General features: G+C 45.3%; 2 protein-coding genes across 4 annotated transcripts; one reads left to right on the top strand and one right to left on the bottom strand.

Annotated features, from left to right (window-relative positions):
- Nucleotides 1-2680: 2680 nt before the first annotated feature.
- Nucleotides 2681-10921, top strand: LOC118080441 (melatonin receptor type 1A). Its single transcript, XM_035105700.3, has 2 exons — nucleotides 2681-3209; nucleotides 8112-10921. Exons 1-2 carry the CDS (start codon nucleotides 3020-3022, stop codon nucleotides 8888-8890), a joined length of 969 nt encoding a protein of 322 aa, XP_034961591.1. The 5' UTR covers nucleotides 2681-3019; the 3' UTR covers nucleotides 8891-10921.
- A 9778-nt stretch (nucleotides 10922-20699) lies between these two features.
- On the bottom strand, nucleotides 20700-67872 carry LOC118080440 (proton-coupled amino acid transporter 1-like). 3 transcript variants are annotated; one of them, XM_035105699.3, is made up of 11 exons: nucleotides 67682-67872; nucleotides 61230-61377; nucleotides 59051-59141; nucleotides 56188-56276; nucleotides 55306-55401; nucleotides 54293-54377; nucleotides 53234-53452; nucleotides 51930-52028; nucleotides 49419-49585; nucleotides 40747-40916; nucleotides 20700-25711 (listed from the first exon to the last, which is right to left on the bottom strand). In XM_035105699.3, the coding sequence occupies exons 2-11, from the start codon at nucleotides 61370-61372 to the stop codon at nucleotides 25449-25451; spliced, it is 1422 nt and encodes a 473-aa protein (XP_034961590.2). In that variant the 5' UTR covers nucleotides 61373-61377; nucleotides 67682-67872; the 3' UTR covers nucleotides 20700-25448. The 3 variants fall into 3 exon arrangements, with proteins under 3 accessions (XP_034961590.2, XP_060127612.2, XP_034961589.2); XM_060271629.2 differs by lacking the exon at nucleotides 67682-67872 and adding an exon at nucleotides 67477-67650; XM_035105698.3 differs by lacking the exon at nucleotides 67682-67872 and having other exon boundaries at nucleotides 61230-61583.
- Nucleotides 67873-68246: the final 374 nt, after the last annotated feature.

Raw genomic sequence — 68246 nt, 5'->3', positions numbered from 1 at the left:
CAAATCCATGCTCCCTAAAATTAGGAAATCGTAGCGTTGTAAAGTTGGGAGGGACCATGAGGGTCATCTAGTCCAACCCCCTTCAATGCAGGGATCTTTTGCCCAACGTGGGGCTTGAACCCACAAACCCTGAGATTAAAAGCCTCATGCTCTACCAACTGAGCTGTCCCCTTAAACTGCAATCCAATTGCAAAGAAGCCTAGTGTCCATGTGCCTTTCTCATAATCCTTTGCTGCAAATGGCTGCTGCTAATTCACAACCCCCTTCAGTGAATACTTACAGACTCCAGTGCCTACTCAGAAATCAGTCCTGCTGAGTAAATAAGCAGGTATAAGATTACAGCCCCAGCTTGTTCATTTTAAACATTCATTGTCTCAAGAAGCCCATGGTGACAAACAGCATGAATTAGCAGCCCTAATCGGAGTGGGACTGTGGGTGGACTATGGGTGTAAAGTGGTTTGTGTTAACCAAGGCAAGAGGTGAGAAAGTGTATTACAGTAGTAGTAGCATTCTCCTAGGATTTTTATTTTATTACAGCCTCTCCAATGGGGTGGGGAATCAAATACACTAGCTCCAGATCCGGTGGTTAGGACAGCCCACTTAGCAACATCTAAAACAATTTGACTGCAGCAATAAATGCAACAAAATAGCCGGGAAACACTAAAAGAGCAGAGAGAAATGTGGCAACCATTAATCATGGAAATCAAACCACTTTAAAAGGAGAGTAACCATTTTGTGACCCCCAAAAATCCTAAAAGGGAAGGTTTTAACTAACAGGTTATTATTTATTTATTTTTAAAACAACACTTTTATTTTATTTTATTTATTTTATTTTATTTATTTTAAAAACAAGCAATGAACAGGAGGAAAAAGAAATAAAATATTCATTCCAAACTTAATACTTATTGTATGTGACATCCCATTGTGATTCCCAAGTTACATTCTTTAACTACACACTAAGTTTTATCTCTTCTAAGTTGTTTAGAAGTGGCGCTGTGGGTTAAACCACAGAGCCTAGGGCTTGCCGATCAGAAGGTTGACGGTTCGAATCCCCACAACAGGGTGAGCTCCCGTTGTTTGGTCCCATCTCTTGCCAACCCAGCAGTTCGAAAGCACGTCAAAGTGCAAGTAGATAAATAGGTACCACTCCGGCGGGAAGGTAAACAACATTTCCGTGTGCTGCTCTGGTTTGTCAGAAGCAGCGTAGCCATGCTGGCCACATGACCCGGAAGCTGGATGCCGGCTCCCTCGGCCAATAAAGCGAGGTGAGCGCCACAACCCCAAAGTTGTCTGCGACTGGACCTAACGGTCAGGGGTCCCTTTACATTTAAGTTTTATCTCTTCTAAGTTGTTTTGGTTGCATTAATCTTGTAAGGTACTCTTAATTCATGCAGAAAGTCAATATCCAAGCCTGCCAATGGATTTACATTTTTACAATGTTCCCTCAGATAGACTCTGTATATGTCCCATTCTCTATCAAATTTTTGGTCAGTGACTTCTCGGAATTTTGCTGATAATCTGGCTAGTTCTACATATTCTCGCATTTTGTTCTGCCAGTCTAATTTTGATGGGATAGCATCTCCTTTCCTTACCTAACTTAGGTTAGGCCAACAGAAAGGGGGAGTTCCAGAGCTGGGGTGCAGCCACTGAAGACCCTGGAACCAACTAGGAGGCATCTGCAGGATGTTGGAAAACCTAGGAGAGCTTCTTCTGATGATCTCAAGGGGGGACAGCAAGTTCAGGAAAGAAAAGACTTGTGGGCTTCATGACATCCTCCCACTGGCATTCAACTATTTTTGATGGAATTCGTAAATAGGAAGGAAAAGGTGGTAATTCATTGCAAAGAAAATATCCCACTAAATAGAGAATGTGTCGAGCAGCCTTCGAACAACCAAAAGCAATAGGAATACATGGACTTGCTTTGAAGACCCCCAGCCAGACATTCTCTCTGCCTCGCGGGCTGGAAAGAGTTAATAGTCCGAACTAGCGTCCGCAGGCAGCAACAAGTGCGAGGACAGCGACTATAAAACCGCAGGCAGCGGGTTGCAGTCCATCATTGCCTCCGACGCATCCAGAGCCGAGAGGAGGGTAGGAAAGAGACCCCCGAATCGTAGCCCCCTCGGGCCAGACCCGGGGCTGTTCTGGAGGGAGGAGAGAGAAAGAATTGATGGGGAGGTTCTCAAAGTAAGAGGGCAAAGAGTTGGCAACTTCGTCTCGCCGGCGCCTTTCTCGCATCTCCAGAGAACTTTGTCCCTCCAGCCTGCGCCCCCTCCAGCCTTGCCAGGGCGACCGGCAGCGCGCAAGAAAGAGAGAGGAGCGGGTCGCGAGTATGAATGGGAGCAGATTCCTACGAGGCGAGTTGGTCGGCGGTGGCAAGGCGCGTGCATGAACAGACAAGCTTTGGGGGAGAAACAGAGCCGCGGGAACCTCGGAAGCTGCCTTCTGCAGTCAGAGCTTCCGTCCCATGCAGCTGAATCTTTGCGCCGAGAGGCGGCTCGACGCCTCTTCGTGGATAATCACGCCCCTACTTGGGCACGCTGGGGATTGAACCCGAGACCTTCCGCATCAGGCAGGGCAGAGCAGATGGTCGGTCCTTCCCGCGCGTGAGCGCGCCCTTAACTGAACTGGTTCAGTGTGGCCATAGCAGTTGTGGCGTGGCGAGGCTCCCTCCGAGTCCCCAGGATTTACCACGAGGCGAGGAGGAGGAGGAGTCCAGGCCATGCGTCTCTCCCCGCCGCGAGCAACTTCTCTGCAAAACTTCTGCAAGGCGGCGCGCAACGCTCTCCTCCGGCCTTAGCGTTTGCTGCGCGGGTTTCCAAAGAGGCCATGCAGCGTGGCTGGGCGCTGCCTTCGCGCCCGGCTTTGGCAGGAGCCTGGGAAGGGTTTCCCTCGATCCCCGTGCGATGAGCTTCCTCCTCTCAAGCTGGGGGTCGCCCTCGATTGCCCTGCACGATAACCACCCCCCGCCCGGAAATCGGAGGTGGTGGGCGCCCCGCACCCCAACCCCCGATAAGCGAGGATGGACGAGGAAGGGTGGCTGCCGCGGAAGAACCAGTCTTCCCAGCTGGAAAGGGAAGAGGCGGGTCTCTATCCCGTTTGGGTAGTGGCCCTCCTCGCTGTCGTCCTCATTGTCACCATCGCCGTGGACATTCTGGGCAACCTGCTGGTGATCCTGTCCGTGTACAAGAACAAGAAGCTGAGGAAAGCAGGTAATGGCATTGCTGGCCAAAGGACACCTGTCCCCAGAGACAGCATCCTGCACCGCTCTTGCTCAGCCTCAGATGCTACCATAACTGCCCTCCTTGTTCCAAGTTCCCGTTCTCCACCCCCATTCTGAGGAACTGCTGAGAGTCTTCGCTCCAGCAGAATCAGAATATCATGCTGTGTCTGCCCAGCAGGATCTCCTAGATAAATTTTCTTGTAGCACCAAATTAGATTCTGGAGAGGCACAATATATGATGAAATGCAGAAGAAGCCCAGTGCTGACATTTGTTTGTTTTATTTAGGCATGCAGATATTTGCTGTCTGAGCGGGACCCTCCTTGGTCAGAAGAAGTGCAGGATGCCACCTTGGGTTCATTCAAGGGCACCTGCTTTCTGAACAAACTCCCTTTCTAGGGTGCAGATGGCATGTTTATTGAACAATGTTTTCTGGGACATTAGATGACTTGTATCCAAACATGGACGTAACCCTAGATCCACAAAAATTATTGAAAAGCAATGAAAGAACTCGATTAACCGAGGTTCTGCCCTCCCCTCCCCTTGAGAAGCCTGCCCCCGTTAACGTCCTCTCTTGGGTGGGTATATTTCCCCCCAAAAGCTCAACAACTTGGGAGGGGGGGGGCAATCTCCCCAAAAAAGCTGAACCACTTTGGCTGCCTCCCCCCTAACAAAAATCCTGGCTTCGCCCAGGCATCCAAACAAGTGTGTTAGCCACATGTTCCAGCACATTTCCCCTGCAACTTTCCTTATTGCAAAACACACACAGCCCCAATCCAATCTTTTAGGAGAGTGTGTCCACCGGTGCAATAGCGTAAAATCAACTTTAATTGTGCAGCCTGAATTAGCTGGTGCGTGATTGAATCTCAACCAAAAATAGCTAGATGGTTTGAAAGTGCCCTGGATATTAAAGAATTCTGAATAGCAATTCTCTCTTTTGAAGACTAGAGAGATTTGCTTTGGAAAGATATTTTTAACACCCTCATACCGTTTTAAACCATCAGACTTTGGGCTGATTCAGAAAGGTGGCATTCTTTTAATCTGAGACACCTTTGAGGACACTTCATTTTCTGAAAGATGTCCTGCTTTCTAGACAACACAACTTGTAAATCAGGGGTTGGGACCCTGTGGCTCTCCAGTTGGCCATCCTGCCCAGGGCCGTCTTTAGCAGATGTGGCACTGGGGTGCAAATATCCGCTCAGCGCCCCCAAATTACCATGGATAGGGGGCCGAAGTGCGCACTGCCAGCCATGGGGGGTGCACAACTCTTCCCCCATGCCATTGCGGGAGAGCGATCCCCGCAGAGGCTTGGGAGGGAAGCTGCATGCCCGCCAGCCATATAATTGGCAGGGCACAGCTTCCATCCTAAGCCTCTCCAGGGATCGCTCTCCTTCCGCGGAGGCTTGGGAGGCAAGCAAACATATGGTTGACAGGGTGCAGCTGGCAGTTGTGCAGGGAAAGGGGAGGCTGCCGGCAAAGCCGCACAGCTCCCCCACTTGCTGGGGCACCCCTGAGAGGCCAGCGCCCTGGTGCGATGCACCACTAACCCATATGGGAAACACAGCTCTGATCCTGGCTGGGGGTATCCAACAATACTTGCCCATAGGCTTCCCTGTCCCTGATTCAAAATTATCTGAAGTTGCCTTCAAAGTGATCTCCAAAACACAGAGACTCAGAATCAGCTACATGAAGGTGGGGAAAGTGCAGGGTGTTTTAGTACAGCTTTTCATAATTTAATTTTATTCAATAATGTATATACTGCTTAAGTGCATGCATCTCTAAGCAGCATACAAGGGATACAATACAGTGGTACCTCGGTTTAAGTACACACAGGGCTGGCTCTTCGTAGACCACCGGTGGCGCAGTGCACCATGGCGCGGGGGTGGCAAGCTGGGCGCCGGCCTGGCAAGGAGAAACCAATTGCGCCCTGCGAGGGTGGGGCGGGCGGCGGAGCGATCTCCGCCCCTCAGCACCAGGGCGCGCGATCTGCTCAAGACGGCCCTGAGTACACAGTTGGTTCCGGAAGTCTGTACTTAACCTGAAGCGTACTTAACCTGAAGCGAACTTTCCCATTGAAAGTAATCCGTTCCAGATGGGTCCGCGGAGTACTTAAACTGAAGCGAACTTTCCCATTGAAAGCAATGGAAAGTGGATTAATCCGTTCCAGACAGGTCCGCGGAGTACTTAAACTGAACGTACTCAAACCGAAGCGTACTTAAACCGAGGTATGACTGTACAGAAAAGATTAAAACTATAAAACCAGACTTCAATGAACATGTCTGCTGGAATTTTTAAAAGACCTTAGTAGGTGCTATAAGTTCAACAGAAAGGGGCCCTGTCCGACCTCAATGGGAAGGGAGGTTGACAGAATTCCCATAATACTGAATTTGTGGGTGTGGGGCATGGTGGACTCAGTGATGCATGAAGCAAGCACTGAAGGAATTTAAGGAGATAAGCTACGAGAAGTGGCGGAGGAAGCCTTTCGGGCACCTGGGGCGTTGTGCGCTGCACAGCGCGGCACCCATAGGGGCTAGGGACAGAGCGCGCCACGCGGTGCCCATAGGGACGGGCAGAGGTGGAGCTAGCGGCAGCAGCAGGGAGCATCATGGGGGGGGTGCCACCTGCGGCAATTTCACCCCCCCCCCCTCAGAGATGACACCTGGCGTGGACCTCACCCACCTTGCTCCACCTCTGGCTACAAGCCATAGATGACTTGATAATTTCTGGGCAGCTTCACCTATGTAGCTGTTGTCTGATATACAGGAGTTTGACCAAACTGCGGGAGGCAGTGGAAGACAGGAGTGCCTGGCATGCTCTGGTTCATGGGGTCACGAAGAGTCGGACACGACTAAATGACTAAACAACAACAAATGCAGCATAACAGACCAGCCTGTGTCCCTTCCCCCCTCCTCAGATGTTGTGGACTACAACTCCCATCATCCCCGATCACTGACTATTCTGAATGGGGCTGTTGCAAATCCAAAACATCTAGAGGTCACCAGTTTGGAGAAGGCTGAACCGGATAAAATGGGACGGCCACTGGTTTCACCACCTGGCTCGGAATGGCTGTCCTTTTTGTGCTTACACAAAAACCCCGTTGAGCAATAATATCTCAAGCACACTTCTGCACAAGTAGTTTGAATTCATTGCATGTTATCTTCAAGTAGAAAACTCAGCTGAAGCTTTTAAGCCTGAGGATATGGCTGGCTCTGCCGTGTCCACTTGCATTCTCTGCTTAAGTATTGCTTGTGCCTGACCCAGGGTGTCTGGAACAAACAGCCTATTGAAATTTCTATTGAAATTTTGCTGTGAGCAGCTTCAGCAAACAGCAGCTGCACTGCTGTTTGGGGATAAACATGTAGGGCTCTCTTGCTGGTTTTGTCCATCTGTAGACACTGCAAACAGCTTGTGTGCTTGCAGTGTTTCTATTATAAAGTAGCAAAAATAATGACACACTTCTTATAAATGCTTTGTAGACAAGGGGTGGTGGGAAACACACAGAATTATAAGATCTGGGGTTACTGCTGAGATCCATATCTGGAATAATAAATACACCCTCTCTGTCCTTGGGTCAATTAAACAGCAGGGGCTTTCTAGCCATAAACAATAGTGAAACAGAACCAGGAGCTCACAACTATTAGCATGAGTGACCACACGTCTGTTTCACTTTCCGCTTACCGTATACCAGAGGCCCATGATCTCAGTACTGTATTAAAATTAAGTTGTGAAATGGCAGAAACTCAAGTATACATCATCTAAAACATTTTGATTAAGGGCTATTTCATTTAGCCTGTAATTAAAATAAAACGCAAACCTGTTTAGGGAAGTTTTTAATGTTTGATGTTTTATTCTGTTTTTAATATTCTGTTGGGAGCCACCCAGAGTGGCTGGGGAAACCCAGCCAGATGGGTGGGATATAAATAAAAAAATATTATTATAAATAAAATTCCAGAACATCAAGTGCACAAATGTATTCCTCTTGTTTTTGTGCTGAGTGACAAGGACACAGGTGAAAGCGGGCCATTTTTTACTGAGTGGGTGGGCTGTTTAGCCTCTGGTATAGCTCAGTCTGTAGAGCATGAGACTCTTAATCTCAGGGTCGTGGGTTCGAGCCCAACATTAGGCAAAATATTCCTGCATTGCAGGGGGTTGGACTAGATGACCCTTGTGGTATCTTCCAACTCTGCAATCCTAGGAGCCAGCTCTGTTCTGGCATGACTCCTGCTGTCATGAAATTTAGACCCTTTTTCTGCAGCGGAATGAAAACACAAACTACAGTCATACCTTGGATCTCAAACGCCTTGGCTCCCGAACAAATCGGCTCCCGAACGATCGAAACCCGGAAGTGAGTGTTCTGGTTTTCGAACGTTCTTTTGGAAGTGATACCTCCAACACGGCTTCCAATCGACTGCAGGAGCTTCCTGCAGCCAATCAGAAGCCGTGCTTTGGTTTTCAAACATTTTGGAAGTTGAATGGACTTATGGAACGGATTCCGTTCAGCTTCCAAAGTTCAACTCTATTTCAGATATAGACAAGAAGCTTAAGGGTACAAGTATGCAAGCACCGGTAGTTTTTAATTAAAAGGGGACATTGCTAATTATTTATTAACAATGATTCTAGATTCAGGTAGGTAGCCATGTCGGTCTGATGTAGTCAAAATAAATATAATAAAAAATTGTCCAGTAGCACCTTATAGACCAAGTAAGTTTGTTCTGGTATAAGCTTCCGTGTGCATGCACACGAAAGCTTATACCAGAACAAACTTAGTTGGTCTATGTGCTACTGGACTATTATTATTATTATTATTATTATTATTATTATTATTATTATTATTATTATTATTACAATGGTTACTTTTCAAAGGCCTTTAACTGTTCAACTTTTGAATTCTAGGGAATGCCTTTGTGGTCAGCCTGGCTTTTGCAGACTTGCTGGTGGCTCTGTACCCCTACCCACTGGCCCTGATCGCCATTTTCCACGACGAGTGGGTCATGGGCTACCTCCACTGTCAGGTCAGCGGGTTCCTGATGGGGATGAGTGTCATCGGCTCCATCTTCAACATCACCGGCATCGCCCTGAACCGCTACTGCTACATTTGCCACAGCCTGAAGTACGACAAGGTCTTCTCCCTCGGCAACACACTGGGCTACGTGGGGGTCGTTTGGGCCCTCACCTTGCTGGCCATCATGCCAAACCTCTTTGTGGACTCCCTCAGGTACGACCCCCGGGTGTACTCTTGCACTTTTGCCCAGTCCGTCAGCTCCCTTTACACCATTGCGGTGGTGGTGGTCCATTTCTTCCTGCCCATCGCCATCGTCAGCTTCTGCTACCTGAGGATCTGGGCCTTGGTGCTCCAGGTGCGTCGGCGAGTCAAGCCCGACGCCCGGCCCAAAATGAAGCCGCACGACTTCCGGAACTTCCTCACCATGTTTATGGTCTTTGTGCTTTTCGCCATCTGTTGGGCGCCGCTGAACTTGATTGGCTTTGTCGTGGCTCTGAAGCCAGCTCTGGAACCTTCCATCCCTAAATGGCTCTTCACGGGCAGCTACTTCATGGCGTACTTTAACAGCTGCTTAAACGCTGTGATTTATGGAGCCCTGAATCACAATTTCCGAAAGGAGTACAAGAAAATCATACTAACCCTTTGCCAGATGGTTTGCAGAACTGACTAAAAGAAATCCACCGAAGCTCAAATGGGTTGGAGAGGTTGGGTCTCGGATAGCAAAGCTTACCAGAATTCTTTTTATAACTTGAGAAATAATCTGCAAATGAGTTATTTGTTACTTGCCTGCAACAGGATGCTAGTTGGTGGCTTGCCATGGCTTGTTCAATGAGGTTTGAGAGTAGCACTTGAGAGCTGTGTTGGCATAGCAAACATCAGCTTCCTTAGATCCTTCTACCACCCACAACCTGCCCCATTTTTTCTTATCAGTAAAATCACTGTGGTGGCTGATAAGAGCTGAGCCAAATAATTCTTAGCAAATAATGGTTGTAACAATTTTGACCTGCTCTCCATACGGAACATCTCGCTGGTTTCTCTACTTGATTCTTAAAGTTTGAGATTGTTTTTGAGAAGCTATCCAATATCCCCAAAATGGGCTTGTTGAACGAAGCCCAGGGACCTTGACTAGGAAAGAATGATGACTGGTGCTTTCTTTCTCGGTAGATTTCTTTCTTCAGTAGATTCCGAGAATGCAATCTGCACCAAGCTGCAGGTTTTTGTACATAGATCATCAGCTGTGCTGAGTACACAAAAATGGTGTGGGGTTGAGAGCGAGAAATGCTGAAATTGAAACAATCGTGGTATGAACATTTTTTTTTATCACAGTTCAAAAATCTATGCTCAGCCATATGCACAGATTTTTCTCTTGTGGTTTCTTTGATCAAAGTGAAATGATTTGGAAAATATCTGCGTAATTCACTTTGGCTACTGTCTTTTTTTGGTGGAGGAATGCAAAACTGAGTGCAAGCTAGGAAAAAGGGACAGGAGAATGCTAGCTTCCAGGAAGCCCAATGCAAAACTTCAGGCTGGACTTTTGGAAAGTCCCATGTTTGTGAGCTAGAGGAGTCAGTGTGCCTGCTCCAAAATGCTGTTGTTGTTTTTTCCAAAATGGAAAATAGGCAATTTCAGGGATCTGATCCCTGAGGCTATTCCTTGGCTACCTGAAGAAGGGTCTCCCTTGGCTCTTCTTGTTTGGAGTGAAGGTGGGAATGAGGCCATGTTCTTCCAGGCAATGAGAAAATCGGCTTTCCATCCTTCCATTGCTCATACTTGTCCCAGAGCAGATTTGAACTCAGCAAGGCAGGGGATGGATTCAAGTAGGGGTAGGATAGTCAGGCCTTACCAGGTCAGTGCACAGTCCAGCAGGATAATCTTTCCAGTTTTCTACTGCCCACATTTTGCTCATTTGTGCCAAGCACAACCAAGCATATGGAAGAAGGCCAGGTCCCTGTCTTTCTATCTGCCCAGTACAAAGACATCTCCAGAAAGGGTAAGAGAACCAGAGAGGTCTATGTAGGGCCTTAGCTTGGTGGTAGAGCATTAGCTTTGAATGCTGAAGATCCCATTTTCAGTCTCCAGCATCTCTGTGTAAAGCTGAGGGTCTAAAATCCTAGAGAGCTGCTGCCAGTCAGTGCAGACCCTACTGAGCTAGAGAGGCCAATGGTCTGATTCAGCAGAAGACATATTTCTGCAAACTTTCAAAAGGAGTTGATGGTCAAATGTGAATACTATTGAGATGGATGTTCAAATGATAATGGAAAGCCCTTATATGAAAAACGGAGGTAGTCAGAAGGACACTCTGCACCCCAGCCCATCATTACAGCTCCTTTGGGTTAGATGAAATTCCACAGAAAACGATCACCAACCTTTCCAGGTTGATAGAAGAGCAGCAGGCCCCAAAGACCGAGCCAAGTATCTGTGTGGAATCTTCAGCAATCCTGGTGCAACAGGCTTTAAGAACATTGGCTGCTGAAACAACTCGCATGGATATGGATCAGAATGCAATAAATCATTTAAAAAAAAACCAGAGGGTGACCTATCCAACAAGCTGAAAGACTGATGGTGAGAAGAGATGGATTATGGAACTGTTTGCTGCCTTCTCTTGCCCACTGACATATAAAATGCAACCTGCTACTCTAAATGCATGTGTATTTTTTTTCTGTAGCCTGCACTGGGCATTTCTATAAACACAAGAAATTTTGCTCTGAATGCTTTGAGTAGCCACACCTCTGATGTCGCAGGTGCAAACTACGTAGTCCCAGCTCCCTGGTGTCTACACTTAGAGCACAAACATCGGCAAGGATGGAACCTTGGTGTGCATAGCTACAAGTAGTTCCCAGGGGGTGGGGCTAATTGACACATGTGACATGGAAACTGTGGATGCTCTGGTCAGCCCTGCTCTCATCCCTGTACACTGGGGAAATGGGAGAGTAAGACTTGGATTGGGCTAAGTCTTCTTGTGAATCTGCCTCCTCTTCTGGAAAAGCAAACAGCTGCATTTCCTCCCACCATCCAAGGGGCTTTGTCGTTTTTCAAAGAGTGTCAGTGTTCTGTGGGAATGGGGTTCGATTCAGTTCAGGGCTTACATAATTCACACTTTATGGAACAATACAGAAACCAAAACACTGCCATCTTTCAAAATTCGCATTCTCTGAATTTTGCAGGGCAGTTCTCCAGCCAAGCAATGTGCACAATACTGCATATACTAGGGTAAAGTGTGCACAGAAATGCACAGATTAGTGAATATAGCATACAAAAACATGTTTTATTGGGGGAAATTGCAAAAAAAGAGATTACATTAGGGAAAATTGCATGCAAATATTCATATTAGGAGAAATGCGGGTGGAGGATTCTTAAGGGGAAATATCACAAAGGGATGCAAAAATATGTATAATTTAAGACTGGAAAAATGAGAAACTGGAACTGTCCTTCTCCGTGTGAAGAGAGCACTGCCTTTGCTTCCAATACTAAGAGCTTGGAAGTTTCGCTGCCTTTGTCTGTTACATATATCCCCCATACGTTACTAAAGAATAACAGGGAAAGGTTGTCTTGGCCCCCATCTTTCCTGCCTTCTCTTTAACTTGGTTTCCTGGGACACTTTTTTTGTGTGTGACATTTTCACCCCATCTTTCTTTAAAGAATAAAAAAACACCCTCAATGTGGCCAGCAGTTAGAAACTATTAGCTGGTGTGCAGGGTCCCCGCAACAACTGAAACTTTAAAAAATGATGACACATGGGACAGGGTCTGGGGATGGGTCCTGGGTTAGGAATGAGAGCCCAGCCAATCACATTTCTAAAGAAACATGCAGGATCAGACTGTCTTAAACATTGAGAGGTGGGACATCTTGCAGGAGCATTGGAACAGGTATGGATTTAACATACCTGCAAACAAACGTGTCATATACATGACAGATTCCCTGTCAAAAGGGTATGTGTGTGGGTGGATGGATGGATAGATAGATAGATAGATAGATGATAGATAGATAGATAGATAGATAGATAGATAGATAGATAGATAGATAGATAGATAGATATAGATAGATTTAGCAGCTATGGAAGTCACAAACATGATTTCCATGATTAAAATTGGAAAATTTGGGTTCTCCCCATTAAAGCAAGAGTGGGAAACCTGTGGCTTTCCAGATGATGTACGACAGCTTCTACCATCCCTGGTTATTGACTACACCAGGGATGTAGTCAAAATTGGAGAGAATTTCTGTGCATTTAACCGTAACGCAAAAGATGGCACTTGGGGAGCTACAGGACCCATGCGTAGGGGGGAGGAAAACGTAAGCTCTCCACCTTCAAATGAAGCACAACATCTCATTACTATGTCAGCCAAGTTTTTTTCTCACTGTTTAAAAATACAAACCAAGCCTCTCTGTTCTCACAGCCATCTCAAACAGCAGAATAGAATTTGGGCAATACAAATATTTTCAGTACAAGGACATGAGGGGAGATTTGGCACCGGAACATGGCAGCTTTGATCAGTAGCGATGTAGAAAATTGCTCTCTAAATGTCTGATGAAGTCCAAAAGAATTGGGGGGGGGGGAGGGTGTGCTTATCAGGATTTGAAAACCATGACACTAATTAACATTTCCCAGAATCTACAAGTAATGTTCAACTTATGTTGAGTTTCAGGCCATGAAGAGTTCAAATCTCTATGAAAAGTCAGGGACTTAATTCATCCCATTAAAAATCTGAAGCAGCCAATCAATGGCTTTGGATTTCTAATGGAATGGTTTATGGATTGACTAAGGCTGTTTGTGCACTTATTTGTGAACAAACTCCATGGGTCTTATGCCTCCCTATTCTTAGGATTCTATGTTTGCTGGAGGGAAGGATTCCATTTGCAGTTTGGCTGCCGGGAAAACATAACCAAAATAGAAGAAATTACGGGAAGATGCTTCAAGTCCCCTTCAACAAATGATTGACAGATTGTGCATTTTCACACTGTGCACTGATTGCCTGGGGAGACCAACTTGGAGGGCTGTGTTATTCCTGGCACAGTTGTCAATTGTAAAGGTGCCAATGGCACATTTGAAACAAAGTGAAGTGCCCTCTGGTGGACAGAAAGCACACAGATTCTTGCTAAAGGCACAAGATTTTTCCAGAGGCCAATGTGGGAACATCATACTTCTGATGCTCCTTCCTTAGGACGCCAAGATCAGCTTCCCGCTTCCCAGGCACACAATAACTAGACAATGGAATCTGGCTCAGACTTCAGCTGAACTCATTTCAGCTGAACCCTATTAAAAAATTCCAACCAAAAATCAATTTGAGGTTCTCAGGCCCTAGAAGTGATTTAACAACAATAACAAAATCTACCACAAACTCCAGATTTTTCTGCTTCCCTGCTCCTATCACATTTGTATCCTAAGTCTGTTCCCCCCCCCTAAAATGAGTTTTGATTTCTGTCCTGAAGTCCTGCCTTGATAGCACCACTGGGAGGGAGGGAGGGGAGGGGAGGGTTTGCCAATTTTGCCAGTGCCCCTTTTCTCCTGCAGCCACCACTGCCAACTCTGTTCCAGAAGTTTGGCCAGAGAAGCACGTGAACTGCAGGGGAGGAAAGAGGAATTGGTAAGAACAAGCCTCCCCACGACCCCATTCCTCCAGCAGGAGAGTCCCCTCTTAACAGAGCAAAATTCCATGCCCCAGGAACTCTGGCTTCAAATTTCTATCCAATACTATGCTATAGTATACAGAAAAGGTGCGGAACCGCCACTCTGCCCTATTGGATGTGTAACGTCACTGCTGGGGCAAAAAGGAGGTTGCACCCTTGGAACCCTTTGAAAGGCACTTTGAAGCCCCAACTATCAGCTTCAAAGTGCAGCACAGGGGTCTCTGCAAGCGTCAAGGATCAGCTGGTTGTTAGGGCTTGCCAAAGCTTCAACAATCAAGTGGAATCGGCTGCAATACTTTATCATAATCCCCCCCTCTCTCTCACATACACACACATGCCAAACATGTTGCCAACAAATGTTCCTAAAGTAATGTTATGAGTTGTGGGTTCCAGATTCCCCTAAATACCTGGGACTGGTAGGTGTTAGAACTTAATCGATGCCTGGAGTGTTAAAGTTGGCTGCCAGACACCGGATTTGGCAAAGCGTTAAAATACAGGCCATACCAACTTCCTGTGCGCAGGAAATGACCTGGGAGATCAGCCATTAGCCAAAAACATAGGGAAGGTAATGGGCTATCAGGAAAGCCAGAGAGGGGACTCCGTGGTAGATGGAAATTGGCTCAGGCCCCTCCCTCAGCTCCGAGTTAGTTTGAAGACAAGATCGGAATTTTAGAGTTGATGGGATTTTGGCAGTGATGTTGCAGTCAGCAAACTGAGAAGAGGCTCAGAGCCACACGTTTGATTTCTGTTGGAATCCAAGGTTGCAGCTATGGGAGCAGCAAGACCCTTTTGGGGTATCAGTGCTGCAAGCCCCACCACCTTCTTCTTCTTCTTCTTTGGCAATCACTCGTAGCAAAGTAAGGTTGTCTTCCATGAACACGGCCTTAACAGTGAGTCCGTAAGTGACTGTGGAGGCCAATTCTGGATCCACATGTCCTTCCACAGTGGGGACATTGGTTTCCGGATGGGAGTTGGATTTGCCAAGCGTGCCTTCCTCTTAGCACGTTTCTCCCTTGCGTCCTGATTTTGAGTGTATTCAAAGGCCATGACCCTTTTGGTAAAGGTTGTTCCTCAATTGGAGAGCTCACAGGCCAGTGTTTCCCACTTGTCGTGTTTATGCTACTTTTTCTGGATTTGCCACGAGACAGTCTTTAAACCTCTTTTGTGTAAATAAACCATACAGTATATCACAAGGACACCATAGTCTTTGCTGTGCCTCATTTCCAAAAGGAAACATAGACCTCTGGTAAGTGCATAAAACTCTTGGATCCAAGAACTCTTGGTTCTTGGATCGCTCGGAGATTGGGGTGGTGTGCAACAATAGTCTTTTGAAATGATAGACTAAGATGTCACTATGCCTCGTACTTGGGGTGTCCCCACGAGAAGGACATGTGGTGGTCCGCTGCCGCCGCCCGCACCAAACTGCTCCCCAACATCTGAGGGCAAGACTAGGCATTCCTGTGTAAATAATCAACCCATGGAAAGTATGATGTGATTATTGCTAATTCCTCAGGGATGTTTCTGAAGTCATTTTGGGAACTGTAGACAAATAACCAAAAAATACATTTTGTCAGAAGAGTAAGCCACACATCTGACCTACAGAACTGGCAAAGTCCCATGTGTCAGACTCATTTCTTGTTTGCCATTGCAAAAGACCACTTGACACATTCATGGACACCACTCAGTTACCCAGCATTTTATGACTTGCAGCAGACAATGTGAACTGCCTCCACTGAGGTTTCCCATGTAGGGAGCTACAGTACAGTTTTTGATGCATAAAATTTACATACTGGTTTAGCTGAGGTTTGATACTTGGTATGGGTATTTTTACTTAGGTTCATAGTTTTATAGGATTGGGGTTGTGAGTCCTAACAGCCCCCCCCCAAAAAAACCCCACACCTCTACAATTCTAGATCATAAAAGGGCCAAACCAGAGATTGTTTTAGGATACTGTCACTGTTTTGCAGGCAGGATAAATGCACATCTCAGATATTTAGTTTTGTACAATGAAAGTGGGTTAAACAATTGTCCTAGCCCAAAAAATCCATTATAAAATAACCCATTTAGGAAAGTGGCTGTAAAATGTATTGAAAACTTTCAGATGAACAAATGATTAATCAGAAGATGTATTAACAACCCACAAACAAACTGGGATGAATACTCCTTGTCATCTAAACCCTCTACAAACCAGTTGGGATGTGTGCTTGGAAAGACTAGCCTAACCTTCACATATGCTTTATGCAAGCAAATCAGGATGCTCAGTAAACAGGCTGTCAGAAGGAGTCATTAACAGAATAGTCAAGTATGTTTCCTTTGCTAAAGAGATTACTCACCACCCACTGGACTCTTTTGCAAGGAGAACTTTTGGAACCAGGGCCTCACAGCAATGGCCCATGCAAATCAGTGTCTCCATAAAGGCAAGCAACTTGTAGCTGCAGCTGGAATCTGTGAGTTGCTTCAGACTAAGTCATACCCAGAGCACAACCACTGAAATCAATGGACACGAGTAACGTTAAATTCATTTATTTCAGTGGTTATATTCTGAGTATAGGTAAAGGTAAGCTAAAGGTAAAGGATCGCTGGATGGTTAAGTCCAGTCAAAAGCAACTCATCTCACTTTCAGGCTGAGGTAGCAGGCGTTGGTCCACAGACAGCTTTCCAGGTCATGTGACCAGCATGACTAAACTGCTTCTGGCGCAACGGGACACAGTGACAGAAACCAGAGCGCACGGAAACACCGTTTACCTTCTTGCCACAGCAGTATCTATTTATCTTCTTGCACTAGTTTGCTTTTGAACTGCTAGGTTGGCAGGAGCTGGGACAGATCAATGGGAGCTCACCCCGTTGCACGGATTTGAACTGCCGACCTTCCAATCGGCAAGTCCCCGAGGCTCAGTGGTTTAGACCACAGCGCCACCCGCGTCCCTACATTCTGAGTATAGTTTTATACATCCCACTATAAGGCAAGGTCAGCGCTGGGTATTTCTTTGGCACTCTGAAGGGGTCCCCAATCCCCAAAATATGATAGGGGGACAATGTTTTGTGGTGTGATTTGAGCACAAGTGGCAGTTCACAGCTTAAAACGACATATCTGTAAATAAAAGCAAATCTTACGAGAATGCTGTAGGCCTTGTGTGGTCCTTGTAAAACTGAAGTGGAGCTGCGTACATACAGGAATCCCCGAAATTTTTCACCTCTCAGATAATTGGTGCAAGCATAACGACGTTTTAGTTGTTGCCCATCATCTACTCAGTCCCCAGAAGAGAGGAAAAAAATCACTTGTTTGAATGTTTGACATGGCCAAGATGTACAGACACACAAACCATGTTTGCTCATTTCTCTTCCTGCCCATCCGAAGTATGGTTTCCATTTTTCACTTCAGAACTTAAATGTGCCAATCTCAAAATTGAGTTTCCAATTTTCAGTACTGAAACATTCTAATTTCACAGACTATTAGCCAGTGGCGCCATGTTCTGAATTCTAAATGAGAGATCATAGTGAAAAATGAGAGAGATCAATGGCAGCCTTAACTTTTGCAGTCCTACTCTCCAGAGTGTGTGAAGTGCATAAGAAAAAAACAATTAAGAGACACCGGATCATGGCAATTATGCGCGGGTGGCACTGTGGGTTAAACCACAGAGCCTAGGGCTTGCCGATCAGAAGGTCGGTGGTTCAAATCCCCGCGACGGGGTGAGCTCCCGTTGCTCGGTCCCAGCTCCTGCCAACCTAGCAGTTCGAAAGCACGTCAAAGTGCAAGTAGTAGATAAATAGGGACCGCTCAGGCGGGAAGGTAAACAGCATTTCTGTGTGCTGCTCTGGTTCGCCAGAAGCGCCTTTGTCATGCTGGCCACATGACCTGGAAGCTGTACACCAGCTCCCTCGGCCAATAACGCAAGATGAGCGGCGCAACCCCAGAGTCGGTGACGACTGGACCTAATGGTCAGGGGTCCCTTTACCTTTACCTATAACGTACATTATATTTCACAGAGCTAATTTTTGTGGTGTAGATAATAAAGCACTGCTTTTATAGGTGATGTCACATTTTAGAAGGTAAACTGAAATCAGGGAGCAAAGTTAGCCTCATGAGTTGCACTTTAAATGTATATTATTCTTCTGATGCAAATGCACCCTAATAATTTAAAAAATAAACAAGCTAGGATAAAACCAACTTTAAAAGCTTTAATTCTGCTGCCACCTGCTGCTGCACAGAAACAAATCATCAGTGTGTTGGGAGACTGTGAAGACTCCCTTTGCAAACAGGATCCACACACTGGGAAGAAGCACTTGCAAAGAATCAAGAGTGACATTGGGATCAGTAATCAGGGATGCATGAAAGCAAGCTGGAGAAGGAAGAGAAATATTGGATGTACTCTGGTGATCTCTGGACACCAATTCGAAAAGCACAGGTGATGAGCAGGAGGTGCTTCTTCAAGCTACCAATTGCAGTCTTGTTTTAAACTCAATCGAACAGAATCTTGCCTCGTTTCCTTGGGCAGAAGAAACACATATCGTCGTGCATTGGAACATCATGTTCATGAGTAGTTTAAAAGGCAGCAACTATGCTGCCTGGGTAAACAGAACCTCAAAGGACACACAGATGCTCAGGTGGTGGAGTGTTTCCAAAAACTTCAGATAGATGCTCAAGTGTCAACATTCCGAAGTCCTCCCAAGCTATCCCAGTCTGGGAATCTAGGACTTCAAGAGCCCAGGTGTTGGGATTTTGTTTTATATATTAAAGTTTCATTCAGTGGGAAGACTAGTTTGCAACCACTGATGTCATTTCCAATTTCATATTGATTGGCAAGCCAGACAGATGGTTGTTAATAGCCTGTTAACTATTAAGTCTGGGCTTAAAAAGTTTGTCCTGAAGAGGACACAGTAGTTGAGGGGAGAGATGGGAGGAGTTGGAGGAAAAAGCAAGGAAAGTTATGCTGGGAATATGACTGGGTGTTGTGAATAATAAAGATCTCCTTAGAAATCAGTCAAATCTATTTCTTATGGATGATGGGGAAGATATAAAAATGAGTTTTTATGATTATTTTTATTTCACCCTTAGTAAACCAACACCTCCAGTGCACCAGGAAGTCATTATTCAGACTCAAACAAATAGACACATTGGTTTCCCTGTCTCACTACGGGGGTTCGTTTACTCAACCATTCTAAGACTGCATTATCACCAATTCCTGCAATTGTGAAAAGGCACTGTGCTTATTTTGCATGAATTGAAGTCCCAATTGCATTGTCACTATAATAATTTATTATTTATACCCTGCCAATGTGGCTGGGTTTCCCCAGCCACTCTGGGTGGCTTCCAATCGAATATTAAAAACACAATACAGCATCAAACATTAAAAACTTCCCTAAATGGCATTAGTTGTCATTTAAACTCCCAAATTTTACATGTTTTCCTTTTTACACACGTTTATATACACACCACAAATGAGGATTACACTTAATGCATCTGATGAAGTAGAATCCAGTACACAGAAACTGATGCAAGTAGATAAATAGGGACCGCTCAGGCGGGAAGGTAAACTGATGCAAGAAGTACTAATCCAATGTTATACTGGATTAGAAGTCCAATTCCGACAAGATCAAATTAAGTGTATTTATCCCAAACACATGAGATGGTAGACACTCACTGGACTGCACTCCTCTTCAGAGTGCAGGTGGGAAGAGGGTTAAAATGATACAATGCTGTCCCATACAAAAAAAACCAAACAAACCCAACCCGAAAAGTAAGATAAGGTGAAATTCCCAGCTTAGTTTTCTTCTTGAGAAGTAGGTTACCATGTATCTACATTTTCCTTCCTTCAAAAGGGGCAATATTCCATCACATGAGCTCCCAACTTGCAGTCAAGTTCAAACCAGATGCAGTGGTACCTCTAGTTACGAACTTAATTCGTTCTGGAGGTCCGTTCTTAACCTGAAACTATTCTTAACTAGAGGCGTGCTTTCACTAATGGGGTCTCTTGCTGCCACTGTGCCACCGGCACACAATTTCTGTTCTCATCCTGGGGCAAAGTTCTCAACTCGAGGTAACTCTTCCAGGTTAGTGGAGTTTGTAACCTGAAGTGTTTGTAACTCGAGGTACCACTGTACAGCTCTTAACCACACTGTTTGTGGGAACAAGGCCTCAGAGCAGGGAGGAGGTTAGGGTTAGCCACAGCCAATATGGCCAATGGTCAAGGATGATGGGACTTGTAGTTCAACGACATCAGGGCCAAAGGATTGCACAGGTTGTCCGTTCCTGCAACAGTGGGTTACCTTGAGATGGCTTTAGGACAGCCCATAAAAATACTGTGTCTAAAGCACTTCTGTAAGTTGATCAGCAAAAGAAACCTACATTCTGAGAGAGGAAAACCAATACATTATTTCAGAATCTGAGAACTGTTTTCCTGAAAACAGTGCTCTCACAAAACAGTGCATCAAAGGTTGATGGTAAATGTATCAGTAAGGCATAATAAAGGAGGACTAGACAGTTTTGAGTTTATTTTTCTTCATCAGAACCATGTTTCTTATCAAGATCTCATATTCAGAAATCATCATACCATTATTATTATTATTATTATTATTATTATTATTATTATTATTATGTTACACACAAAATGTCCAGGGCTATTTACATAAAGAAAAACAATTAAAATCCAGGTAAAACAAATCGTAACATACAATACTCTGTGCGACATCTCACCAAGCTTCCGGTTAAAAAAGCAACCCAGTTCTTTGTGTGGCAACCCAGTCCTCACCCACAGAGGCTTAAATAACTAAAATTAGTAATCTGCTGAAGTTAGATATTAGGAGATGTATACAAACAATCCAAAAACATTCCAAACAAAGTCATTGTTGAAAACTTATAAAGTTAAAAACAGACTTTATTGAATAATATATCCAGTAAAGAACATGATTCAGGAACAGCACCATTATACACACATACACAACTGAGCATTTCCACTTGATATGCACAGTAGCAGCAAACAAAATATTTGCTTGCAACAGACAAATTTAGGCACAAATAAATACACAATGAATGACTCCATATACACAGACACAAACACACACACACCCCTTTGCCCATCTTCAAAGCTACCTGTTCTTTCACAACCATTTTGCGGATAATCCTATGTATTTCCTTCTGCTTGGTCATTTTTTAGAAACATCAACATATTCCCTAATTTAACGTGCCCTAAAAAATATATGAGACAACACAGGAATGTCCTTCAAAGGAGCACTGACATTCCCATATTCTCCTCTAGCTAATCACAGGCAAACCCAGAATAACCTCATGGGATTTCAAAGTAATCCCAGAGGCTGGATCTGCACAGGCAACAAGGCTTTCCCATAGTCTTCTATAAGGAGGCACATAAATGATGTGCTTCAATCTGGCAACCATGTTGTATGTGTGATTGTGCAGAGCGAAACGTTACCAGTTGTGAGCTTATGCAGGTCACAGCCAGCAAATCCCCTCCCGTAGAAATTTAAGGGAAGACCTGAGTTGCGTTTGGATCTTGTAAGCATCTTTCCCACAACTGTGATCACCATGGTAGTATTAAAGATAAGACAGAAAAATGACACATACATTTGGTTTGAGATTGGAATGCCCTTTCTATCCTTTTTCAAAGTCAACACAGAAATATCAATACAGATGACTCTCATGGAGAGAGTATGTGAAAGGTCAGATTATTGTCTCAACTAGACCAGGAGACTATCATGAAACTTAACCAGGTATCAACTGTCCAGAAACTGGGACGTGGAAATCCCTCTCTGGTTTTAATCACGAGGTGCTGGAAATGTTTTAACCGGGCAAAAATACTCAGTTCAGTAAAATCTCCTATTGTCTGCATTCTGTACAGAGCACAACTAGGCCTCGGTTCACTTGCATGGTACTTTGAACAGCAAGTAAAATGGGTACTTCATAAACCATAGATCTCCAAAGACCACCATATACCCGGTAACAGTAACAAGGCTGCACAGATAAGTGTATTTGCCAGCACCCAAACAATACATGTTATATTTAGCAGTAATCCAGATACTAATATGTGGTGTCCCTCCACAATCTCCAGCCAAAGATTCACGGCTGTTAAAGCAGTTTATTTATCTAGGAGTCAGGTAGAACCATTATTCACACTGAAAGGAGCACTTCAACTAATATTTAATTAAGACTAGAAATTATTAAGGTACCATTACAGTAACAGATTAAAACAGATTAAAAGGTTTCTAAATGCAGTGGTATTGAATGTTTAATTCAATGTTTATCCATGCTGGACATTATGGGAGCAATGAAAGTCAAGGAGGACACCCCATAATACAAAGAGAAAGGAAGAGGGTGGCATTCTGACCCGGAAAATTAAAAAATCATCATCTTCCAGCAGGTGATTTTTAATAAGACATGCAAAATAGTATAAATGGCACTCAGCTGAGAAGCTGGATGAGCTCCAGGGCTAAATGAAGGCAACTCAGGTTCTCGAATGATTGCTTCATCGCCCCTTTAAAGTTCCCTTGTTTGGCTTACCCCACGACAAACAGCTGCTAGTCTTCAGACACTAAAATTTAAGATACAACAGTAGGAAGTGAAAGTCCCTATGAGTTGTAAGCCTAATGATTCTAGTAAACTAATGCGCAACAATCAGAAATAGTCTTGAAGGAATGGCCTGCCTAAATGCCAGCTCATAAAAAAGGAGTCCCTACTGTGAAATTACTGCTTAAAGCCAATTTAATTTTATCTCCTGTAATTCTTACTTAAAGCTGTGTGAGTGTTCTGTAAAATATAATCTAAAAATATTGTGCCCTAATTTCTACCTACCAACACAGCGGGGTTCTGCACTGTAAGTGCCCCCACTGAGGTTCTGGATCCAGTGGGCAAAACGTAAGCAATTTCAATTAATGTCTCAGCATTAAGTAACAAGATAGTACAGTATAGAGAATTTGTCCAGTTTTTAATCCTATTTCTCTAAACCCCTGCCTTCCTTACCATGTAGGAAGAGAAATGCTTTCCCAGTGTAAACCTAAAGTCGACCTCAAAGGAAAGGATACATTTGTAGTAGTGTTATGAGAATTAAAAAGGGGCATAGAAAGCCATTCTACATTTCTCTGAGAGTGGTAGTAGGATTTACATTGGAGACTAGTAAATAAAGCGTCGTGATTACATATGAGAGAGAGAGAGTGAGAGTGTTAAAGGAACATTTTTAAAAAGGAAGTATGGATAAGTACTTCCTTAAACTTACACTTGAGCAAAGCTATCTCAGAAACTTTTTTATCAACAGTAAAGTACAATGTCTGAAGTGTTATCTCTGGCACTCATGAAATCTCCCACTTCTAACCCCCTGGCTTGAAATTTGGGGTTTTATAGTTCTGTAAAGCCAGCCCAGTTGCTTAGCTGCTCTATGTTTCTAGGTGCCATGAGCACCATGCCTTTCTTTGTTTAGCTGAGAAACCAACAGTACAATTCTGCACAAATTTACCCACAAGCAAATCCCATTAAACTCAATAAGGGTTACACCCAGAGAAATAAATACAGGATCCGTCGGAAGCCTTGATGAATCAAGACAGAAGTGCAAGACACTGCAATGTAAGCTGTACATATGTACAAGGACTTTAGCAACCAGAAACAGTTATATTACATACTCAATAAATTAATGCTGTAACAAACAATTAAAATATACTTCTGAGCATTTTTTTAAAAAAAGGAAGTTGGTTTGCGTCCACTATAAAGTTTAAAATGGGCTTTGTTAAAATAGTAAGTGTACAATACCATACAACATGCACTGAAAGTTAAGTTGAACTCAGTAAGTTACTTCTGAGTAGACATATTTAGGACTGCACTCCAAGTTATGGTTAGCTAATGTGCAAAATTTGAATTTTAGACAAAAGAACTTCACCAAATCAAGCTGGCACATTAAGTTTTGCTTTTTAAAAAAATCCCAGACCAGTTATTTTAAGAAAGCAATGTGATTGTAAAATCTGTATCAACAGGAGAGGAAATAATATAGTAGAAGACAAAAAATGCAAGGTTATTTTTAAAAGTAAGACTTTTCATGTACATATTCAACACCTTTATTTTTTTTGTGGGGGGCTTTGATTGGTTAATTTTTCAGGGCCTTTTAGCATAGGACATTTTACTCAGCAGGTGTAGTAAAAAACGTACACATGTGAAGACCGCACAGATGACAACTAACGAAAGTCATGTTCAACAGCAAGCTCCCAACTGTGTGCATAGGAGTCACAAGAGGGGCAGCCAAAATCATCCCACATCTCTCTCTCTAGATGGGTGTGCTTGTCTTGTCCTCTCATGTAAAATGGCTCTCATTTGTAGGCAAAGTTAGATTCCATTGAATTATGACCCAATACATGGGCACAGCATCAACAGTTGTGATTTCTGTACATTTTGTATGGTCACTGCTTCCTTTTCTTCAAAACCGAATGTTTAGCAACTGCTTGTTGCAACTTTCATTGCAAAACAGGAAAGGATGGCTTGTATCCTACAGTTGACTATGTCCTGCCATGGATTATAATCAGTATTACCTCCCTCTTTGAAATTATTACCGTATCCTATGCCCAATTCATACAAGGACCTTTCTCCCAGGATTCTTGAAACCACAGAGTCTCAAGTATACCCCCTGCCATGGAGTACTGCTGAGGAGCAACAGAAACTGCCATCTTTAGCATACAACCCAATTAGTGGTCCAAGTACTGTACGTTGTATTTTATTGCGCTTGAGTCTACCTACGACTCCATCGTTACTGCTGATATGAACCCAAAAGTGGAGAAGGGGACAGGGCAGAAAGCAAGAAGGGGACATTAGCAACAGGCTCTTCAATCTGTGCAGTCCACTTAAAAAAACAGCTAACAGACTTCTGTTGGTTTCTCTCCTATTCTGTGCTGGCTACCACTTCCAAGTTATATGTCATTTCCCCAAGAATGCAGACACACATTTAAAGCTCAATGCAATCTGTAAGACAGAAGCATTTTAGAACAGCAGCAAAGAGATTCAAGGATTTTTGTTTGTTTGTTTCAATCCCATCATACTTCTGTTATGGAATCCAAGGTGGCATTCAGGAGGTTTCCAGGAGGCCTCCCATCCAGGCACCGACCAGACCCGACCCTGCTTAGCATCAGCAAAATGGTGGCATCTTGTGCCTCCAGCCCATACACTCGGTCTTGGGTTCTCTTCCCAAGGCATGGTAACATGATGTTTAAAGCGCTTTGTCGCCCTTTTGACAGTATTGGAATTATTAATTCTCTAGATTCCAGAGGAGACTGTATAAACCAAGATCCCTGCAGACTATTCAGCATCATTCTACCAGAGAGACTCGCACTGGAGCAGACAACAGAATCCCACTCTTATCAAAGACTAATAACTGTGCCGTGAAGGTTCTTCAATCAACCGCCCCTGACTTTGCATAAAGAAGCATAGACGCGGATAAGAGTCCTGCCTTTTCCACTGTCCGCTTGCATTTAAATCAGCAAAATAAATACGGCCGGGAAGCAAAGAAGTGGCAACGAGTCACTGCAGTTGCTACAATGGAAACCAGGATCCAGCCAGGCTGACGAAATATTCTATAGCAAAGGAAAATAGAAAGGTGCGCACAGGTTTAGTGTGTCATTTATAAGGCACCGGTGGCATTGACGGCGGTGGGAGTTGGTACGATGAGTTCAAAGAGAGACTCATAGGTTCCCACCACAAACCCAGCAAAACCAATGAAACTGATCAGGATATCTTTGGCAATGGTCAAGGGGTGCATGCCATCAGAGTAGTAGGTGGCAATATGCAGAAGGGGCGGGATGATCAGGGCGAGGGCACTGCTGCTGATTGAGCCCACCAGAGAGATGACAATGCCCAGTCGAGGAATCAGGATTGCCAGCAGACCTGAGACACAAAAGAAACAAGAGGAAATAAAAACTTGGTTAGGGAATGCATCTAATTGTAAACCTTTGTTATTAGCAAAAGGAGATTCTACAATAGGTTGCTATCGACTTTAAATGTATAAGATAAAACAGAGCACTGTGGCTGATTTAAAAAACCCAAAAACAAATATGTGGATTTATCCAGCACTGTAGAGTATAGGAGCCAACTCCCAAGGTCTCTTTGCCCCACCCCTAAAATATTTGAGGGGCCTAGCCCTCCCCCCAAGGTTAATAGGCATTGCCATTCAAATGGTGTGCCACGTCATGCGATCAATTATGCGGGCAGGGCTTACCTGCCCCCCACTCCAATATTCTATTCAAGTTGGCACCCCTGCTGTAGAGGGAGGCTGTAGTGGAAGAGATCAAAACTCAGCAGCAGAATGTTTCGCATGCATAAGATCCTGGGTTTAATCCTCAACATCTCCTAATAAAAACTGTCTCAAGTAGCAAGCAATGCAAAATATTCCTTTCTGAGACCTTGAAGACCTGCTGCCACTCTGGGTCCCAACTCTAGTAGGGCACATGATGAAAGCTATAGTCCGGTAATGTTGGCTACCCCTGGAACAGACAGTATTGGGCTAGATGAGCAAATGGTCCACTTCAGTGACCAACAGCTTCAACATTTCCCAAGAACCAGCCTAGAGGTTCCTTCTAGCAGCAGAGATGGTACAGTGGTGGGGAAGAGGCTGGGCAATTTGGAAATTCAATCCCCAGATCCTTTGCTTGCTTTACAGTGAGCTGGGAGGAGGCGCGGAAGGAGCTCCCGTCCGTTCCTCCTCTCGCCTCGCTGTAAAGCAATCAGACCTTGAGGGAAGCCTCAAGAAGAAAGGAAGGAAGGAAGGAAGGGGTGAGAGAGAAAGAGAGACAAGGAAGGAAGGGGTGAAAGAGAGAGAGAGGAAGAGAGAGGGAAGGAAGGAGGGAGGGAGGGCGGGAGGGAGGGAAGAGAGAGAAGGAAGGAAGGAAGGAAGGAAGGAAGGAAGGAAGGAAGGAAGGAAGGAAGGAAGGAAGGAAGGAAGGAAGGAAGGTGTTATGTACTGAGCTGAATCCTAGAACAATAGGATTCAGAATCAGCGGGAGCTACCCAATCCAACTCCAGGTGGAAGTGAATCCGCAACCTGATTGGCCTGCTGGAGCAGCCAATCAGGCGGCTGGCAGAAGTGAATCTGCTACCTGATTGGCCTGTAGGAGCAGCCAATCAGGCTGCAGGCAGAAGTCAATCCACAATATAATTGGCCCACAGGTGTAGCCCTGAAGTAGCCAATCACGCAAGGCCCATTGTGTAAATAATGTATATAAGCAGATGGTTTTGGGAAAAGAGCCATTCGTCTTCTCTTCTTCTCCTTGATGAATATGAGCTGAATAAAGAGCATGAAATTCACTCTCGACTCCGAGTATATTTCACTGGCGACGAGGATGGGATCCTGATGAGCTGACCGCCACCACGCACTGCACCGCAGCACCGCCACCTGCTGCACCGCTGCATCGCACCGTGCATCCAGGCTTCAGCTCCAGGACCCAAGGAACCCAGAATGGCAACCGACAGCAGCTTCTTGCCATTCAAACCAGCATCAGGAGACTGGGAAGGGTACGCCGCCCGTTTCAACTTCCTCCTGCAAGCGAAAGAAGTCACCAACGATGCCATGAAGAGGGCGACATTCTTCAGCGTCTGTGGAGAGGAGACGTTTGAAATCGCCCGGGCTCTCCTTGCACCTAGAGATGTCGCTACCGTCTCTTACAAAACAATAATGGAACGGCTGAAGGAGCACTTCTCACCACAGCCCTCGGTGGTAGCTTGCCGAAATGCCTTCTACGCAAAGCGGCAAGCCCCGGGGGAAACCATAACTGGGTTTGTGACCTCCCTCCGCCAAGCCGCCCGGTTATGCAACTTCTCAGAATTGGAGAACATGCTTCGTGACCGCCTCGTCGGTGGCCTGAGGGACGAGATGTTGCAACGACGCCTCTACGCCAAAAAAGACCTCACGTTCCAGATTGCTCTGGAGGAAGCCCTGGCAACCGAAGCCGCCGAGAGGTCAACGCAAGAGGCACGACCGGCCCCGCCATCCCAACCGAGGGTCTACCACGAAGACCTCACCGACGAATCCGAATCTGACAGGGAGGAAGTACACCGAGTACAGCGGCGCACTCAAGCAGCAGACACACCACAGCAGCCTCGACGAGAAGGAGGGAACTGTGCAAGCTGCGGGGAGAACCACGAGAGGAGGACCTGTCGTTTCCGCAACGCAGAGTGCAGGCAGTGCAGAAAATTGGGACACATCGCCCGGGTGTGTCGGGCTCGACTCACCCGTCGACAAGCATCAGATGACCGACCCAGGAGCCCCAGGTCACACGGCACCATGCACCAAGGCAACTCGACGGAGATCACGGACTACCAGGTATTCCAGTTGCCCCATCCCAGCACAGAGAAAATTTATATAGAGGTACAGATAGAGGGAGCCCCATGCCGCATGGAGCTGGACACGGGTTCAACTCTATCCATAATCTCGGCCCGAACATTAAGGGAACTGTGCCCTAATGGGGGTCCCAAACTAAGGCCGGCCCCATTCACCCTCCGGGACTTCCAGAAACGTAAGGTCCCTACTATGGGGGTGGGGACCTTCAGGGTGCAATATCGAGGGCGAAAGCAACAATTGGACTTGCTGGTAGTTAAGGGCCCCTACGTTAGCTTACTGGGACTGGCATGGTTTGGACCTCTGGGGCTAGCCGTTACCGGAGTGAACCGCACTAGCTTACAAGTGGACGTGGACACCATATGCAAAGAGTTTCCAGGGGTTTTCGATGGGGCATTGGGACGATATACAGGACGCCCCATTGCCCTACAGCTAGACCCCGCTGTACGACCCATCAGGCACAAGGCCCGCCGGGTCCCGTTCGCCCTGAAACCCCGCATAGACGAGGAATTGGACCGGCTCGTGGAGCAAGGAGTGCTGGAGCCGGTGCCCAACGCCCCCTGGGAAACTCCAATTGTCACACCCGTCAAGCCTAACGGTTCGGTCCGCATCTGTGCAGACTACAAATGCACCATAAACAAGGCTCTCACGGCCCATGCATACCCAGTGCCAGTGGTCAGCCATGTCCTCGCCACCCTGGCTGGGTCAAAAATCTTTGGCAAACTGGACTTGGCCCAAGCATATCAACAGTTGCCTGTGGACGAAGCCACAGCAGAGGCTCAGACGATTGTGACGCACAGAGGGGCATTCAGAGTTAAGCGGCTGCAATTTGGCGTTAGCGTGGCACCAGGCATATTCCAGAATCTAATGGACTCTCTCCTTAAAGGGATTCCTGGCGTCACCCCCTTCTTCGATGATGTACTGATCGCCGGGCCCACACCAGAGGAATTTGAGGACCGCCTCCGCTCCGTCCTGCACCGTTTCCAGTCGGCGGGCCTCAAGGTGAAGCGGGAAAAGTGTTTACTGGGAGTGCCGCAGGTGGACTTTCTGGGATTTAAGGTGGACGCAGAAGGGGTCCATCCAACCGGTGACAAGGTACGGGCCATTTGTGAGGCCCCAGCGCCCAAGAGCAAGCCCGAACTTCAGTCATTCTTGGGACTATTGAACTTTTACCATGCCTTCCTTCCCCATAAGGCAGCGGTAGCGGAGCCCCTACACAGACTCCTAGATAAAAGGGCCCCTTGGGTGTGGGGCCAGCGACAAAGGGCCGCATTCCAGGCAGTCAAGGACTTGCTCGTCTCGAACTCGGTCTTGGCACACTTCGACGAGAGGCTGCCAGTGGTGCTGGCATGCGACGCCTCTCCCTATGGCATCGGCGCTGTCCTGGGACACCAACTCCCGGATGGAAGAGAGGTGCCGGTGGCATACTTCTCCCAGACGCTTGCTGCAGCCGAACGAAACTACTCACAGATTGACAAGGAGGGTCTGGCAATCGTGAAGGGCGTAAAAAAATTCCATGATTTCTTGTACGGGCGGCCCTTTACCATAGTGACTGACCACAAGCCGTTGCTTGGCCTGTTTGCCCCCGAGAAGCAGACCCCCCAAGTGTTGTCTCCACGTGTCCTCAGGTGGTCAATTTTCCTTGCCGGCTACCAGTATGCACTAATCCACCGCCCTGGGAAGGCGATGGGCCACGCAGACGCACTCAGCAGGCTACCACTACCAGAAACAGGCCCCGACCCAGCGCCTGCGCAAGAGGTTATGACCCTGGAGCTGCTTCCCGACCGACCCATTCAGGCACAAGAAGTTGCGCACCATTCCACAAAAGATAGGGTCATCTCCCGGGTCCTGGACTGGGTGTGGCGAGGATGGCCCAGCAGCAGCCCCGGGCCAGAATTCGCTGGCTACACAAACCGCAAGCATGAACTGTCGGCCCACAAGGGGTGCCTGTTATGGGGAAGCAGGGTTGTTGTTCCCCAGCCCCTCCGCAAAAGGGTCCTCACAGCCCTACACGAGACACACCCAGGGGTAGTGAGGATGAAGGCCCTTGCCAGGAGTTATGTGTGGTGGCCGGGGATTGACAGAGAGATAGAGGCCTGGGTCCAACACTGCCAGACCTGCCAAGAATCCCGCCCGGATCCCCCAAGGGCCCCAGTCCAGCCCTGGGAGTCCGCCCGACATCCATGGTCACGCTTGCACGTGGACTTCGCTGGCCCCTTCCAGGGAAAAACATTCTTCATAGTGGTGGATTCCTACACCAAATGGCTGGAGGTCGCACTGGTACCGTCCACTTCTACGGCGGCAGCCATCCGGGTACTACGTAAGCTGTTTGCAACCCACGGGCTCCCTGACACCCTCGTCTCGGACAATGGAACCGCATTCACGTCAGAGGAGTTCCAGACCTTCACAGCGCAGAACGCCATCCGCCACATCCGCTCAGCACCATTCCACCCTGCCACCAATGGCCAAGCGGAGCGCATGGTGCGGACCACCAAGGACAGCCTCCGCCGCATAACACAAGGGGACTGGGAATACCGCCTTGCCGCATTTCTTCTAGCACAGCACAGCACCCCAAGTACAACGACGGGCCGGAGCCCAGCTGAACTACTCATGGGCCGGCGCCTTGCAACTAGACTGGACCGACTTCACCCCGACAGAGCTCAGGATGAGGTAGTGGTGGGGAAAGGCAGGAACCCCCGGACATTTGTGGCCCAGGACCCAGTGTATGCAAAGAATTTTGGGGCAGGCCCAGCATGGGTACCCGCCACAGTCACCAAGGTGACCGGTCCCGTGTCGTACGAGGTACTAACGGAAGGGGGGCAATGTTGGCGCCGCCACTGCGACCAGCTACGGCGACGATTCCCAGGAGGAACCCGGGAGGAGAGCGGGACAGAGGGGTCCCAAGGGGACAGCAGGGCAGTGAGCCCTGTAGAGCGAGAGGGGTGGGCAGGGGAAGCAGAAGCAGTAGGCACAGAGGGGCGCCCCGAGGCTGGAAGGACACCGGAACCAGAGTCACAACCTAGTGGTTCAGTGGCGCCAGACCAGACAGCCCCGGCACAGCCAGCAGCCTCGGAACACGAGCCAGAACCAGAACCCCTGACCAAGGAACACCCCAGGCCACAACGCACACGGAGGCGGCCAGCAGACCTTGGGGACTACGAATGCAACTTCCCGGGCAGGACTGGAACTTAGAGGGGAGGGGTGTTATGTACTGAGCTGAATCCTAGAACAATAGGATTCAGAATCAGCGGGAGCTACCCAATCCAACTCCAGGTGGAAGTGAATCCGCAACCTGATTGGCCTGCTGGAGCAGCCAATCAGGCGGCTGGCAGAAGTGAATCTGCTACCTGATTGGCCTGTAGGAGCAGCCAATCAGGCTGCAGGCAGAAGTCAATCCACAATATAATTGGCCCACAGGTGTAGCCCTGAAGTAGCCAATCACGCAAGGCCCATTGTGTAAATAATGTATATAAGCAGATGGTTTTGGGAAAAGAGCCATTCGTCTTCTCTTCTTCTCCTTGATGAATATGAGCTGAATAAAGAGCATGAAATTCACTCTCGACTCCGAGTATATTTCAGAAGGGGAGGGGAGGGGAGGGGAGGGGGGAGGAAGTACCTACCAAGCCTGCTCTTGCGAGAAGCAGTGGTGGGATCAGCGCCCCGAAAGGAGCCCTTTCGGAGCGCTGATCCCACCACCGGCTCTCGCAGGGGCAACCGTGGCTACCCCCCCCCCACTATTGCGAGTGGTGGCGGCAGGATGATTGCCCCGAAAGGAGCCCTTTTGGGGTGCTGATCCCTTTTGGGCTACCCTCCCGTTCTTGCGAGAAGCGGCGGCAGGATGAGCTCCGCAGCTGCTTGCCCCTCTGCCGCTGGGAGCCGGGAGGAGGGGTCTCCGGCTTGCTGTAAAGCCAGCGGACTGAGAGCTGTTTAAACGCTCCGCACACAGCGGGTAAGCAGCTCTCGGTCCGCTGGCTTTACAGCGAGCTGGGAGAAGGGACCCGGTTCTCGCTTTGCTCCATAAGGGGCACAGAGATTTTCCCTTGCTTTTTAAGAGGGGAAAAGTGTCTTATGGAGCAAAAAATACAGTTAAAAAGTCTATTAAATAATACAGGGGTGGGGAAAGCTGTGGCACTCCAGCTGTTGTTGGGATACAACTCTCATTTGCCCCAGCCAGCATGACCAAGTATCACAAACAAGGAGCATATGATGCAGATAATTTTTTCTGTTGGGCTTGCAGTATATTAGCAGGAGGCCTGTGTGGAGTATGCTGACCCACAGCAAAAATGTTAACCACAAAAGGAGAGGGGCAGCTATGGGGTAATGGTCTCAAAACAAGCACAGGCATGAAGCCATGGTTGAAAGTTGGCCAAAACAACACACAGTGCGCAGTGTTAACTGTCCAGATGTTGCATCCAGAAATTAAGCCCTGAAACTGATGCTCTGAAGTCACAGTGCATCATAGAATTAAGACAGAGGTAAGCCTTTGGGTAACATTAGCACACATTTTAAGGCACTCGTATTTCCCTCTTCCAGCTCCTTCCTTTTCTACTATTTTTTTTTTGTCAGAGGCCAAAGAAGCCGCAAACTCTACCAAAGACACATGCGTAAAGTATGCAGCAATGCACATGTTGTTGTTGTTGTTGTTTTGTTTTTAAAGATGCATTTCCCCTTTTCATGCCATTGCCCCCAAATCCCCTTTCTAGACACTCAATATACTCAATGCTGAGTTGATGTTGAGCCGTGACAGTGATTTTTTGATGACAGTTCCCCATATGTGAATGCCTCTCCCTCCCGTGAGGTGTCTCTGTCCCCCTCTTTATTTTCTTTCAGGAGGAATTTTACAACATTCCTGTTTACCCATGATTTGAATACTGAAAGTTTCTGTGCGTGGCAATCTTGAAAATATTTCTGTGAATATATGTGATTGTCTTTGCTATGCTTTTGATAAAATTGTTTTAACACATGAGCTTGCCACCTGGCCTTCTTTAGGAGGAAGTGGGAGGGATATAAATGTAATTCATAAAGTAATAAAGTAATATGAGCCCAGCCAGATGGGCAGATGATGATAATGATGATGATGATGATGATGATGATGATGATGATGATGATGATGATGATGATTGGAGTTCTAACCTGAGGATGATTCTGCTGCCTGATGCTTCTGTGGTGTTTTAAGGCATAGACAACTCCTGCTAAAATGAAGCAGTAAAAGAAGAGAATTCTCCATAATAAAGCTGGCTTTTGTTGGCAAAGAAAGTAGGGCACTTCAAAGAGAAGAATCACCATGACCAGAGAGAAGGAGGAATTGGTTTATTTCCTGAAAAAAATCCAGTGTGTTTTCAAAGTAGGATGTTGCTTTTCCAGTTTCTACAGGCTTCATATTATCAGTGAGAAGAATGCTCTCAAATAAGCCTGGGGGACTGGGACAAATCAAATTGTGAGAGGGAGGCAAGCAATAATGCAGTATTTTAAAATGAAAGACTTAGCTGCTTTATAGGTGACACGGTGGTGGGGTATTGGGGTGGGGTGAGAACTTATTTGAATACTTTTTTTAGATGAGGGATGGGAAGCCTGTGGCCCTCTTTAGATGTTATTGAGCTCCAATTCCCATAATATCTAACCATTAGTCATACTGGTAAAGGTTGATGAGAAGTGGTGCCCAGCAACCTCTGCTGTGCCACGGATTCCCTGTGATTGACAAGGTGGAAGCTTCCAAGGGATGCAGCAGTTCACTGTGATGGAGTTCGATTTTAAAGCAGCAAGCAAACAAGTCACAGACGCTCCTCCAGCCTTAGGGAAGCTTACAACAGCAAATCAAAAATGCATACATTCTCTGTTTAGTGTATGCAAGGACCCCTATCAGCTAATGCATCTAAAGTTTCAAGCTCCCATGTGTCAACTTGACTTGAAAGCCATCAATGATTGACCATTCACTATGACAATTAGATGGGCATTCCATGTCCAGACCCAGAGAACCTCTGACTGTAGTCTGCTGGAGACAAAATAGGGCTGCAGTACTTGTGAGTTTTTCAGAAGCCTAGGTTTAGCCACTAGTGGAGGAGATCATGGGTGCAAGTTACATAATTTTGAACACTGAATTTAATAGCCTGGGGCGGTGCATCAGTTCACCTGCTTCAACATGTGGCAAGCCAACTCTGCTCTGTTTGGGGACACTCTTCCTCATTCAGCTGAGTGGAGTTTTGGTCTTTACTCCAAAGTCCTGCCCTTCCAGAACCACAGCCGGACATCATTGACCAAAGCCCAGTGTTCTAATGGATGCCTTACACCAGGCATGTCAAACCTGCGGCCCTCCAGATGTTTTGGCCTACAACTCCCATGATCCCTAGCTAGCAGGACCAGTGGTTGGGGAAGATGGGAATTGTAGTCCAAAACATCTGGAGGGCCGCAGGTTTGACATGCCTGCCTTACACTCTTGGTGCCAGAACACAGACACAACAGAAGGTGCCTTCCCCCCACAATTATTCAATGGTAGCTATTTGACGGGGACAGGGGTTGAGGGCAAGCAACTTCCGTTGAACTCCACTGCCTTGGGACCAGAACACAGTATTGTCTGGAGGTTTAAAGGCTGTCTCAAGGCAAATCGTTAAAAATGTAGTATAAACACTGACAACTGGGAAACACTGGCCTGCAAGCGCTCCAGTTGGAGAACAGCCTTTACCAAAGGCGTCATGGGCTTTGAAGAAACTCGATCTCAGGACGCAAGGGAGAAAGATGCTAAGAGGAAGGCACGCTTGGCAAATCCACACCGTGATCAACTCCCGCCTGGAAACCAATGTCCCCACTGTGGAAGGAGGTGTGGATCCAGAACTGGCCTCCACAGTCACTTACGGACGCATTGTTAAAACCGTGTTTATGGAAGACAATCTTAATCGGCTACGAGTGATCGCCAAAGAAGAAGAAGAAGATTGTCTGGCCATTTCTCAACATTATCCACACATGTATCTACCAAAGAGACGTCCAAGTAAAAAACAAAAACAACGTGGGAATTCATTTTGAAGATAATCTTATTTTCATTTTATATGAAAGCAGTGCATTGTGTGTGACATCGAAGAGACAAGCTGACCTGGAAACACCTGGGAAGGAGCTTGTGTGAAACTTTGACAATTGCCTTCCCCACCCACAGCACACCTCTCAGATTTTGCCTTACAAAGCAAAAGCTTGTTTTGACTTAAGAAAGCAGGTTTTGAGGAGGACTGAAATGTGGGCTCTCCATTTTTCATGACTAAGGGCCTAACTTTTTAAATAAGCGTGCACAGGAAGGCCAGGGTGCACAAACAGCTACTGAAGGTGCCCTCGAAAGGGGAAAGACTATGGCTGTGGGTTAAGAGGAGGAACACGCTGATAGCAAGGGGAAATAAGCGGAAGCGGATTCATGTTCTCCCTTTCATCTCTACCTTCCCTCCATCCTCTCAAGACACAGCCCCCACCGGGGAGTGCTCAGCAGGACCAGCGGATTAGCTGCCTGTCAAAACACAGCGTCATGAGCCCCTTTATGACTCAACCAATTGTTTCATTTCACAGCAAACAGGATTTTAACGCCCACTTAAAAAAAATAAAAACAGATAGGCAGCAAAACTAAATTACCCAGCTGCAGCTCTTTAGCCCCCAGGAGACAGCGGTTATGCTTTCCATAGATAGCAATTCAAAGGGCTTTTAAACTAGACCTCTCTTTCCCTTTGCTTAGCACTTCAAAACCCAAAATTACATCCTCTCTTCAGACACCCAAGCAGTGACGCAGACATGCTTTGAGGCCAGGAGATCATTTCAAGTAATATTCATGCAACCCACTTAATTGCTTTTATCCTTGCTGAGAGCCCAATAAGCTTTTACTTCCTTGCCTCTGACGGCACAAAACCAATCAGGGATATCTTCTAGAATGGAAAGCGCCCTTGCCCTGAGCATCTTTCCAGCACAGGTCTACTCCCCACCACCACCACCACATCCGGGGGAATCATTTGCAACCACATGCCATCGGCTACCTAAATCCATCTCCTTAAATCTTTGCCCTTCCCTTTTGTTTGGCTCTGGATTCACCAAAGCCCATCTTTCTCAGTTACATGAACCTGCACCCACCATCCTGTTGGCTTTCCGACCAAGGCTGACAAAAATGTAAGAAGAGACTTGCTGGATCAGGCCAGTAGTCTAGTATCCTGCTCGCTCAGTGTCCAACCAGATGCATACGAGAAGCTAAAAAGCGGGACGTGAGCCCAAAAGCACTCCATCCACTTGTGGTATTCAGGGGCACAGCAGTGTTCCACTGTAATAGGAGTGACTGACAGTGCAATCCTACACGCTTCCTTGAGTTTAATTCAGTGGGAATTTACTCTCAGGTAAGTGAGGTCTGTAGGCAAAGAGATTACTTTCTAAATCAGAGGGTTCTATTTCAGAATTGTGTCTCCAGTCCACCTGGCAAAACCAAGTGTGAACAAAAAAATAAGCCATGCAAAGCAGAGCTACATTTAGGAGATTTTTTCTCTCTCTCTTTTGTTGTTGTTAGAAATAGAAGGTCCATGGTAGGAGAAGATGAAAGCATAAGGCACCATGGACCTAGAAACTAGGGTCTCTGGACTAGAATGCTGAGCCATTATCTGTACCACTCTTGTCATCACTCTGCAGCCAACAAAACTCAGGACAAAACTTGAATTGCAGCCTACCCACTGCTCAAGTCTGGTCTTACATTCCTAGCAGGTGCTGATTATCTCTCAAGTTATTATTATTCTTCATTTCATTTCTGTATCGCTTTAGGCAATGGGTATCTTACCAGATCTGTTCCATCAATGCCAAAATTATTTTCAACCTCCCTCTAGTTTGGGCCAGAAACTGCTCTTGTTTTTAAAAGCTCTCCACGGTGATGAGGACTAGAAGCATTTTTCTTATAGTGAATGGTTTACTTTTCATGAAGTCAAACCTTGCATATGATGCGAAGTCTACACCAGCAGAACGTATGTGTAGAGTTTTCTTCACATGCAGCAAGCGACAACTGTACAAGAACTCCCGTTTAACACATACATGTTTCTAGCATGCCAAACTGTTAAAAACCCATCTCCCCGGTTGGGTCATCTTATAAAATACAACTGCCTGCATTCTAAGATTACACTTCATTCAAAGAGGAGATAAAAAAGAAAGCAAGGCAAGCAGCTTTAACACCCCTTTTTGCTAACCACATCTTTTCTGTGACTCAGTTTCAAAGGAGGAACACTAAGTCATTTGAGAATAAACATGGAAAGGAAGGAATTAATATAACTGAAAAATAAACTTGGAGATGGGATAAATGGGATAAATAGATGGGATAAATCTTTATGAAGACAGTGCATTGTAAGGGGCAAAAACTTGAACTCCTGAACTTGCAGTATGAATGCAAAAAGTGCTGAGAGGACTGGAGCATCACTGCTACAGCCATCTGTGCCACAGAAGGAGAGCAATCTGATAAACAAACTGACGGCAGGATCTGCCGAATCGGCTTCAGGATATCAGTGCTGTTCTTATACTTCCCGTTCAACACAACACCAAATCAAGAAGTGTGGAGACCTGGCTTAGGTGACAGTCCTAACTCATCCTCCTCAAAAGGAATTTTGTTTTGGTGAAATTTCTTTTCAGTGGGTTAGATAGTCTCATTGTAATATATAATACAATACTTCTGCCTGCAAACCAGTTACTTTCTTAGATCAAAAATGAAATCTCTTTGAGCACTCTATGCAATCTGTGATGTAATGGCAGCTTCAGTTACAGCACAAATGCTCAAACTCTTGCACATCTGTGATCTCCAATGGTGCTGTGAAGCACCCTTGGACTGATGCATCCGTTTCTGTTGCAGAATTTGGCTTCTGATTCTAATTGTGCCCATTAGGGGGAAAAAACCAGCATTCATTGGATTAGTCTAGACCAGGGACATCCAACTCCCAAGAGACTGCGATCACAGAATAAAAAAATTGGCAGTTCTGCGATCTACTCACAGAATAAAAAAATTGGCAGGTCAAAGTTGTTGTACTTTTTGGGGGGAGCCAAGTCTAAATTGTCTATCTTTTTAGGGGTGCAGCTCAAAGTTGTTGAGCATTTTTTAGGGGGGGGCGCAAATACTTCTGCCACTTTTGGGGGGCACCTGCGACATAAATAGATGAACAGTAAGTCATCCCGCCAGCAGAAACTCCATCTTCCGTTCTTGAAATCATGCGCGGATAAAGGAAAGAGGGAAGGGGAGGGGCCGAATGCTCCCCCCCCCCCCCGCGGACGAAATAGAGACCGCGATCAACTTCTAACAACCAAGGGTCAACCTGTTGCTCGCGGTCGACCTGTCGGACATCTCTGGCCTAGACTATGGACCAGGGGTTCCCAAACTAAGGCCCGGGGGCCGGATGCAGGCCAATTGCCCTTTCAATACGTCCCGCGGACGGTCCGAGAATCAGCATGTTTTTACATGAGTAGAATGTGTCCTTTTATTTAAAATGCATCTCTGGGTTGTTTGTAGGGCCTGCCTGGTGTTTTTACATGAGTAGAATGTGTCCTTTTATCTAAAAGGCATCTCTGGGTTATTTGTGGGGCATAGGAATTCAGTCATTATTTTTTTTCAAAATATAGCCCGGCCCCCCACAAGGTCTGAGGGACAGTGGACCGGCCCCCTGCTTAAAAAGTTTGGTGACCCCTGCTATAGACCACCTTGGCTGTGAGTCCTGGAAGAGCTGCTCCCAGCCATGCAGGTCTTTTCCCACATGGCCTGGAATGGAGGGGCCCGGACTGACTCCAGCTACAAAAGCTGAGGTTGCTGAAGAGGTCAGAGACGTCTCTTAGTGCAGACCCAGGTCATGGAGCCTAAGCTTCCACAGCCACTGCCCACCATTGGCGGCAGCAGCACCAGATACGTTCTATGCTTAGGATAATATTTTATTCTCTTGCTAAATATTCTTTTTTAAACGTGCATTTCATACTTGAATGAGTTTGTTTTCTTTCGAAACATTAATTTTCAATACTTTATTTATTTATTGCATTTGTATACCACTCTTCATCTACTTAGCTGTAGACAAGGTTCGGGCAGCATCCTTTCTAGATTCCTCCTTTCTCCCTGCTGCAGTTAGGCAAGCTCTTTGCATCTGTGTGCACATGCATGAACGAGTGCACGTTGGCGAGGAGAAAATGAATATATTCTATGGCAGCAATGAACTTTGCCTGAAGCCTTTACGACAAGCCTCTTCTGGATTGTATCCAGCAGCAATTACATTGACGGTATGTGGTGTCAAGTGATACTGGCTGGGAGATAAAATTATATTGGATCTTAAATAGCATATGCAAGGCTTCCACCATTCTGACACTTGGGACCAGTGATGATCAACATTTGCCAGACTTAGTTTTATCTACCAACACTTCTTCTCAAGCTGGGGAACAGAGAAGTCAAAACAAAACTTGTCTGCCTATTTGTTACTTGCTCTTTTACAGTATTTTAATTTACATACCATTATGAACATCCAGATTTTAATACACCATTCTGACATCAATGGAACATTCCTCCCCCCCCCATTTTTTTGGGGGGGGGGATTTAAAAACACCCAGATTATGGGGCTTTCCAAATATGTATGGTATGTAAAATTTGCTGATGTAGCTCTGCATCTTCAGCAGTTATTCTGTGTTGCTGAATACATCCAGCATAGTCTATGTCAGGCATAGGCAAACTCGGCCCTCCAGATGTTTTGGGACGACAACTCCCATCATCCCTAGCTAAGACCACCAGTGGTCAGGGATGATGGGAGTTGTAGTCCCAAAACATCTGGAGGGCCGAGTTTACCTATGCCTGGTCTATGTAGTGTCAGATACCACAGATACTGTGTTTTAAGGAAGTTCTCTTTTATATCTATGAAAACCAATCTTGGTGGGATTTTGGCCTATCTCCATCTCCATTCTTTGATGTTCCAATTCCTGCCATATAAGCCCTTTTTATTTTCCCACAAAGGTGCCTGATTTGTCCTCTGGTTCTAAAATTATGCTATACACAATTTTTGTCAATGGCTTTTAGAATAAATTCATCCTTCCCACATTGATCTTCCCAAACCTCCAGAGTCAATTTTCATGGGGTCACAGAAGGACCCCATGGAGATTCAAAACCGCCTTGCCCCTTTGCCAACTGACAGGAACTCTAGATGGGCGTCAACTCAAAATAAGTTATAGAAATGATTTTTGTCACGGAAACCCATGCTAGCAACTTTCCCTTCACATTTACTGTCATACCTCATGTTGCGTCCGCTGCAGGTTACGTTTTTCCAGGTTACGAACGTGGCAGACCCGGAAGTGTTTAGTTCCGGGTTTCGCCGCGCTTACATGCGCAAAAGCACATGCAAATGGCACCCCAGAATGGATCGGGTCCACAACCTGAGGTACCACTGTACAAGGGCTTTTTAAAAAACTACCAAATAACTTCTTGTCAGCAGCAATCATTATTACTCGCTTCAGACACCTCAGCAAAGCGATCTCACTAAGTAGAAGCAGAACAAGCAGTCATAATTTAGCAATTCCCCTGTTCAGGACACTTATTGCGTGCCAAAATGGAATGGAAAATATCCGACCACTCTGATCTCTTACTCACATGTTACGCAGACCAAGGATGCCCTCAGCAGCAGATTGCACCATAATGCCCAGCGCTCAGGGACCTGAGCGATGGCCGTAGGAATGATTATTTCTGCAGGGACGTAGAACTGTAGTGCGTAAGTGAAGAAGATCCCAATGGAGTACAGCAGCTTGACAGACTGATACAACCTGCATAAATAATACAAGAACCGAGAGTTATATCCACTCATCCTCCCAGGTGAAGCATTTACGTCAAAACCAAAAAATGAACACAACCCAGCGACAAAGCAGATTTGGAATGTTTCTGCTCCCCAATCCCGGGAGTACCAAGGGACTCTGGCATGCAATTTCCATTTGCAGGGGAGAGAGAGAATATGAACACTGTTCCAATCCCGGGCTTTGCAGAAACCAAGCTTAACACGGAAAGGCACTTGCCCTGATCTAATGACTTCACTGCTGTATGATGAGGCATGGACCTCCTTGGGCAAGTAATGTCTTTTTCAGAGTCAAGAGGACAGATGCTGAAAAGCTATCTGTCCTTAAGTGATCTCAGAATCACTAAAGTTCTTCTTTCATAAATAATCACAAGTTCACGGGTTGTAAAAGTCAAGGGATTGTATCTAATCAAGTCATAGTCGGAGAAGACCTACAGCAAAATCAATGGGCTTAGGTTAAATGTGGGTCTACTTAAGAGTATAACTTAGTTGGAGACAACCTAAGGAGCCTTCTTTGAAATGGACACTGGAAAGTCTCCCCATTATGTACAGATGTTTGTCCGAAGGGTTAATTTCTTTCATAGACTCTTCCGTTTGGATTTTACTTTCATTAACGGAGCCTGTGAAGTGTCAGAAATCAATCTCCTAAAGTTCACCTCCGAGCAAAACAAGTGGATACAGCAAAGATAACAGCAGGTCATTCCACCACGACATGTGATTGCGCTGATGAAATCCATCAACACCAAAAAATTAGATGGCCTTGCTCAAAGACAAGAAATAGATATGAAGGATGAAGGGGTGTTTTGTTCTTCAGAACAAAAATAGAAACGAACAGAATCCTTGGAAGGAACTGAAGTTCTGCATGTAATTATGCATTTTCATTACTGGCTGGCTCAACAGCTGAAAACAAACGAGCAGGAAAAAATTTTCGGATACTCTGCAACGGCAGTGTGTGTGAATGGAGGATGAATTAAAACTTGCCAATATTGTACGGTCCCTGTGTAATTCAACAGTGCACTGAAATTTGGAATACTGTGCACAGCTCAGGATAACAGCGCTGTCTAGGGTAGTAAAGACAGCGGAGAGGATAATTGGGTGCACTCTTCCCACTCTGGATCAAATCTATGCCTCCAGGTGCTATAAGAAAGCTGCAGATATTGTGCAGGATAGTGTGCACCCCGGAAATGATCTCTTTCAGCTTCTGCTTTCTGGAAGCAGGTACAGTATAGGATCATTAAGACCAGGACTAGCCGCCTGAGAAACAGTTTCTATCCAAGAGCGATTTCGGTTTTGAATGCAGCGAAAGGCAGTCTGTGAGGGAGGGGCATCAGAGTTCTAGGGGGTAAATCAGGAGGGGTATTAGAGTTTTGTAGGGGGTAATTATGCTGATGGTTGTGTAAGTTTGATGTAGATGTTCAATTTCATTGTTCTGCATGGGACAATGACAATAAAGATTACCGTACCGTATCTTAGTTATGTATAGTGATCGCAGGGAAAGTGGACAGATAGGGGTTTTTCCTTACTACAGCACCCAGAGCCATTCAATGAAACTGAAGGATAAAAGGTTCAAGAAAGGCAAAAGGAAGCACTTTTTCCATGCACTATAGAGCTCACAAGATGGGGCAACAACCACCAACTTAGATGGCTTTTTAAAAGTCAGCAGAAAAACCCATAGAAGATGAAACTTAGGATTAGAAGCACTGCGGAACAACAGCAGGAGAGGACAATTGCTCATGTTGCTTATTTATTTTATCTTATTTTATTTACTGTACGTACAGTAAAGTTGCAACTTAGGTGCATCAAGCACCTGGCATTTATTTATTTATTTATTTATTTATTTATTTATTTATTTATTTATTTATTAATTTATTTATTTTTAAGGGAGCTGAAAGGGGGCAAACCCACCTGCCAATGCACCCAATGGGTTTTGACGATACGCAGTTTTGGCTTTACGCACGATCCCCGGAACCTAACCCCTGTGTAAGTTGAGGGCTTACTGTATATAAAGCTGCCCACAAATGTATATAAAAGCTGCCCACTGTTCTCTAGGTGGCTTGCGGAATGTTTTTTTAACCACAGCATCATGAAACAAAGCTTTGCTGCGGTATATTAAAAAAAACCCATTCTGGCAGTAGACTATAAACAGTGGTTCAGAATGCCCAAGAAGCATGTGGTTAGCCACTGTGTGAAACAGGATGCAGCCCTAGCAGGCCTTTGGTCTGCCCCAGCAGGGTTCTTTTTCTCTTTTAATGAAACAGGAAGTATTGATGGAAGGCACTGGGTGAGGCCAGTGAATGCTACATCCTATTTGGCTAATCTGCTTACAACAGGGATGGGGAACCTCAGGCCTGGGGGTGGGGTGGGGGGGGGCAAATGTTGCCTTCCAGGTCACACTCTCTTTGGCCCTAGCGACTCCCTTCAGATCACACACCTACTCGATTCACAACTTTCACCAAGCCTACTCTGCCCCCTCTTGGAGGGTTTTTGCCTGGACTTGAACTCCAAGAAGAGTTTCTTGCTAGCCTGGAGGATAGAGAGACATGTGTCTGTGTGTGAAGAAACTAGCCTAATGTACAAAGGTAAACTTCACATTCAACGCTCTGCACATTTCTGCCTTGCCCGCCGCAGGATGAGGCCCTTGGAAGGGGAGGATGTGATCTCCAGGCTGAAAAAAGGTTCTCCTTCCGCAATTTAAAAGAGGAGCAGGTGGAAAGAGGAGTGGCCAAGATGGTTATAAGATTAGCTGGACTGCAATAATCACAATTTCTGTTTTTCAAAAAAATAAAAAAATGAAGTTCTGCCCGAGAGCAGCTGTAACATTCTGGAAGTCTGCTTTCACATTGTCCAAAGAGGGAGCCAACTTTCAGCCACAATCACAAGCCAACATCGGGTTTTGAACCTATAATTTGGAGCCATATAGCAAGGGTTATACATACTGTAAACAATCCCTCCAAAAACACAACGATTACGTCAAGGAAGCCAAATTTACATGCCTGCAATTACGCAGATTAAAACCCAATTTGCATATACTTATTTTTTTCCTCTATAGAGCATCCAAATGTGTTCATGTTGTTTTGGCAAAGTGAATGAAGAAAGACGGGCGTGAAGATTTGGTGGGGGAAGGGAAGAGAAAATTTGACAGAGCACTAAGAAATCGATCAGGCCACTAAACCTGTAGCTCCACAGCAGCACCCTTCACTCCAATGTTTGAGCTGTGCCAGATACACCCAACTACTTCTATGATCAGTAACCCAAAACCTTTGCATTGCATCTTTCTGAGGAATTTCTATGTGCAGTTGAAAAGACGTTCGTCCCATCCTGCAGCAGCAAGCATGATTTTACCCTGACTTTATTTTTTATTTTTAAAGGAAAAGCTGAAGCATACCTTCAAAGTGCTTTTTTTATCAGTTTCAGTCATGAATATTTCACAGTTTTTGATCATTCCCTTTCTCCCACAGCCAAGCGCTCGCCAGCTTTAGCGCGGGTGTAAGTCCCATGCAATACAGACGTCATCGCCGCTTGCACTTTCACCAGCTTGGCTCACAGGCAAGCTATTTCAGGAGCTACCCATAGAGCATGTTTACGTGGAAGACAAGAGTGTTACGTAAAAATGGCAACAATCAAAAGTCAGCAAAAGAACAAACAAGCGAAAAGAGGGGAAGTGAGCCATCGGTGTGAAAGGAGCTGGATCTCAGTGTCCGGGCTAAACGAAACACTCCTTCAGGTATATAGGGCCAAAGCTGCTTAGGACTTTAAAGGTCAGCACCAACACTTTGAATTGAGCTCAGAAACATTGAACTACAGGAGCTGGACATTGAACTACAGGAGCGAAGAAAGAAATAAGATCAAAGTTAAACTAGGACTTGGTGAAAGGAACAAGGAATGTACAGAAGCTGAAGATATAAATTAACTAATGATAAAATAATAAGGAAAGAGTGGATCAAAGATTTCATACACAAGTGATAGGCATATAAGGAACTGAATTACTAAGCCAAGTCAAACAAATGAACTTTGAACTGAAATAATAAAACAATAAATTGGATTACAAAGTGATTATTTAATGAATAATTGAATCACTAACTAACTCTAAAGTGATAGCATAATGAATTGGATTACAGATTGATTAATCACTTGATTATTGAATTACAAAGTTAAGACAAACAAAGTTAAAATTAATTACGAATTGACTAACAACAGCTGAAACGTCAGATTATAATAAGTAAATATATCAGCTGCTTTACTGAAAATCATACGCACAATTTACTGGAACTAAGATGAATAATTCAGAAGGCAAATAATGAGTTGTATGTATTATCAAGGAACTAAGCAAGAAAGCGAATGAACTGGAATTCTCATTTGATTAGCATCCTAGAGAAAACAGAAATAAAGCTAATACAAATAGAAACTATTAAAGTGAATGGAAAGCCAAGGTAACAAAGGTAAGTGAATATCTAGAAAGCATGGGCCCCAGACAAGTGAAAGAAAAAGAGGACGGAGTCTCATATATTATCGCAATTTGGGGGGGGGGGAATCCAACAGATGTTTAACAAGGATATAAAATCCATGGAGGGAAGACTTCAGGAAGGGCTAAGTAAAAAAGAAGTAAAATTGACCCATGGATTATATAACAAGACAAACCTCTGAAACTCAACTTCCGCATAGATCTGGGGTGCATTTGTGCATGTAGAGCTCTCTCTGTCCTTTGGGCCTTGCAGCTTGCAATGCATGACAAAGCTCTAGGCCAGTGCTTCCCAATTAGGGGTCCGGGGACTCCTGGGGCTCCGCGGAACGCATCCAGGGGGTCCGAAGCCCCATTCCTTGCCTCCCCAACAACTAAACTTTTGTCATTTTTGCATGGTAATATCCTAGATTTCATGGTCTGTTTCAGCGCTGTGAGACTTTTCGATATATTGGCCAAAATCGCTTTCGAAATCGCACTGCGACAATGATTTTTGACTCGGCAATATGCAGCAACCCATCGCTCCTTGCGTGAGGGAAAGCAGGGCAGCCGATTTCAAGGCACCGTGGATATCGCAGGATGATCTTGGCTGATAACGCAGCTGCCTTCCCTCACACTGAGAGAAAACGGGACAGCTGATTGCAAGGTTCCGCCTCAAGGTGACAGAGAACGCGGCAGCAGATCGCCCTCACTTCAAGGCACCGTGGTGCTACCTTCCCCTGGCATTGAGGCGGAGCAGCTTTTCTCAGGCAGCTTCACGCACCCTCCCCAATCCCCTCTCACTCAAACCATGCAGTGGAGGTGACTTCCTCTCCTCCCCCCACCCATCCAAACTCCATGGCTGCTCCTTCCCTCATCCCCACGCCTGACCTGCACGCATTCCCACCCGATTTCCGTGACTGTTCCCTCATCCCTATGTCTGATCTCCAATTTCAGACATATATATATCAGAAAATAATAATAACAATAGTAATAATAGTAATATTTATACCCCGCCCATCTGGCTGGGTTTCCCCAGCCACTCTGGGCGGCTACCAACCGAATACAGCAATAAACATTTAAAACTTCCCTAAACAGGGCTGTTTAGCTGCTGATATATCGCAATGCTGAAAAACAGGTATTGCTCAGTCCTAGTCTGTTTTTTAGTATACCTAAAATCCTTTGCTTATTACATTTTCTTCAAAAAATTGTTTCGCAAAGGTAACTACCATAGAGTTATCAAAATTTTCAAAAGCAGGAAGTCCGTGGCTTGGCTTTTGAAAAAATAGGGGTTCCTCAGTAATTAGCTCAGTACCAGATTTACGTATAAGATAAACAAGCTATAGTTTAGGGCCCCACTCTCTTGGGGGCCCCAAAAAACAAAAAAAACAACAACTGGATGTACATTTCCAAAATATAAGATAAAAAACAAATAAAATAAAACCTACATACAGCAACAGTGTTTTGTGTTGTGTAGGCTCCTATGATGTAAGTAATGGGCCTTGCCTGCTAGCCTGCTCCCTAAAATATCACATATTTTGTTATGTGCAAATGGCTTTAGATACCTATTAGGTCCATAAATTACCATATAAAGGTAAAGGTAAAGGGATTCTTGACCATTAGGTCCAGTCGTGACCAACTCTGGGGTTGCGGTGCTCATCTCGCATTATTGGCCGAGGGATGGCGTACAGCTTCCAGGTCATGTGGCCAGCATGACTAAGCCGCTTCTGGCAAACCAGAGCAGCACACGGAAATGCTGTTTACTTTCCCGCTGTAGCGGTACCTATTTATATTATATAGCATATATTAATATATACTATATATAATATATAATTTATATAGCATATATTAAACACAAAAAGCAGCGACAATTTGTTGTTGACAAAGGACAGCTGGACATATAAAGGGCCTCGTTACCTTCAGTAGCTTAGGGCCTCATCAAACCTAAATCCGGCCCTGAATTAGCTAATGGGGAACCACTGCTCTAGGCTATTTTCTCCAGAAAGAGGAACAATAGGAGCTGCATATAAGGTCTGACTGATGGGAAAGATGTGGACCCAGAGAACTAGGCCTTCTGGTGATCTGAACAAATGCAATGAACAGTAGGAAAGAGGAGAAAGTGTTCCTGCCTTGCAAGGAACAGAAATAATATGCTGCTTGCCACAGGACAGGAACAGAATTTTGCACAATCCTAGGTGGCTTCAAAGTCCATGTTCAGCACAATCCCCGCCCCTTGCCCTGACTGAACAGTCTGTTCCCTGCCTTGCAAAAAAGGTCTCTAAGCTCCGGCAACGTAATGGAACACTTCCCTAAGGTGTGTTCCGCAGCACAGCAAAGCTTCCCAGTCCTAATTAGAAGTGCTGATGTTGCACATCCCATGCCTGGAAGTCATATGGCGTATCCACTCTGCCTACAGAGTTGTCCCCTGCCCATCTGCATGGCAGCCTGGTAGCAGTGGATACGCGGCGCAAAATGAGCTCAGAGCAAGCACCGAAATCCACAGACACAAGCAGTGCTGCCGGCAAAGAAAAAAGCCTGCATCATATCATACCTCTCCACCCCCAACGCCCAGCAAGGATTTCTTCCAGCACTTCTGGATTTAGATCAGGGGGCGGGGAGACCTGTAGCCCTGTGAGTGTTGCCAGACTCCAACTCCCAACAGCCCCAGTCCGTGTGACCAATGGTCAGGGAGCAGTAGTCCAGCAACATTTTGTGTGCCGCAGGTACGCCTAAAATACATATTTGAGCACCCTAAGGCACCTTTGTGACATGAAACAGCCCAAACCAATGAACGTCTAGTGATGGGGGGAGGGGGAATCGACCTTAACTCAGTACTATTTTCTGCATCTCTCCAGCCAGCATCACAGCCACGTTGAATTACTGTAGAAATTGGAGTTCTTGGTGAAGTCCATAAATAAACAGTAAATTGCAAGAACTCGGGCCAGGAGGAAGATGAATTTCAAGTAAGTCTTCAAATGGTTTTATTTATGTAATGATGAATTCAAATAGGAATCAATTCCAGTATGATAGTGAGGCAAATAAAAATGAATTCCAGTGAAAAAATCCCAGGACAAGGCCCTCTTTGGACAATTCTTCATCAGCAATGTTTTAATGGTCAGAGTGTACCAAGTATGTTTGCCTTCAAAAATTGTTTCACAGAGGTAACTACCAGAGTTATCAAAACATACATCCTTCAGGTTCAAAGTAGCCTGTAAAGGAATGTGGAGAATAATCCCCCCAAGCTTCTATCATGAATTGAGCCGTGCAGCAAAGAAACAAGGATTTAAGTTAAGTTAGTGCTTGCAGACTGGGTCATAGCCACTGTTTTATAACCAGTAGTGAACTTTCAGAAGAGGCCGTGTCCAATATGTGGCAACACGTGCAGTCAAATTACTTGAATAGTAAACAGATTTTCAGGGACGTGAATAAGGAAGGAGGAAGTTTTGTAGGTACCGGATCCCAAGAAACTCAAACGAGAAGTAGACAGGTCACTTGCAAAAGCAAGATGCCATATTGCAATTGCAGGTGTTGGCTGCTCTGTTTAATGCTTCCATGGCAGCAACCCATTAAATATGTTTCCCCAGAGCGATACTAGCCTCCTTCTGATACAAAGTGTATGGCTACACCCAGTGCAACTTTGACTTTATCATCAGTTTTGGACAGGAAGTATCTGTTTGGTTATAGCATCACAACTGGTCTCTGGATCATCTCAGACAAAACACAAAGATGAGTGGAAGAAAAATGGACCGTTGGGAGTGATTATGAGCACAGGGCAGAAAGGATGACTTTTGAGGAGCCTGAACCCATGAAGGCTTGACCACACACACACACACACACACACACACACACACACACAAACACACAGTGCGCTCCACTTGAACATCTTCTGGCCACAGAGTGAGCGCCCTAGGTCTCTTACAAATTGTTTCCTACACCTTAGCATCTATCCGCGTATTTCCATTCTAAACCAACCGAGAGTAACCTGCAATTCGACATCTTATTTGCACCGGGAGAGACACTTCCCTTGCCTCAACTCACCAACAGTTAGGCAGATTGAGAGTGATGCTGGCCTGGATGTTTTCTCCAAAGCGCAAATATCCCAGGGTTCCAAGGCTGAGGTAGAGGGTGGTGACAATTGCCATTCCCACATAGAGGAGGATGGGGAAATGGTGAGGGGTCTTCATCTTGTTTTCCAGAGGGAGCACCTTGGTGGGGAAAGAGAGAAATCTTTTAAGTCGCCTTACTCTTCACTTGAACGAGACTTAGGTCTGTGAATTCTGCCACAGAACCTCAAAAAACATAACACAATGCACCAGGGCAGGCCAATTTCATCAATCCAGTCTTCCTCAGGATTCAGCCAGATGCCGAAAATGTATTTTCAGTATCAACACGCTGTTAATCCCCAGCATCTGGTAACTAAATACACCATCTCTTGAACATTGAAGATGTCTAGAACCTGATAGCTTATAGCCACCAATAAATCTACTGAACAGTTAGCTGTCTAATCCAGTCACCAGGGAAAGATCTCTGGAGTACCACTGAGCCCCCAGGCAACTCCCAATATATAGGTTTTTTTGTAATTTAAGTTTCTTTTGTTGGCATACGAGATGCATCTTATGTTCCATAATTATGTTGCACCTTTTTTTTTTTTTTAAAAAAAAGGCTTCTATTTGTGGAAGAAAGGACTGCAAAAACCAAAAGTTTTAATTTCTTCTCACTGCTCATTTAAGGAACACGCATTGCTGCCATTATTGTACAGGATGTTCTGTAACAATAAAGAAATCTTAATCGACTTTGGGCTTTGGGCTTTGATGTTTACACAGTGACCCGATAACGATAAAGGACATGAAGCACAGGTGCCAAGTAACATTCCATCCGAAGCTTCAAATTCCTCCCCCTTATTTACAAATATTCAGTGGGTCAAGTTCTGAAGTTCTGGACAGCTAAAGCCTTCCTGGTGTACCAATAATGAAAAGCTCAAAGTCCATTGGGATATTTGAACAGTTTAAGAATACTGAGCCTCAGTCCATCTCTAAAAGCTGTCTGAAACTCATTTCCTGCCATTTTAGCCCTTGACAAAAAAAAAAAGTAAGAGATGCTTGTTGTGTTACAGGATTCAAAAAGACATACACACACACACAAGAAGCAATCTGCAAGGACTCAAATACAACTGCTGCTTCCAGAGAATACAAGCATACACAGGTCAGAGTAAAAAATAACTCTTCAACATTGTGTATACTGCACAATTGCTGAAATCATAGACCGATGAGCCAGTCTGCACTTTACAAAGAAAAACATAAACAAGCAGAGATGCTCTATATAGAAGGGCTTTAGAGATTTCTAAACCAAACACAAGCAACCATGGATGAGCCCTACAAGTCACAAATTCAGAATGTTACATGACTTAAATTGCATTTGTGCCATCAATGCATGTCTATAATTTATTTATATTTTAAATATCCTGCTTTCTTAAATATGAAAAATGAAAGCTGCTAACCAATCAACAAAGATCAAAACAGAAAAGATGCAGGTCAGTTTTCCAACAGAAACTGTAGTTATTGAATTTAGATATTTGACAGCCTGTACACAGACCAACCCAAACGTTGCAGTCTTTTTCACCCAAATCTACAAACGTGCAAGTCAACCAGAACAGGAGATTCTATAAATGTGCAAATCAACTACCTTCATGTTTCCAGTTAAGAACATTCCTTGCTGTTCTGATTAGATGCACTCAGCATAACCTCTTTGCCTCTCAACCTCCCTACAGCGATCATACGAATCCATTTCATACCTTTCCTCTCAACGAAACAAATATCTACTTCCTTCAGAATCTCATAATACACCTTGCACTTTAAGCTTTTTACCACCTTGTCTGCTCTGAACCCTGGCCAATTTGTTGACATACTTCTCAACGAGAGAACTGAAAACTGAACTCAGTTGCTCCAGCTGTGACCTAACCAGTGTTGACTGGAAGTATACTGTTGTGAACGCAATGCTTCTTCAGCTAATGCATCTCAGAATGGCACCAGGAGCTCAGAAACAAGATCGCCACTGAACTAAATTGAAGCTAAAACCACTGCTCCATAAAAAGAGACAATTACCTGAGTAATAAAGGAAAGGACGGGAGAGATCAAACATTTCCCATTTTATCCCACTTTCCTCCAACAAGCCAGCTTTGAAGACCATGAAAATAAAGCTACACAGGCAAGTCCACTCACCCACATCTCGGTTATGTGTCACAACTGCAAATACAGATTTTAAGCTAGGGGGGAGGGGAACAATCTAAAAGTGTTTGATCCCAGTACGCCAGACCATTTTTTACAGGTTTATCAATAGCCTGCAAAGAGAAACATGGATTCTTTCCAAAACCTGAGGTTGAGGCAACAATAAAATATCTATGACTAGAACGCATAGATTGCCATCCCATATGTTCAGCAACTGGTGCCTAAGTGCTACAGGATTCACAGCACACCAGGGAGCTACTGCATCCAAACCCCTAATTAAATGTTTATGCAAAGCAAGCCAAGCACACACAAGGAAAAGACTTACCACTCCAATGCCTTCAAAAGCAAAGATAGCTGTGCCAAAAAACAGAGGATAGGTCTTCCACTGGGACACCATAGGCAGATGGGAGGGATCTGGAATGCCCTGGCAAAGGACAAGAGAAAAGGTCATTTATATTTGAGAGAAAAGGTCCCAAAGACTTCCTTGGGGGAGCTCCAATAGGAACATAGGAGCTGTTTCATCCCAGCTGAAACCACTGGTCCATCTAGCTCAGTGCCCACAAAGGCTTTCACTGGTGCCCCCAAGCAGTTGCCCCCAGACTCTGAACTTTCATTTTTAAAGAGTGTTGTTGACCCTCCTAGGAAGCTATGGGGCAAAATGTGCAGGTACCTTCTAAGCAATTTCTGTGAAGGGACAGCGAGTGTGGTGTGGCCACCTCGTATGTTTTTCCTGGTACTGAGGAATGTTCCCTGTTGTTATTAGACAGCAACTCTCTCTCTCTCACTTTCTGTGTGTGTGTGTGTGTGTGTAATCAGAAGTGGAAGAGCTTGACATCGAATTCTACCCTTTGCTTGCAAAGCATTAGCTGTACCACCTAGCTACTTTGTTTTTTATCTCACCCGCTCTGAAAGGAAATGTAGAATATCTAATATCTATCTACCACTCCTACACCCTACTCACAACAGAACTAATGCAAGGAAAAGCCAACCAACATTAGAGAACTTGCCCATGTAACACTATGCTTATTCCTAAACTTGCCGAACACATTACCAATATCAGCTCTGCAACACTAGTGGTGGCTAGTCTTTTTGGATGTATTGCAGCCCGTGTGACAAAGTGTTTCTCTCTCTTTCTTTCTCTCTCTCTCTCTCTCTCTCTCTCCTTGTGTTCAACCCATAGCAAAAACATTCTGCTTCTTCCTGTACATCAGGAAAGGTGAGCCTCCGGCCCTCTAGATGTTGTTGAACTTTTAAAAAAATCTAACTCTTTGCCCTTTTTCCTAGGGAAGAATTCTCCTCCTCAAAATGCAAAAAGGCTTGGCTTTTAACTTCTTCATCTTCACCTTTCAATTGAAGCAAAACACATTTTGCTTGCCATTCTCTGTTGAAATTTAAATCGTAAGCCGGTAGAGGCAGAAACCTGTCTTGTTGTTTACTTATTCTATGCACCATGTACATTGAGGGTGCTATATTAAAATGGAAACACTCCATTCAAGGGACTGCGCTGACCTTGGAACTACAGCAACCTCCTCTGATGGCTCACCTACAATTGCAGGAGGTCCTGCAAAATGGCACCACCATTGCTACAGGGAAATTCTGAAAAGATTCCACACTGATCTTTGTACATACCCTCACAATGTACTGGTATATCATTATCAGGCTGCTAAACATGAGAAGATTGGCCAGCATGGAGAAAATGGAAAGGAACTTGAGATTCTGGATAAAGACGAGCAATATCACAAATGGCAACAAGGACAGGATGTATAACTGGGAGCTCATGGTTGGAGCCAATAGCGAAGTTTCATTGGCACTGCAGTCGTTGGTTGTGCCATTGGCCGCAGATATCACCTAAGGATCAAGAGAAGAAGAAGAAGAAGAAAGATGAATGGGTGATTAGCAAGCAGGTGGTTTTTGCTTGATTTGTAATATGATTCTGCGTGTGTGATTGTCAATAAGTTAATACGCGGCTATCTAATTCTAACTAGGGGACTATAAGGAGCTAGGACTTAGAGCAGGAGTAGCCAGTGAGGTTTTGGTTGGCCATGTTGGCTGAGGCCGATAAGCATTGTAGCTCACAATATCTCAGGACACAACTAGCTCTGGCTTTTACCAGTACGAAAAGGGCTTTTAAGTTTCCTGACTTGTTGGGAGCAAGGACCTCTCCATGTGATGGCTCCAGTTGCTCTCATGAGATCTTGCAGGGTCGTCTGAGCTCCCACAAGATCTCATGGGAGCATCCCGGACCCAGGGTGCAGAGAAGGCCTTGCTTCCCAAGCTTGTGTTTATATAATTTGTATAATTTATATAAACTTGTTTTTTATATAATTTGTATCTGCAGGTACACAGCCATAGGGTGCCTGTTAAGTACATCACCCTATTCCAGGCCAAATATAGGTGCAACATATTATCCAACAGGACTAAGGCAAGACCAAGCCTGATATGTAAGAGGGTCCTGAGTTTTGTACTGCATGTCATAGCTAAGCCATGCATTTGTCACAAGTTAAAAGGAGAATAAGAAGGGTTGGGTTTTATTACCAGCTAAGACAGCTCTAGTCATAGAAACAAGTCCCTTCTCTGCTAGTCTTAGCATTTTCTACAGTAATGAAGATGCTAAGACCTCTTAAATCCCTGAATTCTCAACTATGCTGCCTGTAGACAAAAGAACCAGTAAATTATCTATAGACTTACCTGTCTCAGATTGTCAGCTAGGAATACAAAATATACACAGCAGAACCCCAGCTGAGTGATAATCAAGAAAAAACCAACCAGGTGCCTGAAAAATAATGAATTGTAGCAATTCAGTCTAAATCAGTGGTTCCCAACCTTTTTTGGCCATGCCCCACCTAAGCATCCTGATGCAACATGGGCGTGTGCCCCACGTTGGGAACCACAGGTCTAAATAGATAAATTCAGCATTCAGCACTAGTGTCAGAACTCCAACTTCCAGTCTTTAAAAAGCCCTCACGGTTTCAGAAATTTGAAAGCTTATTTGCAAAAAGTGGTGTCAATGGCACAAGTAGATTTGTTTTTTTTATGTTTTCTATTATAATGATTACCAAGTTAATATATAAACATTTTCTGGAAAACCCAGTCAAGTTTTTCATATTTAGAACGCTGATTTCATAGCAAGAACTTTGCAGAATAAATGCAACATACCTGATCAACCATCTACCATCTGCCCAAATACATGAAATCTACACATTCTGAGCCAAACAGGCCGGTTTTACTTAAGCATGCATTTATAGGCCAGATTTGTTTGAGCAGCCCGCGGGTGGGTTACATACAGCTTAATACAACTAAGTCACATAATGCTTATAATCATTAAGCCAACAATAAAAACAATCCGGGGTGGGGTGGGGTGGACAACCATGAACTTTTGCAATGAATGAGCACCTCCTCCCTCCATGAAGGAAATATTTTAAAAGCATTATTAAACAGAACATTTGTCTCTCCCGCAGCCATCACTACCCCCCCAATACACTTAATATGTTAAAGAGATTGAGGAGGGTCAAATCTCTGTCCTTTCAGATGTTGTCAGACTCCAACTCCCACCAGCCCAAGTGGCATAGCCAATGCTCAAGAATGACGAGAGCTGCATCCTTCCAGACATCGCTGTAATGGTTCACTAGCCTCTTCCACATGCACAAGCTGCTTACACCCAAACTCACACCTCCAGCAATGCAACTAAGGTGAGCAAGTACCTTCCCCAGATGGAGTGAGCCCTAAGCCACGCAACGGGGCTGGCTTCCAGTCCATGCATCACAGCATCGCCATAATCCACAAATCGTTTCTGATGCCTATTTGAAAAGAAAGGGGACGAAAGGACACGTGAGCAAGGAGCGAAGGGAGAAAACAAAGACAATTTGGAAGCCTCTCAGACTGTTTGCTGCCCGACACTAGGCCTCAAGTCTTGGGTGGGCTTGAGTGAGACTCACAAGACAACTTGCCTCTCACACACTTTCATCAACTTGGTTCATGTTATGTGTGCGTGTGGGCCTTGACAGAGAAAGGCAAACTACCTTGGGCTCTGGAGAGTGAGAGAGAGAGAGAGAGAGAGAGAGAGAGAGAGAGAGAGAGAGAGAGAGAGAGAGAGAGAGAGAGGCAGGCAGGCAGGCAGGCAGGCAAAAGCTGGATGCTCTTTTTCAGGCATCCCCAAACTTCGGCCCTCCAGATGTTTTGGACTACAATTCCCATCTTCCCCGACCACTGGTCCTGTTAGCTAGGGATCATGGGAGTTGTAGGCCAAAACATCTGGAGGACCGCAGTTTGGGGATGCCTGTTCTTTTTGCTTCCCCTCCTAAGTATTTGTCTTGGACCCCCTGAAAGCACTGTCCCACCCAGGGACAGAAGGATCTTACGAAGAGTTTGGTGGCAGCCTACTTGAAAGCCTCTGGTACAACTAGTCTACCCAGACTGGCAGTCATGGAAGGAAGGGAATGGAAGCCAGGGTCCCCCGTCCCCCTCCCCGAGTTCCATTATGTTCAAAGAATGGGAAGGGAATATAAAGAGGGATGTCACTGACAGGCAAGGCAAATTCATGTTCTTTGAGGAATAAAAGTACAGTAGTTGGAGTTTCTTCTTACTTGTTGCAGAAGTGGTGAGCACACTTAACCAGAATCTGCATGCAGTGCACCGCAATTATTCCAATCCCAAACAAGCTGAGAGGACCCATCTAAACAGCGCAAGAAAGAGAAGAGCATTAGGAGTACACTCTTGTGGCTGAAGGGAGAAATGCAAGTTCTCATTTCAGTAAACCCAACCATAGCCACTCGTCAGAAAGAGAAGCTCACGCTCTCCCAGAGGTTTGTTTCTGTGGGCCATCATTGGGTTACCAATGATAGAATATAGCATGTGCGTGTGTTCTTGTATCTTGTAATTCTTACAACAGGAATGGCCCAGGAGATGTTGCTACGACTACCATCAGCCTCAGTCACCACGGCCAATGGCCAGGGATGATGGTGTTGTAGTCCAATGCAATATGGAGGGCCTTTGGTTTTCCATTCCTGGCTTACAACCACCTTGTGTGGCAACTCTGCAGGTGGGAAGCTATCAGATCTGGCTTGCCTGGATGGCTATGAGAAGACAGTCTGCCTCTGAAAAGCACAAATGGGGAGTGTGTTTTTGTTCACTAGTCCTGCTTACGGGCTCCTCATAGGCAGCTGGTTGGCCAATGTGGGAAGAGGAGGCTGGATTAGTCTGATCTGGCAAGGCTCTTCTTCTTCAATACTAGTTGATGGCCTAAGTCACATTTGAACTGGGACTTCCTGATTGACAACTTAGTCACTCAGCCACTATGTTGCACCAACTCTAATGGAGCACAGAGGTCTGTGTAAATGGGAGGAGCTCTGAAGATGGGCATCAAGTGGTCTAGTTACCACAGTAATCAAGAAAGGCATGGAAGGGGCCTGGTGTCTTGGCAAAGGCCATTTCCCCTCATTATGGCAATGCTAGGTTTCACCTTTTGGGAAGAAACACAGCTCAGCCTTCCACTTGCAGGAGGAAAGTCCATCTTCTGCCAGCAGTGCTGAAGAAGGACAGCCACCTCCTGCTCACTGCTGGCTAGGAAGGACCCTCTGTTAAGAGGCTTCTTCCTACACTTCACGGGCAAACCAAGAGCAGCAGAACATCAACAGCTCAGAAGAATAAGGAGGCTGCTTGGTAGATCAAGGGCTAAGGAGGAGGACTAGAACAAGGATAAGGAAGGGGGAGACGGAATCTCTTCTTAATGCGCAGGCTCTTTGCCTCACACTGTTGGGGTGGAAGGTGCATGAGCCAAACGCAATCGCAGAGGTGCTGGTGCTTCAAAATGGAGGCGTCTGAGGTTGTGCTGCCTCCCTGTTAAGTAGAGGGGGCACTAGTTGTTTCTGCATGCCTATGCTTTAGGCAAGCACAACTATATCCCAAAGAAACTCTTTTCAGCCCTATTTCACTTTTTTCACCTGAAAAAGTTCCAGGCTCTCAGTTTCTTCTATTACGTCTCTGTTGGCTCCTTTTGGTTCTTGTTTTCTGCTCTGGCCATTCCTCCTTGGAAACATGACATATGCAAAAGGCAGCTCACGATCCAGCCACGCTTAAGCGCCACTCTCAGCCAATCTCACTGGGAGAGTTACGTCCCCGCCCTGGTCCTTTCCACTCCCTTTTCCAAATTGCCTTGTTTGCTAGTAAGCCCATGGGTAGAGTTTGTTCTTTTTAACTCAAGTTATTTACAGTAGCAAGCACTTAGGATTTAAAAACAATAAATATTACAGATTAACTTGTTTGTGGCTAAAATATTGCTTGGGTGTAGCTAACATAAATTCTTTTGTATACAGTATCTCGTAACATGAAATTAGAACTATTTTGATGCAACATAGTTTAATTGCAGTTTTCTTGATTATGTGTCCCTGAAGAACCCTGTTGTGTTGGAAGAATCATAGAACTGCAGAGTTGGAAGGGATCCCGAGGGTCATCTAGTCTGACCCCCGGGCAATGCGGGGAATCTCAGCTAAAGCATCCATGAGATATGGCCATCCAACCTCTGCTTAGAAACGTTCCAGGAAGGAGAGTCCACCACCTCTCGTGGGAGTCTGTTCTACTGTCAAACAGCTCTCACTGCCAGATAGTGTCTCCTGATGTCTCGTCAGAACCTAATGTTTAGCTGGAATGCTTATGCCCACATTGCGTATCCTAGAAGAAAGTTAGGGAGCATAATTTCCACACACTTGAGGAAATGCTTTTTAGGTTACGGCCTACATACATCTAACACCTAAGCAATGTTACAAAACAGAGAGCAGATCTGTTGCTCAGGCTGGGCTGGGCTGCTGTTGCATAATGTACAAACAGGCACTTCCCTGCTGTCGTGGGCACTTACTAGTAGAACAGGAAGGAGAGAACCCCAATAATGTTTTTGGCTTAGATGTTTTCGATGGCTCCTTTGAAAATCATAGCAATCAGTTCTCTGGCTGAAGGCTTCCATTTATTTAAAAGGGCGGGTAGTCTTAGTACATGCTTTCTCTGTTCTGCTTGCAGCCTGAATTGAAGTAGGATGCTGGAGCTTGCTGAAAGCAGTCAAGGACTACTTCCCATGCTGCAACTCTAATTAATGAAGAAATTGCTCCCTTGGTTTCTTTCATTGTCTCCTTTGATTCTCCCTCCCACAGCGAGTAAATCAGTAACTCCATGCCCACCAGAAAATGAACTTGCAGCTTACCAATTGCTAGTGATTAGATTATTTTGTGACTGCGGTAGCCCAACTAAGATTACAACTGAGAGTTCAGATCCTAGGGATGAGGGGAGTTGTAGTCCAAAAATGTATGGAACCCCACAGGTTCCCTCTTCTGTCCCAAGCCATCAGCATAAACGCCATTTGTCAGACAATGAAACCTGCAAGCTCATCTTGCCTTCTACAAAAGCTGGCTGAGAGTAACCACAGAATCTGAGCCACTGGAACAAATGCAAAAGTCTTACCACAATGCCAGCATTTTTGATGGCCAATGGGAGCCCCAGCAGGCCGGTACCAATGTTGCCTTTCAAAAGGTGTATTAAGGTTTGAAACCATCTGAGGAGAAAACGAATGGAGAGAAGGCCATCAATAACATTCAAGGGAGCATCCCTATTTCTCCCCAGTGGAGACAGTGGGTTGTACATAATCTGAGAAACTAATTTCAATTGTGGTTTAAATTCCATGCAAAATTTAAGATACAATTAAGGATTAGGATGCACTAATGGACAAGCTGAAAAACAGGTTCTGTTATTAACTTATATTTGAACTTATTTGTTCAAATCAGAAGATGCTCTCAGTGGTTAAAAAAAGAAAAGGCCACCTAACAACTTTTTTATTTTTTTACTTTTACTAACACATTTTATAAGCTTCATAGGAACAAAACTAAACTTCAAGCATCATCATGATTAAGATAATGTGGACAAAATAAAAAAGGTAAAGAAGTAGGAAAGGTGGAGGTGGATTCTTTCATTTGAAAGAAGGCAAAACAGATGAATCTTCACTAGAAACTTACAAGGTTTTGATACATTAGACCAGTGTTTCTCAACCAGTGTGCCTCCAGATGTTTTGGGACTACAACTCCCATCATTCCTAGCTAGCAAGACCAGTGGTCAGGAATGATGGGAGTTGTAGTCCCAAAACATCTGGAGGCACACTGGTTGAGAAACACTGCATTAGACAAGCCTCTCTAGAGAGGCAGCTGCATAAACCACCAATTTAGGGGCATACAATCTTATTTCAGGTCTTACATTTAGAGCAGAATAATTCCCATTAGCCTTCTCTCACAAGGCAGAACAGAATATATGGGAGAAGACACTCTTTAAGGGTAACCTAAAAGCTTTAAGCAGTCAAACACATTTAGTGTAGTCTGGAAAGAAATCAGTGGGAAGTGTAGCTTATGAGCAACTGGTCTCACATGCTTCTGGCAGCATTCTAGACCAGCTGAGATTTCTAGACATAGCTGCCAAGTTATCCCTTTTTTAAAGGGATTTTCCCTTATGCTGAATAGGCTTCCTCGCGAGAAAAGGGAAAACTTGGCAGCTATGTTTCTAGAGCACACAGAGCATGCTATCATGACATATCACAGCCTTCAGAATAATGGTCAGATCTTTCATCTACAGCAGGGATAGTCAGCATGATGCCTTCCAGATGCTGTTGGACTACAACTTCTATCAGCGCCAGCCAGCATGGACAGTGTACATGGATTATGGATGCTGTAGTCCAACATCACTTGTAGGCCACCATGTTGTCTATCTCTAGTCTGCAGGAAAGGTGAATCAACTGAAGCTGTAAAAACAAACTCCAGGCTGCAGGTAGGATCCAGCTCTGAAGCTTCCTCTAAGTTCTTCAACAGATTAACCAGCTGCATCTGAAACTCCTTTTGTGTGGGAAAAGGGTGATAAGAACAATAGCCAGGGCAAAGAGCAAAATAACATACGATATAAGTTAGAGATATTTTGGTCATTTGAACGAAGAACTATGAAATCAAATACTTTTTGAGACCGGGAAGCGTTGCATTTTCTCCTGGAAGCTAACACGAATTTACGCATTTCTCTACAGGAACGTCTTGGTTTGCTCCTGCACATAACTGTTACTGATCAGGGGCATCAAGTCTGAGACTTCAAGGAACCCAATACATAAACAGAGAGCTCATTATTTTAATTGGTTTCAGTACACCAAACGTGGGCAGAGGGCAGGTTTTCCAAGTTCAGAGTAGATGTGCAATGCATCTTGGGAAAAAAGGTGTGCTTGCAAATCGTGGAGTCCTGCGGAAATAAAGGGGCCAGAAAATTTATAGAGCCCTGGTCTTAAATAATCTGAAACGTCACAATAATCTTGGTGGACTGGATTCATGCACCCGAGGGTCTAAGAAGTGCCCCAACTTACCCACAAGTGACATAACTGCTAGATGAAAGAAGAATTCGTGTTCAGGTCTGAACGCTTACTCCCAAAAAACTTAGTGAACTTAGCCATGCCTAAGTGGTGCATATGATTACTCTCTGAGGGGTTTTTTGGATTTACGTCCTGGATAAAGCCTTACTTTATACAATGTCCACTAATTTTATCTCTCTCCCGCCTCACTGAAAGCAATTTGTCTGTGCAACATCAAGCAAACAGATTCCGACGAAGAGCACAATCACTTACGTCGTCCCGTTTGCCTCTCCAAACCGCTGATAGGACGACGGGCTGGAAAAGTTGCTCAAGCCTTCTGGAGGGCTACTGTCCGGAGACGCTTCTGTGGAGCTGTAGTCATTGTAGTCTTCACTGCGCAACCGCCTGGTGGACATTGTGGCTGCGGGAGAAGAAGCATTAGAAACCACAGCCCCTGCCAGCTCAATGCTTCCTCCCTGGGCTGCGGCTGCATCCATCCAATGAGGTTTCTCCGGATGGGACATTGCTGCAGCACAAGTGCCCTGCTCTGATCCCGTGCAGCAGGTGCTGCCAGGGAGAGTTATTATATAGTGGCACACCTCCTGACCTACGCAGGAGGTGTGGCAACAGGAGCAACCTCAGAGGAAAACTCCAGATCAGAGGAGTGCTTTAGCTCCTGCACTTAGCTATAATTATCACCGGAGTCAAAGAGTAACACTGTCAAAGTCCGGGACACCTACACTTTCCCCCCCGAAGGCAAAACCGAGATCGCCACTCTTGATTTCTTCGGCCATGGCCACTACCTTGAACGTTATCAGGATAGGTATCCAAATTTAGCTGCCGAATATGTGTCGGTTCCACGTCCCCCACTATCAGAATAAGAGGCACATTAGAAGTCAGCACCTATTTTCTGAATCCTGCAATTTGCCCCTGGGTGATACTGATGACAAACTTAAAAAGGGGCCAGGGGCTTTTTCTATCACCCAGGTTAAAGTTGTGGGCTTAGATTTCGGGGGAAAGAAAGTGTTCATGCAAAGAACTGAAAGTTTTGCTTCCTCTTCCATGCACACTGATGAACTTGGGTACAAAAGAGTTAACCCCTACCTTTTTAAAACATTGCAGTCATTAACATCAGATACAGCTCCCACATGTTTCTAGGTTAAGCAGGTAACACCTACATGACTTTCACCTACAAAGACTGTGATCTATCTCAACCTCTGCCACGGTGATGTCCTTCAGTTGTTTCCCATCAGTCTCAGCCAGCATGGCCAATGGGAGCTGTTGTCCCTAAACAGGGGGGCTGTTGGGAGCTGTAGTATGAAACACCTGGAAGGCACCAGATTGGCAAAGGTCAATTCAGCTATTCCTGTTCTTCCTAGACACCTCCTGTTGCCAAAACCAGGGGCGTCTTGCCCATAGAGGCAAGTGGCGCGGGGCACCAGGGCGCCAAGTTCTGGAGGGCTCCAGGGAAGAGGCGGAGGCTGAACGCGGCGCCTCCCGGCATCAGCTCACTGCCCTCGCCCGCCTCCACCATGCCATGCCGGAGCCACCCTCCGGCCACTGCCCGTCTCCTCCAGCCCCGCAAAGCTGCTGGGCAACTCTGGGAAACTGGGGGGGGGGGACTGAAGGGATCTTTGCACCACAGCACCAGGTATACTTAAGACTGCCCTGGCCAAAACATACCTTTCCATTGGAAAATAAAATGCAAAAAAAATAAACAGATGATACTCAACACCTCCTTTCTTTTTCTTTCTTTTTTGGAAATGATAACTGATACTCAGTCTGCAGAAGACTGGATGAAATGAAGTTCACTGTGGAGATTGAGAACTTCTTTCTTGGCTCCCCTTCCCCTCCAAGTTTTTATGATTTTTGATTTCCAAGAAAACCGTTTTAGCAAGTCTGATGGTTCCTTGTGATTTTAGGACATACCTGCCAAGTACCCAGTATTTCCTGGGAAACCCCTGTTTTTACTTACCGTTTCCCGGAGGTCTCCCGTTCCAGCTCCTCTCCCGTTAATTTCCCTTATTTTTGTTCCTGTCAGCGGCCATTTTTCTGGTGTCGCTTTGCCCATCTATGGGCACCAGAAAATGGCCGGCGCCGGAAGTCGCATCCACGCATGTCCGGAAGTGCGTAGACGCAACTTCCGGTGTCGCTTTGCCCATTTATGGGCACCGAAAATGGCCGGCGCCGACACCGGAAGTTGTGTCTACGCACTTCCGGACATGCGTGGATGCGACTTCCGGCACCGACCATTTTCTGGTGCTCATAGATGGGCAAAGCGACACCAGAAGTTGCATCTACGTACTTCCGGATATGCGTAGACGTGACTTCCGGGGCCAGCGCCGGCCATTTTCGGTGCCCATAGATGGGCAAAGCGACACTGGAAGTTCCGGTGTCGCGCGGCTGCCGATCCCGGATTTCTCCGCCGGGTACTTGGCAGCTATGTTTTAGGAGCAACAAACTATAAATATGTCAGTAGGGTTGATGCATATAAGTGGCATGACTAATAAGAACTAACTAAGAGGGAGTCACACCCATTTAACCTGTGGGCCGTGCATTGCTTTGTCGCACAGGGTGGGGGAGCGAGACCAAAATTTGACACACACATGCCCTCATGCTGCCTTCCCAAAGGCAGCTAAGCAAGGTGCAGGGATTTGGGAAGGAGGTGCAAGGCTCCAGCAGGGTCCTAGACCCCTCCCAACTTATATGACTTTGGGAAGAGAGTATGAGGGCTGCCGGGGAAAGGCGTCAAATGTTGCCAAGGTACTGTTTTCTAGTTACTTTGTGTAAATTCATGTTTAATTTGATTTATTGTAACAGTGCGTTACAATAAATCAATAATGTTGATTATAGTTAAATTTTGTGTAATTTTTTATGAAATATCAATAAAAATGTTTAAAAAAAATTTAAAAATGTTGCCAAGGGCTGCCAAAAAAAGCCTAGAGAGCCACATGTTGGACTGCCTTGCTTCAGACCTACTATTCCCAGTGCTTCAAACCATTTAGAGGATCAAAAACATATTTTGTGATTCTCTGTTCTCTCCTTCCAAAGACATAAATTATCTCCTGTTATTCAGAGTTAGTAATAAACTACAGTTTGCTATTACAGCAAAAATATAGTTTGTACAACTAGAAAGGGGAAAGAATGAGAAAGTGGAATACTCATTCCTGTACCACCAAATCATGGTTTTGTGTTACATCTAACTGAGCCATTGTTTAAGAAGAATTTAAAAGATTTTTTTTCTATTTTATGTCCATGCAGCCCATACAGTTCCATATACACATACTGTGTGAACCAAATGAGTCATATATTTAATTAACAACAGTTTCTGTAGGTTCACTTCCCTTAGGTTTTACAAGTTCTAATGTGACTTGAAATGTGCCAAGATTTTGGACTACCAGGTGCAAGTTTTTTTATTTTTTTGCTGGCAACTGCTTTTCTGCTGGAATTTGTCTGGCACCTATTCTGCTTTATATTAATATGTTTCTTTCACTCTTCAGCATAGGGCTATCTTGCTGTAATGCAAATGCAGTGCCAGTAGTAATTGTCTAATATATTTATCTGGATTTCTATTCCAACAGCTCATATCTTGAACCTGCAATAGAAACGTACTACAGAGCACACATCAGAAATATGCAAGCTAAGCAAATGCATAGTATAAAGATAAGGTTTCAGTTTCATTCACATACTGTATACATACTTCACACAGAAGGGAAGGGAAGGGAAGTTTCATCACTGAATTATACCAAAAACAATTGTTGCACTATTTTAGATGAATTTAACTTGCATTACGAATATCCCAATAACCTGCCATTGCCAAAAGGTATTAAACATGGAGCAATCTCAGCCTTTTCACCAAAAATGGACCCTAAACTCTATCCTTTTTTGCAATTGTAAAAGGCTAAAATTTCCAACCTTTATATAACAAAGCAAACCCTAGTTACGCAGAGCCTAACAACTTATACTGCAAGCTCTTGCACAAAGTAGTCCAAGTACAGATAATTACACAGCAATAGCTGTGTACTCCCTCCTATCCCACTATATATCATAGCTGAAGCAGAACACTCAGCAATTAGCTATTAGAGTCTGAGCACTGCAAGACACAGATAATCACTCTCTTATTCTCCTATCCACCCCTGGCCTAATGCCATCCTATAATTACCCCATCAATAGTTAGTGAGGTTCTTCTCTTTTGAAAACTAGCCAGGAAAATGTCTCCTCCCCACTGATGGCATGGATTAGATTAAAGACTATGAAGTAGCAGGAAGCACAAGAGGCCAATTGCTAGTCAGCAATAACAGCTAGAGAAGGTGATACCTGGAAAAGTACTGGAGGAAGGGTTACAACCTCAGATAGAAGGGAACAGAGAGATTCTGAGAAGATATTGACATCATAACTGGTCATATACCTTAGTGAAAAATCAAGAATGACAATAGTACTGTAAAAAGAAAAAAAGTTTACACAGCTTTGTTGTCTCCTAGGTGACTGCCTCCTAAGCACTGCAAAACAGCTGCATTATTGGTCCCAGTGCTTTTTTTACTAAAAAAAATGTTTAAGGATACTCTCATTTCCCCACTCATATTGAAATACTGCTCCACAATGAGGCCAAACTTAGATTCACAAAATGTCCCCCTGTGTTCCCCTAGAACAGGCATGTCCAACAGGTAGATCATGATCTACCAGTAGATCACTGGACGTCTGTGGTAGATCACTGGTAGATCATTGGTTCCCCGCAAAGAAGCTGAACAACTGTGGCTCCCCTAAAAAAAGCTCAACATTTTACCTCCTCCCTGAAAAAAACTCAACAACTTTGACCAGAATCCCCCCAAAAGGGGGTAGATCACTGCCACTTTTTTAACTCTATCGCAGTCTCTTGGGAGTTGGCCATCCCTGCCCTAGAAAATAAGCATTGATTGGTCCATTTATGGTAACTTAGCATAGAACTGTCCAAAGTATTGGGACATTTATTTTTCCCAGTCCTACCTGGATACACAACTGAAGCTGGGATCTTCCACATCCAAATGTTAGATCTGCCAGTGAGATACAGCCCCTCGCCAATTCTTTGATAATGCTATCACTCACAGGGGCCTTCATTGAAGTGAATGCAAAGATCTACTTGCCATGGAAAATCACAATCTTGTGAATTGCTCCAGATTCTGCACTGGACTCCACCACTTTTCTCTCCCTCCCCACCCAACCCATGTTTTCTCTTTAGTCCCTCCCCCCCCCCCCCGATAGTGTTTACTTTGATATTGCACTACAAATTGCTATGATCCATTGCAGAGATTTCTTTTTCCTTTCCTTGTTTTTCTTCACTGGTTGTATCGATGAGGAAAAATCAAAACCAGTAATAGTAATAATACATTGTAAGGAGTAAAGAAAAGAAAAAGAAAGTCTTGGAGAAGAAATGCCCATAACATACTTACACGACCACCCTTGTGTACACACAGTGCTCAAGTAGTTCCTAGAAGACAGCAGTTCAATGACAGCCCCAGTCCCTGAGACATGCTCCCTTCCTCGCATCCTCACCTAAATTTAATTAGGCTACCACAGTCTTTCTACTGAGCACTGTATCCCAAGTGCTTACTGCTGAGAGATATTGTCTATGACATTTAGTTTGCACTTCAAATCCACCATATATTATCCGCCTGCTCCAACTTCTCTGCTCGACTACATTTCTTCACAGCTTTCCCAATCTACACTGGCTCCTCAGCAAGAAAACCTTCTTTTAACAGATACTTCCACCTAACTTGCGTAACTACTGCAAAGTAACTGGATTCCAGTTCTGCTATGCAACTTCCTCCACTTGGACCCTCGCTTTCCCAAATAGAAATAACCTCTGTTTAGAACATGAAAATGACATCTCCGTGTGCAGTCATTTGCTGCGGTTAATAATTTGGACGTTGCCATGTACAGCAGTGTCCAAGCGCGTTAAACAAAAAAGAATAACCATAGCTGTCAAGTTTTCCCTTTTCTCGCAAGGAAGCCTATTCGGCACAAGGGAATTTCCCTTTAAAAAAGGGAGAACTTGACAGCTATGAGAATAACATAAAATGACACCTACCCGATTCACAAGTGCAACCTTCTCTCCTCTGTTAAGCAGCTCTTTCCCCCCTCCTTCATGTTTCCTGAATTGACACTCCAATGACTGCTACCCACCCCCCCACCCCTGCAGGGCAAGCCAAACGTTATCCTTGGCAAAGAACAAAGTCACCCATGACATCTGCATGCTTAACGTTAAAAACAACAACAACATAATTCGTCCTTGCCAAGCATGCATCTCATGATCTAGCCTCTGACATGCCCTTTTCTGGGGTACGTTGTCTCGTGACCCATTCCAGATCTGTACGTTATTCAAGATCATAACAATTAAAAAAAAAACCACGGCCAATCAATCCCTCCCACGCTGATGCACAAGCACATATGCAGCTGCACCTGACAGGCTCCTGAGCCCACACCTCTGCGCGCACCCCTTGGGCTGCGCATCTATACTTGGAGCTGAGTAAGTACACCACTTTACCTTGCTGCCTGGAGACATCTACCGACTTAGCATCTCCCCGTCGGGCAGCAGGGAACGCGCGTGACCCCCCTTTGACAGGCTGCGTCCGCGCCCACTTAGGCTGGGACCCGCTCCAGCAGCCCCCAGCGCCCGTCCCCACCGTGCCAGCTTCCCCGCAAGCCTTGCAAACATCCCCGCTCTGGCCAAGCGCGACCCCATCACTCACCAGTCCCACCCCGGCAGGCGGGATCCTTGTTCCGCCTTTCCCCTTTCACCGCCTTTCCATCTTGGCCTCTCCCTGCGGCAGGTCATCTGATCGAACCGGCTTTGTATGCTCACGTGGCTCAGCCGGCGGAGCAGACGTCACACCGAACTCTTCCAGCCCAGGGTGGGGATTTCTCCGGCGCTGTCGGTTTCCACTTCCGCCCGGACATGGAGCGCTGCTGGGGGAAACGCGCCTGCGCAGCGGCGAAGCCGGATCATCGCCTGGGTTGGACGCCGAGGCTGCTGCCTGTTAGGCGCGCCTCCTAGAGGGCAGCGCCAGAAAGGAACTCTTCCAGGGTTGAAACAAAATTTTAAAAAATCCTTCCAGTAGAACCTTAGAGACCAACTAAGTTTGTCATTGGTATGAGCTTTCGTGTGCATGCACACTTCCAGGGTTGTTCAAACTAGGACCCCCCCCCCGGCCGTTGTCGGACTACCACTCCCATCACCCCTGACCACTGGGTCCTGCTAGCTAGGGTTGATGGGAGTTGTAGTCCGACAACAGCCCCAGAATGGGAAGTAGTAGC

Source organism: Zootoca vivipara, chromosome 2 (genome assembly GCF_965207765.1).
Source record: "Zootoca vivipara chromosome 2, rZooViv2.hap1.1, whole genome shotgun sequence".
Lineage (NCBI taxonomy): Eukaryota > Metazoa > Chordata > Lepidosauria > Squamata > Lacertidae > Zootoca > Zootoca vivipara.
Note: the sequence above shows the minus strand (reverse complement) of the source record. Positions and strands in the feature narration are given on the sequence as shown.

Coding starts and splice junctions, on each gene's coding strand:
- LOC118080441 (XM_035105700.3), top strand. CDS start 3,020: ATGGACGAGGAAGGGTGGCTGCCGCGGAAGAACCAGTCTTCCCAGCTG. Junction 3,210..8,111: donor CAAGAAGCTGAGGAAAGCAG/GTAATGGCATTG, acceptor TTTGAATTCTAG/GGAATGCCTTTGTGGTCAGC.
- LOC118080440 (XM_035105698.3), bottom strand. CDS start 61,480: ATGTCCCATCCGGAGAAACCTCATTGGATGGATGCAGCCGCAGCCCAG. Junction 54,378..55,305: donor GCTCACTCCATCTGGGGAAG/GTACTTGCTCAC, acceptor ATTATTTTTCAG/GCACCTGGTTGGTTTTTTCT. Junction 40,917..49,418: donor CTCAATCTGCCTAACTGTTG/GTGAGTTGAGGC, acceptor TTATTTATGCAG/GTTGTATCAGTCTGTCAAGC.